The sequence below is a fragment of the Peromyscus leucopus genome, chromosome 20 (assembly GCF_004664715.2).
Source record: "Peromyscus leucopus breed LL Stock chromosome 20, UCI_PerLeu_2.1, whole genome shotgun sequence".
Lineage (NCBI taxonomy): Eukaryota > Metazoa > Chordata > Mammalia > Rodentia > Cricetidae > Peromyscus > Peromyscus leucopus.
The window spans coordinates 28,234,549-28,306,637 of NC_051080.1; the positions used below are offsets into that span (position 1 = coordinate 28,234,549).

General features: G+C 37.7%; 1 pseudogene; it reads right to left on the reverse strand.

Moving 5' to 3' along the window:
• Positions 1–27,987: 27,987 nt before the first annotated feature.
• Positions 27,988–54,299, reverse strand: LOC114705456 (annotated as a pseudogene).
• Positions 54,300–72,089: the final 17,790 nt, after the last annotated feature.

Consider the following 72,089-nt stretch of genomic DNA (forward strand, 5'->3'; position numbering starts at 1 on the left):
AGACACAATTCCATGAGGACAGACAGAAGCATATGTCTCTCCTTGCTGACTCTGACTCTGGTGATGAGTTTGTCTTATAAATGTCAGGGACCTCTGTCACAATTATACGTATATGAGTTTGACACAAAAGTCTCAAAGCTGAAGGAGACTCCAAAACATAGTGATTCTGTGACTCAGAAACTGTTAGTTCCAAATAAGTGAGTTAGAAGATCAGTGAAGGCAAGTAAGAAATTGCCAATATCTCTCCTCTATATCATGTAAGAATTTCCCTGTGTCCTATTATAACAGGGAAATGCTGGGGAAATGAATCCCATATAATATAGATTAATAAAGCCTGTTGGACACATAATAGAGCCTTTTATTGTATATAGAGCCTCTAAAATGTGTTGGCTTAAAATTAAGAGGCAGTAATGGCTATTAGAACTCCTCACTGCCCTTGATTCTAGGTTGATTCTAGGAGTTGTCTGTGTGGCTATCAGGACTCATGATACCAAGATCATCTACTCTGTGTGTATATTCCCTGGATCTAAACTGAGGAGGCTGCCAGATGGGATTAAAACAAAATCCTATGTACACTTACAGCTGTACTAGTATCATAGAGATAGGAGCCTGTGTGCTGAATCTGTGGGACAAATGGAATTACTTAATTCCTGACCTTAGAATCTGATTCCTAACTCTGATAGAAAAGATAAAAGTGTGTGTCTCATAGCAGAGGGATACATTTTGAGGAATGCACTGTAAATTGAGGGTTATTTTGAGGTGACTATCAGGAATGCGTTACACAAAATTACATGGTGTAGGTCAGTACTAGATGTGGCTTTTTGATGCAATCCAGAAATGTGGAAAACATAAGATTGGCAAAGTTGCCAATGGTCTAATAGAAGACATGTATTCAGAGTGAACATTTCCCCTTTTCTCAGTAGCATGTATATAATCCAAGATAATATTCAGATGGCAAAACAAATGCTCAGGTTGATAACATACATTTTTCAATCATGACCAAGTGTTTATGGTACAAAATTACATGTGCTATACATTCATGACTTCCAGCCCTATGACCTCATTTACATGTGTGTTGCCCCATACCATGACATAAGAGTTTGACACAAAAGTATCAAAGCTGAGGGAGACTCCAAGACATAGGGATTCTGTGACTCAGAGATTGTTAGTTCCAAATAAGTGAGTTAGAAGATCAGCAAAGGCAATAAGGTCACAAGGAGATAAGGTTTACAACTCTATTATAATGTTGAAGAAACTTACCATTGAACATGTGTCCATCAAAGGTTGAAACATCAAAATGCAACATATGGTTATAGACCAATATGGGAGAAATAATTTGAGGGTGAAGTCCTCATTTGGCACTATAAGAATAGTCTAGGAATGGTCAGCCTACTTCAACCCAGGAATTGATTTCTAGTCATCATTTGCCAAAAATAAATAAATAAATAAAGGTAGCCATCTTAAAGAAACGCTAGTTAACATCTAAGGAAGAAAAAGTACAAGATAAGCCAATTGCTTCTTGTATTAGGAAATACAGAAGATATAAAAGAATGTGGACAATTTTGATTGAATCTAGTATAAAATCCACACCATGGACAAATCAAAACAGTTTGAAAATTGGTGGTTTATAATCCTAATGTTAAAATTAATTAAAAAATTTAAATCTCAAACATCCATTCATGTAGAGAGTGAAGAAAAATGGAAATTTCTTTTATATAAAAGAAATGACTCTTATCAAGGGAAAGAGAAAGTTACAAAGCCGTGACTGTTGGTTGATTCTATATCTAATATATTTTACCATATGTAGTCTTCTTTTCAAAAGAAGAAAAACATTGTATTCTAAACAAGAGAGTGTCTCCCCAGGAGTGGTTTTGCAAGTCACTGACCCTATATATTTCTCTGAGACAGATAATTTCTTTGAATTAAGTTTTCATGTCTTCATACCCGCCCACTGACAGTTCATATTTAGCATTGCTGGCTGTTTTTAATGAGATAGAAGAGCTAGATAGGACATTGGGAGAATTGTAGCCTATGTTTGAAGACTACAGCCATTGAGTAATGAGACATTATTATATGAATAACTGGAGATCCCAAGAGAATCTGTGTTGTTGGGATTGTGTTCAGTCCTCATTTACACTCTTCCTGTGCCTCTTTGATCTCTCTTTTTCTTAATTTCTTTATTTATATTTATAAACACATCTTAGCTGTACCAATTCACCACGTTAGAAAAATTGATCTGCAAATATGCATGGGATTTCTTTTTTTTTTCTTTACCATGGCAATTGCTACTCAGGCATTGCAAAATGTATTACATCGGAGATTCTGCTGAGTTCTGGTTTTCTGCACAGGCAAGTGGCAGTCGGCAAATCACTGGTCCCTTGCAGCCACTCAGAAGACCCTGGCTGCTGCCATTGCCATGATGGATGGACCCACAGCAAACCTCCCATGCGCACTACAAAGAGTTGAAGCTTCCAATTTCTATTTCTCATTTCTTCATCAATTTTTGTTCCTGGTGAACAAGTGCAGTGACAAGAAGTTTCTTGATTACTATTTGTTCTCTCATAGAATTTCTTTATCTCTGACATCATATATGTGTGTGTGTATGTATATGTGTGAGTATATATATATATATATATATAGAGAGAGAGAGAGAGAGAGAGGCAGAAACTTAATATCAATATTAACACAAAATTGAGGCTCAGCAATGTCCCAGCAGCTAGAGATCAGGTAATTAGGGGGGAAAGGTTTCTTTGTTGTGTCTTAATATTTCAGTAATAGGTTAGAGAATGCAATAATTGAGTTCAATCCATTCCCCTCCAGTGATACTATATAAAATTGTATTTCAGAAGAACACATTATAATACTATATATGGAGTTGTTAGAAATTAATCTTCTGATTGCAGCTGCTATTTGCAATGAACAAAGAGTTCTTAAACCCTCATATGCTATTTGAAAATTTAGTTTGATTTTATCAAATATGATCTATATAGATTGACCTATGAAAAAATGTATCAAGTTGTTCATGTCAGCTTTTCAGAATTGGAATGAACTGGAGTGACACTGTTCTCTGCCTCAGATGCATTTTCTACATATAACCTTGAAAGATTAATCTTTTGAAGATGCTTATTTTCTCATAGCAGTGTAGTTCAAATCTTTCAGCTGACCCTTTCTGTCTTATTCGAAGCTGAAGTACCTTCCTTGCTAACTCTTAGCCACCCAGATACATTAGCAGAGAATTCTCTTAGACATCTTTCAATCTCCTGTAAGTTAGACATTACCTCTACACTAATATGTGCATTCAGCTCCTGTTTAGAAAGTCTGGCTTATACATAAACACATAATAAAAGTCAAATGACTATATGCCAACAATATTATACTTATGAATCTTGGCTCCTGTAACCAACCAGCAAACTAGATGTATGATTACCATCATGTGCAAACAAAAACATAGTACTAGCTAGCCTTTGACTGATGCGGGGTTCAAGTACAGACTTGTTAACTATAAGGAATAGACCTACAAACACTATATTCTTCAGCAATATGAGTCCATGGGTCTAAAAAGCCTGAGATAAACATTTAGGGTACAATATGGGAAGAAAATAAGTTATTTAAATACTCAGAGGTGAATTTACAGGGAACTACAACTATTTTCTGTCTTCATGGTGCCTAAAGGAAGAATCAAAAGTCACAATCCATGTGGGCATACTTTACATTGTTCAATAAGCATACAATTCTTAATGCTATTTGTAAAATTGACATTATTATTCTTTATGTCTCTATCATGATGATTTTTCTGAGGAAGTATGTAGAAGTATGTGCTCATCTGTTATTATCCTTTCCCTTCCTCTTTTATGATGTATCAGGTCCCTTGGCATTATGCCTTTCAAACTGTCAACGATTGAGTCTTATATTCTGAGTAAATCATAGCCATTGACTTTGCCTTGGAATCTAAGTAGTTATGGATATACAAACATTTAGAAAACAAAATATTATCATTATTTTGGGAAGTAAACATGTGTAGCTCCATATGGAATATGAGACTGGGAAGATAAAATTGGAATTTGTGTGTAATGATCTGAGAGTTCTACTCTCCAGGTTTACACTGTAATCTATGAGAAATGTATAATTAAGGGATGATTTTTAAACAGGCATCACTGTTGGATACCAATTTCCTCTTTTCTATTACTCAAGGTCTGTATCTTTCCAATAGAAATTGTAGTACCCTCTTTTCCTGGTTTGTCTAAAGACTAGAGATAATGCCTCTCATACATAGACAGGGGAAAATGCAGAGCACATACTCTGTGAGTCCTGAGCATTGATTCTCTAGCACAACACTGTTAATTTCCTTTGAGAAAATCTGGAAAAAATTATTAATATAAATCTCATCATGTTTTATTATTTTATATACTGTTGTTCCTCTTCTGAGGGGGAGAGGAGAAAGGTCTTTCCCTTAGTTATGAGCTTATTATTGCTAGACACCCTGACATTATATATAAGCAAACATATGCAGACATTTGCAGGCCCTCAAAGGTGAAGAGAGGAAAGTAGATAAACTCAGGGCTTTGGGGATCAGGAAACAGTATGGTAGTAAACAACTCCCTGATTTGTTTGTTTAGTTTTATGAATTCATCCCAGTCTTGAAACTGAAAAAGTCATCAATGTAGAAATGTCAATGGTTGTAAACAGTTAAAAGTACCAGCCAAAGCCTGCCAACCTAGTCAAATAATGAGGAAGAGGCAGCTAAGACCGACAAAACTACTATACCATCAGGACTCTAGTCCATGTAAAAGTTACTGAAACATCACAGGTTTGCATATGCCATTCAAACAAAGGGTAGGCATCTACCCTTGTGAACCTGCAATGAGGAATTTGAAAACTCACCTTCCTTCTATATGGTGATGTTTAGAAAAAATGTCTGGTAGGGTACAGAGACTTTTGTCTTTTCTGTGTGGTTACAATCATTTCCCAGAGCATACTGGGGGCCATGTAAGAAGCAAAGGCATCTATCATCATTCCAAATTATTAAGCACCCTTGCTCTATCTGCTGGCTTAATGTCAGGGGAATCTTGGCAAGAGTAAGGATTTTGACAATTACCTAGTTACAATTAAGACTACATGTGTATTATGTTAGTGACTTTTATGTGACTGTGACAAAATCCCTGACAATGGCAAGTTAAGGTAAAATGGATTCCTTCTGACTCATAGTTTGAGCATATTTTGTTAAGAAGTACCTGATGGAGATGATGTGAGGTGAGGTTGCTGGTCACATTGTCTATGCAGTCAGGTAGCAGAGAGAGAAGGAGGCTGGTACTCAACTCATTTCCTCTGTTTACTTTTTATTCAGTCCAGGATCACAGCACATGGAATGGAACCATCCATGCTCAGGGTTGACTTTCTCCCTTCATATAAACTTCTTTATAGACATACCCACAGACATACCTAGAGGTATGTATTCAGGAAGATTTTAAATCCAGTTGATAATAAGGAGTAACCATCAAAGCCATGTTGGTCAATCAAAGCATATTGTAGCACACTAAGATGCTCCTTCAAGTCCTGGTAGTACTGGTGGAAATCTGCTGGAAGGCTTTGGCTCCAGTCCAAACCCAACAGTCATAAGACCTTCTGCCAACTTTGAATCAATGGAGGTCAAGAAAAGATCAGACAACACTTAACACTGTCCCTAGTGGAGTGTGACATGGTTCTCAAAATAACAACACTTTAATCAAAGCTAATACATCCTATAAATAGCCAAGATAATATCTACATGCATGGAAAAACAGAATTATGAGTTGGTAACTCCAAATGACACAGATTTATAATTATGATACAACCAAAAGGCACAGAAGCCGGGCGTGGTGGCGCACGCCTTTAATCCCAGCACTTGGAGCAGAGCAGGGATTCTGTGAGTTCGAGCAGCCTGGCTACAAGTAGCTCCAGAAAGCGCAAAGCTACACAGAAAACTGTTCGAAAAAAAAAAAAAAAGCAAAAGGCACAGAAATAACTATCAGTATATTGTATAAAAATAAGAATGGCCTTTTAATATGAATTACATGATCTGTGATAAAAAAAACTTTTGTGGGAAGATTTTCCACATGTCTACTCACTCCCAAAAGGTACCCCACAACAAACCAAAATGTGGATACTAACAATTCCAACTCAGTGAACCAGTAAGTTTTTTGGGTTACTTACAGGAATTTAGGTGAGAGGTTACCTTCAGGAGCAGAAATGACTCACAGATACCTTCATCACCAAACTCCTCCCCAACATGGGTAAAATCTCACAAAAGTTAGGAGGCTGTAGTACACTGTATAGCCTTTAGGAATCTCAGTAGGTTGAATAATACCTATTCCAAGTGACTCACTTGGTCTAAACCTCTTTCAGGCAGCATGACTGGCTTCTGCTTCTGAGCAACTGTTCTCAAAGTCTTCTTTGAAGTTTGGTTTGTTTACTCTGGGAAGGAGGAGCCTAGTGAATCTGGTCAGTTCCAGGAACTTCCTAAAGGTGCTTTGAGTTGTGCTTTGAGTTGTTACCATTGGGCTTAAGATCTTCCCTATAGGATACAATATTTCAATTTCAGAGAGACACATAAGGAAGAAATATGGGGGGAAGCCATACAAATCCACAAGGGAAGTTGTTCAATTAAATACCTCATTTAGTATAGAAATATATCATCATATTCTGAAGGTGAAAAAACAACAAACACAAAATGCCAAAGAAATCCATATCAAGATCATCATATACAAGTTCCTACATGTTAAAAAGTCAAGGAAAATCATAGATTTCTTAGAGACAAATGACAGTTGTGCCCATAGGGAAAATATAGTAAATTATGAAAAATTTTTGTCAACAACCATGAAAAGTTAGAAACAAATTGCAGGGCAATTTGTTATGTATTGAAAACAGGGAAATATCATCTCAGAGTCTGGTATCTATCAAGATTGCTTACCAACAATGAAGAAGAAACCAAGGCAGCCATGGGTAAAGAGAAACTGAGACAAACTTTGTCACTATAAGACTTGAAGAATGATGAGGAAGTGCTCTAGGCAGAAAGATGAATGCATCACTCAAACCTCATCAGAGAAGCTTCTTGCAGTACATAGTAATAAATACAGAGATACATGAGTAGACATTGTTCTGAGATTGAGAGACTTCAGAGCCCTAAGCCCTTAATTTGCAAGAACCAGAACATCAGGTAACCATTCCTATTGTTGCACTGACAAGAAATGATCAGGGTATATAAACAAAGTATAGATAGGAATATGTCAAGGTTTCAAAACAGCATGGAGAATTAGGAACAGTGGGATGAGGTAAATGCTTTATTACAGCACTGCTTATAAAACTGTAACTAATAAGTTCAGCCCACTCTGTGTGGTACATGCAGAGCAGAGAGGGAAGGTACACACATAGCTACTCTCCCAAAGCTTTCAGTCTTATTTGGATAAAGTTCATTATATAGAGCACCATTGCAAAAAACCTTTGTGTTCATGTTAATACAATGAATCATGTGTGCTTACTCTGTGTCAAACACACTGTCTGAATTCAGATTCTGAACCAGGAGCCAGATATCACACTGTTATTTCTGCTTCCCTATGAAGATAGACCTAAAAAGAGTTATGTGGTAGGGGAGAGGGTGGGGACATTATACATACATACATACATACATACATACATATGTGTGTATGTATGTATGTATGTATGTATGTATGTATAAGAGTCCTCAGTAGAGACAAGTAGAGAAAATTGAAAAAGCATGTGCTTTGTCATTTTTCTTATATGGTACTCCTCACTCTGTTACATATTTATCACTTTCCCCCTCACATGGAGTTGTAAGTTGATGCCAGGTTCCACATAGGGATGGTGGAAGGGTGTGGGTAATGGGACAGCAAGCTAATCTAGAGGAACATGGAAGCCTAATGACTTCACCAAATTTGGAAATAAATTAATCTGACATAAAGGAATGTTGACATTTACATCAAGTCCAGATTTGTATTTTCTGGTGAGTCCAGGTGGAAAATTGTGTAAAATGTAAGACTTCATTGAGCAGCCAGATGCTGCATCTGAACTGAGATTTTTGTGGGTCAATAAATAACCCAGACCTATAGAAGATGGGGTTGTAATGGAAAAATACTGTGATTTCTTTGAGCAGATAAGAAAACAGTTGGTTGGTTTTCACTTTAAGAAAAGAAAAAGAAAATTGTGTGTGTGTGTGTGTGTGTGTGTGTGTGTGTGTGTGTGTGTGTGTGTGTTGAAAAAGCCAAATAACAAAACATAAGGATAGTTGAAAATCCTGAGAATATTCTTCTTATCAATCAAATGACAAAAGAACAGACCTTTGACTTTCTGGATCATTGATCTAATGGGTGTCCAGAGCGAGTGAGTTTCTCTGAGGGCCATTTTGAGTCTTTGCAAGGTCTATTTATCTAGTGGGAATGCTGGGTTAATGAGAGTGCATTTGAGAATGGCTTATGGAATCACAGATGGATTGAGAGGGATTGACGGATAGTTTTGTTTTTCTTTTTGTTTTCTTAGTGCAGAATTACTTCTCTATACTTTTTTTTTTCTTTTGTGCAGCTCAAAATCAAATTCCATGATTCTCCTATATTATATTCTTTATATGGTGTATTGCTGGCTAAGTATCCAATATTAAAATATATACTGGATGATAATATTTTAAGGCAAAAGCCAAGTGGTCTTACTAATAGTGAATAGAATAATGGAGGTAGCATCAATTATAAAGAAATGGAGACAGCATTCTAGATACACAAAACCCCAGTTCCTGTGTGATCTGGGGTAAAACACAGCCCTCAGCGTTTGCTATTCTTTCCAGAAACTGTTAATGAAGATAATGGGCTCCTTAGAAAAACTTTTCTAGACTGAGGATCTGGCTTGGTGGTCAAAGGGCTTGTTATATAAACATGAGGAACAGAATTCAGACCTGCAGAACCCATGTAAATTCCAGGAAAATGTTGCAGTCTGTTTTAATTCCAGAACTCATAACACTGAGACAGAGGATTCCATAAGCAAGTAAGCTAGTTAGAATAGCTGTGGCGGTGAACAGAGAAACCTTTCCTCTATGGATAAAATAGAAAGTGATTTGTATGTGTATATATAAATGATTCTTTGGCCCTTATTACAACCAAAAAGCGTCGAAAACAATCCAGGAAAACATCTGGGATACTTATGTTAAGCACATTGTCAAAGGGAAAGGATTAAGGTGAAACATAGAGCGCTTCTGTTCTTCGTGAAAAGCTCATTAGAACTTCAAGGTTTTTAGAAGGAAAAGTCCAAGTTACAAACATCTCTCCAAAAATGCACTGTATTAGATGAATATTGCGACAGCAAAGATGACTTGAGAGGTGGGATTTTAGGGCATCAAGAGATTACTATTGTTTATCTAGACAGTGGAAGAATTTGTAAAGACAAGGGTACCATTGTGTGATTATGTTTTTGATCACTGAAGACTTGATTATAAAGCACACTTGGGAACTGGTAGACCTTTAAGAGTAAATAAGTCCTCAAGCCATGAATGTAAGGCATTTTTCTTGTTATTGCCATGTCAGTTGTGACACTAGGGATACAGAGTAAGGGACCAAGCCTTGCTCTGTCTACAATTTATCACTCTATGATCACATGCTCTACACCTGTCCCCAGCATGATGTGTTATCACCAACTACCTATGCCAAAGATCAAACCAATGGTAACCCTCCCACATGCCCCATCCATCCTTGGACATTGAAACTCTGAAGTGGAGCCAAATACATCTCCCTTTGCTCCGTGTGCAGGTTTTTGTTGGTGTTGCTGTTTCATTGTAGAAACCCAAAGCTGACAAATATAAAGAGTTCACCTAAGTTTATAAAACTCTGTGTTGTTATGTTTAGAATTTAGAAAGAATATACTCTAAAACCTAAGAATGTGGATGGTAAACAATATTATCATGACAGAATGATCCATGTATCAATAGCTGAATGCCTTCAAGTAGATTCTTCCTTCAAATAATCTCTTCCATGAAAGAGAAATATGTTTGATTTGCAGTGCAGAAAACAAAATCTTTGCCCAACTCTTCAGATATAAAACAACTGGGTATGCATGAAATTTTACTGAAAGTATGGCAGGTGCGTTGCATAAATAAGAAGCTACATTAAAGTCAAAATTTCAAGGCATTGTAAATGGCATAAGAAGGATCTGCTCTTGTATTATACTAACTGATGAAAACATGAGCATCATAATGTTCTATACCAGGTGGGGAGTTCTTAAAGAAAATGAACACAGCTGGACCTCCATGGTACCAGTGACTGCATGGTAACCTGAGATGTAATTTATTTCTTCAGTTGTAATATACAGTAACAACTTGGAGCTTTCGTTAATATGCACTCCTTGGGTACTCAACTGAACTATAATTGAAACAACTCAATTATCATATTTCAAGTACAGAGTTTGGATTATTTTTTGAAGTGAGAATTTTTTTGTGAAACCATCATCCCAACGGTTTTGTTCTTAATTAATTTGTTAATTAGTATGCAAAGTGATGGATATCATTATGGCATTTTCACACATCTCTACATTTGTGGAACTCCATCCCTTGCTCCCCTCCTTTTCCTTGTGTCTCTTTCCTTGGGTTTCATTCCTGGTCCAGAATTCCTTATTCAGATTTTAAGTCAGGTGAATTCTGTTGTGCTCTTTGCTGGCAACTCTCCATTCAGACCTCTGCTTTATTCTCTCACCATCTACATTCTAGACTCATGACATGCCTTACCCACATACATGCACATTTATAAAAAATAAAATCTTGGATCCTTGAAGATAGAAAACATGTAATTTGTCTTTCTGGATCTGGGTTACATCTGGCTATGTAATTTCTAGTTTCATCATTTTCTTTTCAATCTGTCATGATTTAATTTTGTGTGTATGTACAACACAAAAGCCTTCAAAACCCTATGAAAATCCTCAAAATGTCAATGATAACCCCTATTCTCATTTGCTTTTTGTCATACATGACCTGAATTTTCTAGAGTTCAGTATTCATGGATTGACACACTATGGTTTACCTTTTCCTATTTGCTTGGCACAACTATTATGTAATCGACATTGTAGCAAGTAACAGTTTACTTTTATTGCTCGGCAGTGTTTCATGATAAAGATATACCACAGCTTGTATGCTCATTGATCTATTGGTAGACAGGCACTTGGGTCATTTCTAGTTATTAGCTGTATTAAAGAATACATCTATAGACGTTGATATAGAATACTTTATAATACACATAGTAGCATACAGTAGATAAATCTGTATTATCAATGACTGTCACATGCAGTACATACATACTTACATATTAAGAGTCTATTAAGTTGCTTACTACCATGATGTTTTTTTCTCAGCAATGGAGGTTTTTTTATTTTAATTACTATTACACACTATAAATAAAACAACAGCTCCTAATTTTGAGAAATTCAAAGTCATCAATTTCATTGTATGGATTATGTTTTGATGTTGTATCTAAAAACAAATGCATATTCAAAGCCTACAAAGATTTTCTACAACTTTTTTCAAGGGAATTATATTATTATGTTTTATACATATGGTTTCAATTCACTATGAGTTAATTTTATGGATAGTGGAAAGCATTTGTTTACTGAATTGTTCTTTTTTCTTTTCTTAATCTACTGACCATATGAGCTCATTACTGGATTCTCTATTTGCTATTACTGACTAAATTTTCTATTTTTATTATAATACCACAAGATATGTTTGTTTTAACTTTGAATTAAGTCTTAAAATGAGCTTTATATCATTTTTTTTCTCTTGTTCACATATTCTTTGACTATTTGATACATACAAATATTTGTTCTGGAAAATGTTTGTCAATTTTTCCAAAAGACATATTAGAGCTTTATACTGAAGCCATAGATCTGTTGAGGAGAAATTGTTCTTTAGAAATCTTATTTTATAACATGAAGAATGTATATCTCTGCATAGACTCAGAATATCTAAACAGTATTTGATGGTTATAGCAGTGTCTTGAAAACTTTTGATGCACTTTATTACTATGATTTAAGCTTTTCATCAAATTTTAAATTGAATTGCTTATATCTAATAACACTATTTATCAAAATAAAATTGATTTGTAAAAATATAAATTTTAGTGGAAAAAAATTACAATAGATATTTACAAAGATGGCAAACAGAGATACAAAATAATCATATAAGCAGTTGAGATTTAAGACCCTTCATTATGGAAATGCAAATTAAAGCCACAGCCAGGTGTACTGAAGACCTACTAGTATGACCCAAATCTCACATACAGACAACATGAAGTACAATTGGCCTGCATCAGCAGGAATCCAGAGTGTTACTAAGAGTCCAGAATAGAGCAGACACATAGGAAGACAGTCTGAGAGCTTCTTATGTGTCTGAACACACTTGTCTCTCAGCATTTGACTCAGCTCTTGAGCGTCTTGCTATACCTATATATACCTGCATATGGGTGACGAGAGCAGCTTTTTTCATTCTTGTCAAAGTTCAGAAGCAACCTAGAAGTCCTTCAGCAGAAGACTGCATGAGTATACATTGATGTACTCGGGTAGTGGGATGGTATTCAGCTGTGAGAAAACATGAGTTACTAATATACTCAAATATGCAGAGGAACCCTCACTGAATTCTACTAAGTTAATGAAGCCAATCTAAAAGGTTATATCATATCTCTCCACTAACTTGGCATTATGAAAAGGCCAAACCATGGGGAGAGTAAGACAATTAGTGAGCAGGCATGGAAGGAGAAAAGAGATAGAAAGTTGGAATACAACAGGGTTTTAGAGTGAGAAAACCAATCTTTATGATATGAAGATTACTAGACTTCTAGTAAACCCATGGTTTTGGGCAAAATCAAGAATGTGACTGAAGTATGGGGATGTATTCAATAATTAAAAGTACATTGCATCAATATGAGATTTTCATACCCAATGAAGCCATAGGGTCAGCATAGGGGCACTAGAGGGACTCTCTACACTTCCTAAATTTCCCAGTAGCCAAATATTTTCAGCAGAAACAAAATTATTATTTTATTTTCCTGTAACTGTGTATTGAACCTAGGGCCTCACACAGGGCAGATAAAGCACTGTACCAATGAACTCTATTTTTCCTTTTTATTTTGGGGCTCAGTCTCTCTTAATTGCCTATGCTGGCCTCAAGCTTGTTCTGAAGTCCACATAGGCCTTGCAATCTTCACACTCAGCTTCTAAGCAGATAGGACTACAGGCCTGTACCTGAGGCCTATCTCATTCATTACATATTTCTTTGTTTTCAAATGGTCTTTTATAGAATGTGTAATGAATACAATTTCATGTAACCTCTCCAACTTGAATAACTGATGTTTATTTTGCCTATTCTGATTGCCCTGAATTTCACTTCCAATGAAATGTTAAGCATGGAGCTTGAGACAGAAACTGGCATATCGTTTTTTACTTCCAAGTGATAACTTTTAATCTTGGGGTGGAGGGTTGTGGTGTTTGCTGTGCTTAAGGCACTTGTCACACAAGCATGAGATCATGAATTCAAGTTGCCAGAACTCCTACATTGGTGGGCTGGATAGTGCATATCTGTGACCCCAGATCTCACAGAAAGATGTGAGGCAGACACAAAAGTCCTTGGAAGCTCACAAGCCAGCTAGTCTAGCACACACCACTAAGTGACCCTTTATTGAAAATAAGGGTTCTCCTCTGACCTCTGCATGAGCACAAAGGCATGGATGTGTATACATATACAAATGCAGGTGCACATGCACGTGCGCGCACACACACACACACACACACACACAAGAGACTGATAGATGATAGAGATAGATAGATAGATAGACAGGTAAACAGACAGATAGATGGATAGCCAAACAGAGTGAGCAAGTTCACTTTTAAGTACTTTTCTTTCTTGACTGTTGTCAGTTTTCAGGTTAAGGGAGCTATATTCTACTTTGGTTGGCAGCATAATCCATTTTATCAGTAGAAGATGAAAACTCTACAAGTTTTCAAATGCTTTTAGAGAAATTTCATGTAAACTCACATTTTGCTCTTATATCTATTGCTGTGTTTAGAGATGAGATGAATGGCATGACTGTATTTTCATTCATTTTTGTTTGTATGAGACAACATTTTCCTAAGAATATGTTAATTTGTTTCCTGAGAGTGGTGATATCTTTAGAGTGGTACCTGTTATTGACTGTAATCTAATAGACTTCCTTGATATGGTGTAGAATAGTACTGATCTCAAAGAATTTGCTGCAAAGTTTTAACTCACCTAGTTGTAGAATCTGTGTAGAACTATTCTATTTTTGATAAGTCATCTTCTTTAGCAAAGAGATGATTGACATTTGAAGCTGTCTTTGTTTCATATTGCTCCACTGAAAGAATCACTGATGCCATGTTGTATTTCATAGTAATTTTTAAAGACACACTGTACCTATGTCACCTACTTTTTATGTGTGACATTTGTTTACTCATTTTCCCTAAAAAAAAAAAATGTATACTTGTTCCCTAATGTCTTTGATGGTGGGTATAGAACTCAGAAATCGTCTTTTTCTAAATGAGACATCTGACTGGCATCCTTTGACAAACATAGTCAGCTACATTTGGACACTGGGAAAGTTATCACTATTGTATCAACCGAGTAACCGACAGTACAGCATGATGTAGTCTATTCAGTTACTATGGGGAACAAGATACACATTGCTGTTCAAGCCCTCCCTTCCTGCCTCCATCTTTTGCATGGTATCTTTCAATGTGCTCAGTCAGATTCAGTGTTACCCAGTTTGACATACAATCATCACTCTATTTAGAATTTTTATCAAGCTTTGGGTAGCAATGGCACTCAAAGTATTCGGCTTATTCAAACATTGTTTTCATTAAAAACTCCTTACACCTTTAGTTTGAACTCTGTGACTCAGAATATAGTGTTGTGTTTAATTCCGTTTATGGCTAACATGGTAGCCCCTCTATTGACTACGGCCAACTAAGTCACCTCAGACCTGGGCAGAAGTGAAACTGGTAACTGAATCAGACCAATGGTAGTTGAATGGGCCCTAGTAGAACAGCAGCCACCACTGTCATAAAAGCAAAGAGGGACCCTTGCAAAGTACATTAGAAACTAAAGAGAATGGTACAATTTATTCCTCCCCTAGTTCTATGTAAAGAACTCCACCCAGCATTGAGACTGTAGAGTGCAAGAAAAAGACAATGACCACTTTAGAAAACTTCAGACATTTTTTTCTCTCTCAGATTTATATAAAAGGAAAGTACGTGCCAATCTTCAGCACCTAAACTTGCCATCACTGCTGAAGAAGGCACCCCAGGAACAAAGACTGCATATCGATAAATGGACTTTTTATTTTTATTATCAAATTATGCAGCATAAATTATACATTCATTGCCAGCTAGCAGCACACTTCAAAAGACAGATTTGTAGAGCTGTGAACATTACATGCACAGAGAAGCCAAATGTGAAACAGTCTTCACTTGCTTTTACCATTTAACAGTACAAAGGAGACAACCAATTGGGTAATTGATTGGCATAATGGACTCTGGTATTTATTTTAAGTATTAAGGAAAGAAAAATTCTTACATTCAAATATAGAAATGCTAGACTATAGGTTTTTCTACTGTGAGACATCAACTTATTACCTTCTTTTGCTTTTGCAATTTTATTTCTGACAAATGTGAAGCAGATCTGAGTTCAAAAAACCTTCATGGAACATAAGTTGAGAGCAAGTAAATTAGGATATATTTTAACATTTTAAGTGGTTCTAAAATTACCTTTGTTGTATCAATCATCAATGGAGTCCTCAGTCCTGGAAATAAAAAATTAGAGTCTTGATTACCATGTGTTTTACAAGATCCATTAAAAGAATGGTCAGTTAAAGTATACCCTTCCCTCTCTTATGCAATATAGTGCTCCAAATCTAAGCTAGAGCAATTAGAAGAGAAAAAATATATATAAAAGGAATAATAATAGAAATAGAAGAGGTAAAATTACTCCTATTTGCACATGACATAATTCTTTATTTAAAAGACTCTATTGAGTCTACTTGAAAACTTGTGGACCTAATAAACACTTACAGTAAAATTAAAAGGATAGAAAATCAACATAAAAAATCAAACATGAACCATTATTTGTACTAATATCCTACTCTCTGAAGAAAAAAATTCCACCCAAAACAAGTCTAAAAATGTGGTGCATGCCTTTAATCCCAGCACTCGTGAGGCAGAGGTAGGCAGATCTTTGTGAGTTCAAGGCCAGCCTGGTCTACAGAGTGAGATCCAGGAAAGGCACAAAACTACACAAAGAAACCCTGTCTCGAAACCCCCCCCCAAAAAAAAGAGTAAGGATTTAAGAATATATCTAAACAAATATGTGAAAAACTAGACAGTGAAAATTTCAAGATACTGAAAGAGGAAATAAGAGAAGATAATACACAATGGAAGAATATTCCATGTTCCTTGGTAGGCAAAATTAATACTGTAAAAATGTCGGTTCTATCTAAATGAATTTTCAGAATTAATACAATAAATATCAAAATCCCTATTTCATACTTCACAGGTTCAGAATAACAATACAAGAATTCATCTGAAATCACAAAGACTGTGAACATACAAAGCAATTCTAAGGAGTAAGGATAGTGCTTGAGATGTTTACAATATCCATCTCACATTATACTATAGATCCATAGTAATAAAGACAGCCTAGTGTTGAAATAAGAGTAGACAAGTATCCAATGGAATAGACAGAGGATCTGGGAATAAAACCACAAACCTGTGCTCCCTTAACTTATGGCAAAGGGAAGAAAAACTATAATTTGAAAGAAAAAAAGAAGTTAGCCTATTAAAAAAAATAATTCTCCCAAAACTGGATTTCTACCTGCAGAATAATGAAATTAGATTTTTATCTTTACCCTGTACAAAACAAATTTAAAATGGCTCAAAGAAATTAATGTAAAACCTCAAACACTGAAACTTTTAGAAGAAAACATAGGGGATTCCCTTCAAAATATTGGAATAGTCAAAAACTTCTTTTTTTTAGAACACTAACAACACAGGAACTAACTTCACATGGTGATGAAAATGCACAGACATTAAAAGTTTCTGCACAGCAAAGGAAACAATCAACAGACTGAACAGACATCCTACAGAATGGGAGAAAATTTTTCCCAAATATGCTACAGACAAGGGGATAATATCCAGAATTTACAAATAATTACAGAAATTAAATACCAAGAAGATAAAACCACCCTTCATTCAACAAATGGCCAGATGAACTGAATGGATCGTATTCAAAAGAGTTACATAAATGGCCAGCAAGTTTTTAAAACGTCATTGATATCTCTAGCCACCAGGAATTGAAAATTATGACTTCAAGATACCTCACCTGAGTGCCAGAGTGAAAGCCACAAGAATCTTTTTTCTTCATTTTTCTTTTAAGAAATTCTCTACTCACTCTACATACCACCCACAGATCCCCCCTCTTCCCTCCCCCGACCCTCCAGCCCTCCCTCTCTAGCCACCCCACATCCCCACATCTCCCAAATCAAGGTCTCCCACAGGGAGTTAGCAGAGCCTGGCACACAGAGCCTAGGCAGGTCAAAGGCCCTCACCACTGCACCAAGGCTGAGCAAGACATCACACCACAGGCACCAGGCTCCCAAAAGCCTGCCCATGCACCAGGGATGGATCCTGATCCCCCTGCCTAGGTGTTTCCCAAACAGTTTGAGCCACACAACCGTCTTCCATATCCAGATGGCCTAGTCCAGTCCCTTGGGTGCTTCACAGCCACTAGTTTATAGTTCATGGGCCTCCAATAGTGTAGCCAGTCATCTCTGCACTTCTTCCCATCATGATCTCGACATCCCTCGCCTGCAGAATCCCTCCTCTCTCTCATTGATTGTATTCCCGGAGCTCAGCCTGGCGCCTGGCCGTGATTCTCTGCATCTGCCTCCATCAGTCACTGCACAAAGGCTCTGTGATGACGGTTAGGGCCTGGTCACCAGAGTAGACCAGTCCAAGCACTCTCTAGACCACTGCCAGCACTCCAAGGTGGGGTCATCCTTGTGGATTCCTGAGAGCCTCCCCAGCACCCTGCCTCTTCCTATTCCCATGATGTCCTCATCTATCATGGTATATCCCTCCCTGCCCATTCACCATGTCACTGTTCCAGTTCAACCCTCCCATTTCCCTATGTTCTCATCCCCTACTCCACCCTCTGCCACCCCACCCCACTCCCAGTCTGCTCATGTAGATCTTACCCATCTCTCCATGACAGGGTCATCCATGTGTCCCTCCTAGAGTCTTTCCCTGTTAGCTAGCCTCTCTGGAGGTGTGGGTTGGAGTCTGGCCATCCCTCCCCTCACATCTAGTATCCACTTAGGAGTGAATACATACTATGTTTGTCCTTCTGAGTCTGGATTGCCTCACTCAGGATGATGATATTTTCTAGTTCCATTCATTTGCCTGCAAATTTCATAATGCCATTGTTTTGTACTGCTGAGTAGTACTCTATTGTGTATATGTGCCATATTTTCTTTATCTATTCTTCAGTTGAGAGGCATCTAGGTTGTTTCCAGGTTCTTGCTATTACGAATAATGCTGTTATGAACATAGATGAGCATGGAAAGTCACAAGAATCTTGACAACAAATACTAGAGAAGCTATAGGGAGAGAGCAACCCTTATTCTTCACTGGGGGTGGCAGTCAATACAGCCATTGAGTAAATGAGCTTGGATATTTCTCAAAAAAAGTTAAAAATAGAGTTACCATATGGCCCAGCTATTTCATTCCTGGATACATATCTCCCACTCTAAAGATATTTGCACATCTATGTTTATTGCTGCTTTATTCATTGAAGCAAAGAATTGGAATCAACCTTTTTATCTGTCAGCAAATGAATGGATATTAAAATTTTTGTATGTGTGCATGTGCATGTGCATGTGTGTGGTGGGGAGGGAGGTATTTATGTAGCAAAATACTATTCAGCTTTAAACAAAATGAAGTTTAAAAATATCCAGGCCAGACTTAGAGTGTATAAGGTCATACAACCACAAAATGGAAACAAAATAAATTGTGCGCTCTCATATTTAGAATCTATCCAATAATATATACAGATAGATATAATCAAATGTAAATATGGGTACAATATAGCATGAAGAAAAGAACTGAATGCAGATAATGGACACAAGTTATGAAGGAGTACATGAAGCTGATTGTTTGTCTAGTTCTAATTCTGTCAATAATATTTTCATTATTGGTGGAAGATGCATACATAAAATATATTTGATAATGAAAATTTAATGTGAGGCTCCACTGATTCCATTCCAAATTAGCAGTCTTGTGTTCATTCCCCACATTACTGGAGAGAAAGGAGGAGAAGAAGAAAAGAACCAAGGGACAGAGGAAATGATTCCAGCCCTGAAGATTTTTTTGAGGGGTGATTATGAGAGTATAGCCTTTATATTTAAATTACCCAAGTTTTACAGAGCAGCAGCCACTAAGAAGGCTGAATTTCAGGACAGAAAACATGTTAAAACATCTATAATTTTTTAAATTGCTTTAGTGTGCTGTTTTTCATTTTCAAATCAAAAGAAGCCTATAGCATTTGTGAATTTGGAAAATTACTTCATACATTTTGAAGTAGATGTGTAGCAGGTCATGAATAAATGACATACTAAGAATTATTTTAATTTAAACCATGTATTTCTATCTCATCAACTGTTAAGTATAAACAGCGCCAAATAAATAAGATGGGGATTAATTATCAATAGATGAGAAATTATGGGGTAATGTTTCAACATTAAAAATTATTGTTACAATTATGTCACCTTCTCATATGCCACCAATAAACAAGTAAAAACTAAAATTATAAACATACCCTTTGCAATTCATTTACACAGAAAAGAAATGGTTAGCTATATTCTAATGTATAAGACTTTCCTGAGGAAGATGAGAGAAGTCTGAATGAAGAAATGTAAGAACTAGGGCTGGAGAGATGGCTCAGAGGTTAAGAGCACGACTGCTCTTCCAGAGTCTGAGTTCAATTCCTAGCAACCACATGGTGGCTCACAACCATCTGTAGTGAGATCTGGCGCCCTCTTCTGTATACATAATAAATAAATAAATCTTTAAAAAAAAAAAAAAAAGAAATGTAAGAACTAAATAAAGAAAAATATCCCATGTTCATAGACTTGAATTCCAATATTTTCAAATTTTAGTATTCCCCAGCTTCATTTAAAGGTTCAGTGTGATTCAACTCAAATCCCCATCAAGCCATCTTTTCAAAAAAAATATATATCTGCACACTCATTCTAAAGTTTATGTGGACAAAAGAGCTAAAGTAGCTAGGACAACTTTGAAGTGGAGTAACAAAGTTCAAACTCAGACAACTTCGAACTTCTAGAGTTACTGTCAAGGGGCAAACATGAAAAGAAACTTCAGGAAGAAGATTGACATGGGAGAATTAAAAGTCCAGAGGCAGAACCATAATAAATATAACTAGTCTTAGCAAAAGAACAAAGACAATACAATGGATGAAAATTGTAATTTCAACAAATGATGCTGGAAAGATGGCACACCCACCTGCAGGGGGATATGAAGACACAGATATGCATCATTACAAATTAGCATAAAATAGACCACAGCCCATATTTTAAGTGATAAAAATCCTAGACAAAAACAAAAAGAGGATGTAGTCCACCTTCGGTTTCAGAGGTAACTTTTTCAGCGTGGCACTCAAATGCAAGGAGAGGATTAAAAATGTTAGCTTTGTATGAATAAAAAGTGCTCAGTATCTCTCTCTCTCTCTCTCTCTCTCTCTCTCTCTCTCCCTCTCTCTACTCTGCTGTGTATAATAGTATTTTAGGCTTCTCTATGGCTATGGTTAGATCTATATTTCAAAATTTTCATAATCTCCAATTTTGCTTCATAATACATTAATTGAAATTTCAGACAGAAACATTGTAAGCAACAAAGTTATCTAGTTATAATGTAAAGAAATCACAAACCAACAAGGGAAGGAATATTAGCCCTGTGTCATATGTATAGTTAGTAGTTTCTCCTGTTCTAAAGATGTTAATCCTTTGTTAGACAGAATATTTTTAATTCAGTGCAAACGTGTTTGTTTTTTCTGATTCTGCCTTTGATTTGCTAATTTCTTCTTTCTTTGAAAATCTCACAGATAGATACAGTGCATCTTAGTGATACCTACCTTCTACTCCCTCACTATATGTGCCTCAGCCCCTCTCCTCAACGGTAATACAGCTCCTTTCCAGTTTCAAATCTTTTGTTTTAATTAGCCTATTGACTCTCATAAGTGCTATGCAAGTGTGCATGTCTGTGGGTCACTCCTTCGGGTATGAGCTACCTAGCAGTAGCCAACTCCTAATAAAAGTGACAAAGTGTCTCTCTATGCTGGCTGATTTTGTGTGAATTTTACACAGCCTGGAGTTACCTGAAAGAAGGGGGCCTCAATTGAGAAAATGTCTCCCTCCAGAAGAAACTGGGAGCTTCCAATAACTCCTCAACTTTACATTTCAGTATCTGCAGTGACATTAGGATTTCTCCATTTCATTAATTACTCATTAGACTGTTGCAGAATATTTGTTTAACTGGTTAAAGATGGATCACATTTATTTATGCTACATTTGTTTAACTGTGTAAAGATGTGTTGCATTTGTTTTACCTTGCCTGCCTAAGGCACCTGGTTGGTCTAATAAAAAGCTCAATATCCAGTAGCTAGGCAGTAGAGGGATAGGTGGGGCTGGCTGGCAGAGAGAATAAGTAGTAGGAGAATTTTAGTTTCAAGGAGAGAACTAGGGGAAAAGAGAGAGAGAAAGGCCCAGGGCCAGCCAGCCAGGCAGCCACCAGCCAGTCAGACACGGGGGAAGCAGGAAAGTAGGACATACAGAATGAAAGAAAGGTAAAAAGCCCTGAGGAAACAGGAATGCCAATGAAGAGAAACAGGTTAAATTAAATTATAAGAGCAAGTGGGACAAACATAAAATAGGACCAAGCGTTCATAACTAATAATAAGTCTCTGTGTCATGATTCAGGGCCTGACAGTCTAAGAAAGCCTGCTATATTAGATATCTATATGTTTAGTTCAGTTAGGCTCAGACAAACATGACTGTGAAGAATTTACATATGGTCTTTGCTTTTGTTAAGTTTAAAAATTAATGAAATTGTAATAATTCAGCATTAACTTCATCTTTTATAATGTCAAGGATGTTTCAAAAGGGATCACATATAGGTAGAATTAGGAAGTCTGTAAATAGAAATGTAGTCCAACATCTGCTAAAGATGTCTTAGAATAATTGGTACTTGTGTGAAGACCTAATCAAATAAAGTACCAGATAAAGTATAGATATGATACATGCCTCTTGAGCTTTTTTGTTTGAGCATTTCATGCATGCATATAGTATATTTTGATTAAGATCTGCCCCTCAGTTAATCCCTTCTGTATCCCTCCCAACACCATCCCTTCCAAACTTCATGTGTTCATTCTATTCTTTTTTCCACTGAGTCCACTTTGTACTGCCAGTATGTGCATAGATACAGTCCATCAACTGGAGCATGAGTGGTCTCTCAGGTGTTACATCCTTAAAGAAGACTGACACTTCCTCTCCAGGTATCAATTTTCAATGGTTCCTCTGCTAGAGGCGGAACTCTGTGCCTATCTCCCTACTCTGTACTGGAATTTTGTCTGGCTTGAGCTTGTTCAGGTCTTCTGCATGCTATCACACTCCTGTAATTTCTCATTTGCAACTACCTTGTGTCTAGGAAACATCACCTATAGATGACCTGGTGGTCATCTATCACCTCTCGCTTTTACACATTTTCTTACTCTTCTTCCACAATGATTTCAGCTTAAGGAGGAAGGGTATGATGTAGATGCCCCATTTGGGAATGAGTACTCTGCATGTTGACCATTATGGGTCTCTGTGTTCATCACCATTTGCTACAGAAAATAGCTTGAGAAGTGAGAATGGAAAGATGGGTATTATGTCACAAGGAGTTAATGCAAAATTATGTCTATTTAGCAGAATAACCACAGATTGAATTCTAGTATTAATTTAGAGTAGAAACATAAGAAAACAGATAATTCTATCCATTTGGATGCCAAGATCCATTAGCAGGAAAGAAGTCAGCTAAACCTAGGACTGAACTTCCCTGCCAAAACTTTAGTGTCTGTTTCTGACCCACCAGTACTATCAATGAAGGAATCAACATTCTAATTTACTGCAAGTGAGGCAGAGATAGTCTGGGGGAGGAAAAGGTTTCAACAGGAAATCCCAGCAAAGATGGGGGTGCAGCTGTCTAGATAGAGGTTCTTTATAGGTGAGAAACCTAAGCAAAGTTGTGACAGGCCTATGTGTACATATGTTGGTTCTGTGTCAACTACAATTTTGAAGGCAAATACAGGCTGCTCTCCTCCATCCTTCAGATAAAACAGCTTGTCTGAATTATACTAGGTTGAGCATGCATCTGACCATAGCTGCATTGTTTTCTCTTTCCCATGAGCACAATGATCATTTTGATGATGGATACATGAACCAAACCAAACTGTGTTCCTGTGAATTAGTCTTCACAATTGCTCTAATTGTTCCTTAGCTTAAGAGTACCCATCTATATCTAGCTGTGATATTTACAGGCTTACACCTGAAATTTAGATGTGAACAAATCCCCATCAAATGTGGAAAACATGTGATAAAACTAATAAATGATGGTGCAAAGAAGGAAAGCAAAGACTATCACAGTTGGTAGACATCCCTTCATCCCTTCATCAGTTTACCTCTAACTATTCTTTACACTTCACAACTACAAAGGGTACCATACTTTTGTTTTACCCATAAGATTTTGAGGTTTTTCTTTTTTTTCATTGACTTCAGATAATGTGGCCTGGTGATTTTTATTTTTATTTTTTTATTTCATTTTTCTTTATTAAGAAATTTTCTACTCACTCCACATACTATCCACAGATCACCCCTCCTCACTCCTCCCACCCCCAGCCCTCTTTCCCAAGCCATCCCACATCCCCACATCCCCCAAATCGAGGTCTCTCATGGGGAGTCAGAAGAGCCCAATACACTGAGCCTAGGCAGGTCCAAGCCCCTTCCCACTGCACCAAGGCTGTGCAAGGTGTCACACCACAGGCACCGGGTTCCAGAAGCCTGCCCATTCACCAAGGATAGATCCCGATCCGATCCTCTTGCCTGGGTACCCCCCAAACTGTTCAAGCCAAACAACCGTCTTCAATATCCAGATGGCCTAGTCCAGTCCCATGGGGGTTCCACAGACACCAGTCCACAGCTCATGGGCTTGCCCTAGTATGGCAGGTCATCTCTTCATGTCCTCCCACCATGATCTCAATGTGTCCTGGTGATTTCTAAACAATTCGCTTCAACATGCACATAGACTGAATATAATTTGGAAATAGTGTTCAAGTTTCTTACATGATTAAGCTTATGACTAAACTAATTATTGAGAACCAATAACATGCATATCATTTTGAATCAATTGCATTATTCTACACACACACACACACACACACACACACACACACACACACACACAATCTTCAAGCAAGGCTTAGCTCTCCTTGTGCTCAGATAGTATACTTGAAGATTAATGAAAATAAATAACCATCTCATTACATTGACACATCTAAAAATTCACCCCAAGCTTCTCTTTCTAAAGCTTTGCAGCTGTACAGAGAGCTACACACACCAAGAAGGAGTGTAGTCCTTACTTAAGGAGTTATATTAATTTGATTTTTGACATAACATGAACATCACGGAATTTGAGTTCATTTTAAAACTTAAAATAAAGATTCTATTTCATTAAAACTATAATTACTTCATCATATGCTAATTTCTTGTCTAGAAGTATTTTATGGGGCACACAGTCTAATCGCTTAAGTTTTAGATGGGAGCCTTGTTATTCAGAAGCATGGGGTATTTTTCCAAGGTTAAAAAAAGAAACTGGTAAGGCAGGAGGTTGTCATCTTCTCTCCTTGTTGTGTTGGCTACTCACTCCCTGGACATGCAAGTTTGGTTTCTGCTGTTAAAAATAATGAAGACTCTTCCTTGAGTAACCTCTCTGAAATGTATTAGATGCATCATCATTGACAGATTTTTTTTATATACACTAGTATATCTTTTTGAACATTCTGTGTCTTTAATATGACTTTTAATTAAGAAAGTTATTTTCTTTCATTAGCATATGTCTGGTTAAACTATGACCTTAGAGAAATGTGTCTTTGTCAGAACCTGTCAGAGAAAGGTTCAATGTTCTAACAACAAAGCAAGTAGCTCACACAGCAATTTACACTATTAAAAAGAATCATTTTAGGATGCACTCTTCCACTATAATGGCTGTGAGTAGCAATATGTTATGGAATTTTAATGGTAGGATTATAACACCCGTTTCTAAAATGAATCACGGTTATTACCATTTAAGGTATGGCATGAATTGTGGTTGCAATTGCTTAGAGACTTTCATAAAACAATAATACCTGTACATCATTTTCTGGAGCTGCCATTAACTTTTTAAGCTGGAGAGCTGTTATCACACACCTAAAACAAAAGATGGGATGGAAAAGAAAGATCACTGCAAGGATAAAGACCTGCCATTTACTCTAAGTAAAATTTAAACTGGCTTGAAAATAAAGCATTTAAAGGAATACTCTTAAATTTCAAATTCAGAACCTTCAAAGTATCTCTATTTGCATCCATTTGGGTTTCAGTGTAGAAAGAATGTTTGAAATTGCTGAGGCTAATGGGCTTTTGATGATTTTAGCTATGGAGTACTTGTTAACAAATTAGTCATAGCTGTGATATTTTTAAAAAAAATTACATGGATCTTTATGTGGCTGAATTAAGGGCTTTTGCCTTGTCTTATTATGTACTGTTTGGTCAAGTTTGGTTGATGTCTCTTGGAGGCCTGCTCTTTTCTGAAGGGAAACTGAGGGGGAGGTTGGGGGGGGAGGGGGAGAGATGGCCTGGGAGACAGGAAGAGTGGAGGGAGTGGAAACTGTGGTCAGAGTGTATTGTGTGAAAGAATAACCTATTTTGAATTAGAAGAAAAAGGACTACATTTTCAAAGCATGAGACCCTCAGCCCATTCTCCCCTTCTTTACCTCTTGTTTTTAGCTAGGTGTGTTCAAATCACCAATGGACAGCACATTTAGACTATTAAAACTAATAAAAAGTGATGTGAATTTCCCAGTAACTGAAGCTTAATTAAAGGAAAATCTGGGACAGGAAGACGGACTCCTCAGATGCTACTGAGAAAATATTCCGTTTTGTCAGCTATTGTTCTGTTCTCTTAGGATTTCTCCCACCTTCTCAACATTATCCCTGAAACTGCAGACTTCTTCCTTTTTTACTGAATGGGAAAGCTCAAAATTTTCTTTTTGCCAAAGAAAGGAATTGCAAATAGCCTTAAAAATCTTCCAGTAAATTTGATAATAACTGGGAAATCATTTGAAGAGTTTTTTTTAAAAAACTAAAGCAAGTCAAGGAAATATACTCTCTCAGATACAAATGACAATTTTGAAAGTTTTTAAGCTAAAATTTTATGCAGGGCAATAAATGCTTAATAAATTGAAATTATGTTATCTGTAAATTTATGGCAAATGTTATTTATGTAATTAATTCACTGCTTGTTGCATTAGGCTTTCAGATTTTATTGATATTGCCTCATATGAAGCTTAGTGGCTCACAGTAAACAAAAAAAAACATTAAATTAGATATTATAGATCTGTAAGAGGGTTGATGTGGGTCTCTAGGTTATTGTTGGGCATGAGAGTGAACTGGAGGCACACTTTACTCACTTCATAGTCTGTGAAGTACCTGTGACATGTCTGTCTATGATGTCTATGACATAGACAGAAGGAAAAGGCAGTAGTCAAATTGCACTGACCCTTACAAAGACTCCATCCTCCCCACAGTCCATCAGTTAAACTGAGCCCCAGACCAAGGGCAAAGCCAAGAACAGGGATTAAAGTGAATGTTTAAAGGGAGGATTTGCTACTCACTTAGCACATTGTCAACATCTGGTTTCACCATGGAGACTAGAAGAGGAACCTGAGACAATTCCTTCATCTGTCAGTAATCCCTTGGGTCTATGTGTGCTTTTGAGAATGTGGTAGTTAGAAAGACACTGCATAGTTGACTATGAAGTTGAAATTCACTGCATCGAATTTATAATTTAGCCATGACTAAATGAATTGTTCAGATAGTTAAAGAAATGATTTCCAAATATGAAATATACTTTGATGCCTGGGGCAATGTAGTATCTTACTGAAATATGAAGCAGAAGCTCTGTTGTGTTTCTGTGCTCTACTGCAGGCTATGAGCAAGAACTACTGAGATCAAGAAGAGAAAGAAATATTTTTGGTTGTGAGCCTACTCTTTTTAAGGGCTAGGCCATCTCTCTAGCCTGTAAGAAATATTTTCCAGAGAAACCTTAAACAGAAAGAATTTAACTGATGGATTAACTAATCAAATTAAAACAAAAACAGAAATATCTTAAGGATTCCCTCAGATTGCAAACAAGCATGTGTGATCCTTGACCAAAAGCAACCGATGAAAAGGAGACGGAGGAAATTGGGTGGAAGATGGTCAAAAATAGCTATATTGTGCAGTCATCAGGCTAACAGGAACACAGTCACCATAATCAATGTTCAGAGGATGTTTCCAAACTATGTTGGGAGGACAGGCTGCATACTGTTCACTTAATTGCATAGCAGAATCAGGAAGCAGCTATACCCCGTTAGCATTCTCTGTCATAACATTCATGTCTGCCAGCTCACTGTCAGCTCACTACCAGCTCCTTCAATTTATAATGGAGTATTTTCCCAGCATCCCCCTGAGTAGCCCACTGTTACTGAGGAATGACAAGCATCCTGAAGGAAGGCTGCATTTTGCAATCTTTTTTTTTTTTTAACATCAAAAAAAGTGTGTTTAATTAACTGGCAACAAAGAAATTGGTCAAAGGAGGCAGACTAATTTTGGCTTGTAGGAATGAGAAACCAGGGGCTCCATAATCGTCCAGCATCCACTTGATGTTGTATCTATGGTTAGAAATATACATGATTGGGACTTCAGGGATCTTCTGGATTCTTTGTTGACCATAGTCAACTGTGGCCACAATGCAACACTAGTGTTGAATTACTCTCTGTACCAAGCAGTTATCAGCTTGGGTCCATTTGTGTGCATGTCACAATCAAATCATGGATCCTTGGCAATCCTAGGGTTTTTGATACTTCTGCCCCAATTTGTCAGTTTCAGCCATTACGAAAGCAGTTATACTAGGGGTTCACTTGGCATACAGATAGTCCATCACTGACTGCACTGAGTTCAGTTTGGCTTTAATGGAAAAGTTGATGGAGTTTATTATCAATGAGAATGCAATAAAGTGAATCCAGTTATGTATTATACTAAAAGAATATGCCAAAAGAATGTTGGGAGACCTCTTTGCTTAAGCCAACTTGGATCTTTCTTTTCTTTCTTTTAGGCTTTAATCTACACTTTTAAATGTCTCACCTCTGAAGATAAACATTCACTTCATAATCATGTATTTCTTCATTTTCTTTTGCCTCCACATGTTCATGAAACCTTCTTCTTCTTCTCCTTCTTCTTCTCCTCCTTCTCCTCCTCCTCCCCCTTCTTCTTCTTCTTCTTCTTCTTCTTCTTCTTCTTCTTCTTCTTCTTCTTCTTCTTCTTCTTCTTCTTCTTCTTCTTCTTCTTCTTCTTTCCTACTTCTTCTTATAGTACAAACTGTACTGTTCCTCTCAGGAAGTCCTTCAGCTTTCAGTCTGCTGCCCTGGAGCAGGAAATTGCTCAGTAAAAGCATTTTCATTCTCTTCTTCATGCCGTTCTGGTTGTTTTCTCCTCTCTCTCTCTCTCTCTCTCTCTCTCTCTCTCTCTCTCTCTCTCTCTCTCTCTCTCTCTCTCTCTCTTTACTGACATTTCCTTAGGTCACTGATTATTAAATTGCCATCATGTGTGTCTTTGGTCCAAAGTGAATGCTTCTTAGATAATACTGTGTTAAATACACACTGGGATCTATGGTTTCATATTGTGGTTTGAAATACCCTAAACAGAAGCTGCAGAGGTTGCAAACTGCAGAGGACCTCAGTTTGGTTCTGCACACCCATATCCAGTGACTCACAGCCACCTGTAACTCCAGCTCAGTCACCACACTCACAGGCACACACTCACACATGGATGCATAGATAGACACAGAATTTAAAAATGAATTATCTTATAAAAATGCTCCACATAGAATGATGTCTATCTCTCTTAATAATTTAAGTGCCCAATAAAGATAAATTATCCATCTGTATGTGCTCAAACTTATAATCTCATGGCAAGTTTGTAGGTCCTTTTCAACTGTAAATGTCCACTGGTTGCAGAATGCTCCTCCATCCCCCTTCTACGCAGGCCCTGACAGTCACTGCTGTCCTTTCCTCTCTGTGAGCCTGAATACTTATGACACCTTGCAGCAGCAGATCCATGCATTTTAACCTTCTGTTATTGACTTCTTTCAGTTGACATAATGTCTTCAAAGTTTATCGACTTTGTGATATGTAACAGAAATCAATCCTTTGGGAGTCTGAAAAATATCCCATTGTTGGAACATCTGCAGAGCAGTGGTATCTTCTGTCTGCTGACCTGGGGGTCTTCCCAGATAGTTTGGAGAGAAACAACTCCCCATTTATTCAGCCCTTAATTGTTGCATGGAGTTTTGTCTTTATCCTGTGAAAGAATGAAAGCTTTGTGAGGACCGTGCTGGTGTGTCTGGTTTTTCTTTTTGCTTTGTCACAGGGCAGATTATTCGTAGTAAGTAACTAGCAGTGTGGACAGGACTTCCTGGCTGAGTGGATGAATGCTATTTCAGTTCCTTCTTATTAACATTTTGGAAAATCAGATTTCTGAAACTTTTGTCTCTTCTTTTGTTGTTCTTGTCTGTCTCTGTCTTTTGTTGTTATTACTGTTTTTTGTTTTGTTTTGCTTGAGAAAGCATCTCACTATATAGCCTTGGCTGGCCTTGAACTCACTGGCCCTTTCTTTCTTTAGCTTCCTGAGTGCTGGGATTGCAGGCATTACCATTATACTCAGATCACACCTGCTCTGATGTAATGTCTTCCCATCACTCGCCTGTCTTACCTGGCCTATTATTTTACAAACCCTCTAATAACAGTTCCTTTAGTGGATACCAAACTCTGGGATTTATGTTCAGAGTCTTTAAAGATCTTCTCCCAGTCTGAATATTAGGCTGCTATTCTGAAAACTGACAGTTCTTTAAGATTCAATTGCCCTCCACCTACAGACACTAGTATAGTCAAGCTCTTTGGTCCTTTATAGCATCCTTTGTTTCTATGGAGATAGATGGTTTCAGCTATTACTGTGTGGGGCTAATAAGGATTATAGAATTAGAAGAGGTGGGAATTTACTTGGACACTTGTTGTGCAATTAGCATCTAATGAATCCTTCCTCAAAATAGAACAGCTGTGACCCCATTAGTCCACAGTCATAGCTGTTCAGACTCCAGGTAATAAGATGCAGAATGATAACTCACAGCAGGGACTCTGAGAAGGACTTCTGATGGGGGAAATGTTTACTGAATAAACAGTCTGGTCACCAGAGAGAAAAGGACTCATTTGTGTTTCCCATTTTAATGTGTGAAAGTGAATTTTTCCTCTTCAAAGGGACTGCATTAAGGATCTGGAAGGCAGATTGCCAGATTCATTGTGGAGGTGATTAGGACCTAAGAGTATAAAACTATACACAGCATGCAGAGGAGCCAAGGCCGGGTGTGCTGTTCCTCTTCACATCCATAACTCTGTAATAGACTTAATTCTTACCGTGGCAGAACAGAACATTTAGAGCTCTATTTACAAAGTAAAAAATGACACTCAGAGAGGACAGAGTTAACAAGGTTACCGATCTCACAGTTAGCATAACAAGCAAGTCTTGGGAGTAGAGATTCCTGGCTCTTCTTGAGTGTTAGTGCAGCCTGCCTTATATACACTGTGTGTCTCTAGCTGGAGATGCAATTCCATGACAGAAGGCATGTCTAGCATGCTTAGAGTCTTGGGTTTGAACCCCAGCACTGCAAATAAACAAATAAAATAAATTGTCTTCTCTTGTGTAGCTCACACATGTAGGTAGAAAGGCTTCAGTTATATGTAATGATAGAATGTGGCAAATACTTGATAGATACTGAAATGATTTATATGCACCCTACAGATGAAAGGAGGAATTAAAATGAACCCATGACCAGCAAACAATACAAATCCCACCACCTCTTTCTTTCACTTGAAAAATCCTCTCATTAGCTATTGTTTCCCTGTGATTTCTCTAAATAGAGGTCCATCCATGTTGAAGCCACTTTGTTTAAAAGGCACTGGTGTTATGGTGCATCACATTTCTTTGGTAGAACTTGCATGTTCTTAATGGAATGTGATGTGAAAACATCATATCCTGTCCCACACTCCATGGGCACTCTTTCTGAAGTAGTAGAGGGTTGTTACCCTCTGTGCATGAGCAAAGTCTGATGGCTTCTGCTATCATCTGTGTCACATCCATTTTGTTGTAACCATCAAAACATTTGCTGTAATAGCATGAGAGACAGAGAGGAGGGTGGACTACGTGGAAGAGAGGATAATAAAAATGGTACAGGATTTAATGGACTAATGACACCCACCCTAGTCTTATGTTGCTCATTCTGACACAAAGTCTCAATAGTGTCTTACATTGTCCCAGTGAAATTTGGTATTAATTGATCTGGCCAGTAGCTACCTCAGTCAATTACTGTTACCAAGGCTTTCTTTTCAGCATTCTTTCTGGTTCACTCAATTTTTCCCACTGTAGCATCATGAATGTATTTGTGAAAACTCTTTATAGAGAACCTAAGTTGAAAATAGACATCCTTCTATACTTAATACACACATACACACACACACATATAAAATTTAAGTTTCTCTAGAAAACAGAACTGATATGCTCTACCAATCAATCTATCTATCATCTACCATCAATCTATCTATCTTTCTATGTGTTTATTGAATAATTGTAAGGAATTAGCTCATGCTATTCTAGAAGTGGAGCAGTCCTTGAATCTACAGCTGTCAAGCTAGAGGTGCATGAGAACTGATGGCATAAATCTTGGCTGTATTTAAGGTATGGGAAACAGGAGAGCAAATGATTTAGGTTTCCTGAAAAGCCTTAGTTAGAAGGCAGGAAGAGAACAAAGTCTAAGCCCTAAAACAGCCAAGTGGAGTCTTGCTTTCTCAGCCTGTTTGGTTTATTTAGACTTTCAGGTGATTGCAAGGAAATCTACTTTTCTCAGTCTAGTAATCCCAGTGGTAACCTCATCCAAACTACCCTCACAAAAAAGATTTCTGGGTTAATTTTTATTACCAACTTGACAAAACTTAGAGTCATCACAGAAGAAGGAATGTCTATTGAAACATTACCTAGATAAAGTTAGCCTGTGGGTGTGTCTGTGGGGGCACAGAACTGTTATAGAATATTATTTTAAGATGTGTTACATTTGGTTGTGCTGAGGAACATTTGTTTAATAATGCAAAGATGTGTTGCACACCTTTATGTTGCATTTGTTTTGTTTAACTCTGTGAAGCTGTGTTACTTTGCCTGTCAAAAAAACACCTGATGGTCTAATAAAGATCTGAATGGCCAATAGCCAGGCAGGAGAAAGGATAGGCAGGGCTGGAAGGCAGAAAGAATAAAAAGAAGGAGAAATCTGGGAGGAAAATAAGAAAAAGCAACAGAATAATGAGAGGAGGACACTAGAGGCCAGCCACACAGCCACAAAGTCAGCCTTGGAGTAAGAGTGAAAGTAAGATATAAAGAAGTAAGAAAAGGAAAAAAATCCCATAGGCAAAAGGTAAATGGGATAATTTAATGTTAAGAAAAACTGGCAAGAAACAAGCCAAGCTAAGGCCATTCATTTATAATTAAAAATAAGCATCCATGTGTGATTTATTTGGGAACTGAGTCGTGGCCCCCTCAAAAGAGTAAAATCAACCAACAGCACAGAACTAATTGATAGCTGACTGAAGGAGGGCCCATCCCACTGAGGGTGAAAAAATTATTAGTCAAGCAAGGTATGGATTATATATGAAAGCTAGCTCTGCATAAGACAGTGAGTAAGCCAGTGAGCTAACTAGTAAGCAGCAGACCTCCACTGGTTCTGATTCAAGTTCCTGTTTAAGTTCTTGACTTGACTTCACTCAGTGATGGAATATGACCTGGAGATATAAGCCAAATATCACCCCCTCCTTCCAGTAGATTTTTTTTAGAGTACTTTACTCTAGCAACAAAAAAGAAACATACAAGAGGTGACTGGAATTATATTGAACTAAATGTTTGTGTTTGGTATGGTCCAGTCAAGTTAGTTCATAGAACTAAGCATCATAGTGAGGTAGAATGCTGTTAAAAATATATTATTAAATTAACAAAGATATATTATTTCTAAATACTTATATACATTACAAAATACATCAAAAATTAAGACAGACATTTTTAATCAATTGTGTAGAGATAAAGGGGGAACAAATAGATCCATTAAATTGTCCATATAATCTAAAATTTTATAGTTATTTATCAATTGTGAAGAAAGTCATCCCTGACAAATACGTTTTCAGAAAATTGTTTAATTTAACCTTCCCATTGAGGCTAAACATATGCCCAAAGTATCTTAATATTCTTTGGTTTGTTGTCATTTAAAATCTAAATGCTTTAGAATGTTAGAAAAATCTGTTAGGACTGAACACTAAAACCTATCCACCATTATTGGTTCTCATTGTACATCTTGGTATTCAGGCACACAACATCTTCAAACACCTGCCAACACAGTCACAGATACAAGAATAAACATTGCAGCTTTGAAGACTCCTACAGTTGATGAACATACCTACTTTCTTCTCCATACTCAAAAACAATTGACATAACAGGGCATTGGTGGCACACGTGTTTAATCCCAGCACTTGAGAGGCAGAGGCAGGTGGATCTCTGTGAGTTTGAGGACAACCTGGGCTACAGAGTAAGTTCCAGGAAAGGCACAAAGCCACACATAGAAACCCTGTCTCAAAAAAAATTAATTAATTAATTAATTATTAATTAATTAAATAGAATTGACATGTCCTTTGCATTAAGGGATTTCTGGATGAGTGGTATGTCTGACACACTTGTCCTTTTCTCTCCAAAGATTCTGCTCAGCAGAATCTATTGTTTGTAGCCAGAAGGTTTCTCCTTTCCCACCAAGCCTGTGGTCCCATGTTTCTGCCTGGATTTCTGGCCTGATTCTAAGTATTGCCATAGGCCAATACAGCTTTATTTATCAACCAATCAGAACAACACATATACACAGCTTATAGAAAGACATCCCACAGTACTTCCCCTTTTCTGTCTAATCAAAAAGGATGGTTTTTAAGTTTAACATAGAAAATGACATATAATAGAACAGTCATCAAGCAGGAATTATAGTTATAATATCTAATCTCTTTGTATTTTGCAAAATTAAAGAAAACATCCAATCATCTATCCTATATTTGTGAGCCTAAGGTTTCATATCTAATTTATCTTTTATCATAACCAAAAAAAATTATGGCTAGTCTTCAATTGCATCAAAGACCTCAGAAGGATATAATATTACCTAAGTAAACAGGAAGTACATTGTAAGCAATTTCTACAGATCTAGAATGACCCAGACAGCTGGTTGCCTGTACAGTCACTCAAAGTTCTTTTGCAATGTTGGGGCGTCCATCTTCAGCCAATAGGCCTAGAATTTTTTAGTTGCTTCTCCCTGTCCTGTAGAATATTTGGCATTCTCCTCTGTGTAGCTGGATCCTGAAGAACCATTTTGCCTTGCAAATTTCAGTGGTAGCCTTCCTATGGGTCCTGCTTGTCCAATTGATACAATATTGTCAAGCAGTCCAGTCAAGAACAGTTTCTTGCCCAAATGGCTATTTTTGCCAAGAAGATAAACTCCATATAGAGTGTCTTTGATGCCCATCTTTCTCCTTGAAGTAAATCGGTGCTGCCAGGAGCAGATGTGCCTCACTGTCCAGAAAGTCTAAGTTTTTAAAACATTTTAAATGCCATATTCTGTAAGTCTTTGAAGTATTTAAAGATTGCATACCTAATTAAATTATATCTATGAATACCTAGAAAACTTAACATGACTATAAGTTTGACTATCATAAAAGACTAACTATTAATTGGTATTTCCTTATTATCCATTACAATTTAAATGAGTTACATAAACATAATACCTTAAATGAGAGAAGAAATATGCTTACAGTATAACAAAATTTGTAATAAACTAAAATCCATAGCAATGTAAAACATTTTAAATAAGTTGTTACTCTTTATCCTATCACATCTATAATATCCCCTTTTCTTCTTTAGAAAGAGAATATATTTATAATCAATGCCCTTAAATAAAAATAAACATTTATAAACATTATTTTTGGAATTTGGACATAGCTTCTCATACTACTTCCTGCTGATTGAAGGTGCTGGCAATCTAGTGGGGAGCCAACAATTAAGAATTATTGTCAAGTCTTGACTGGAATTGTCTGTGAGGCTGCATTGTCTGAGCCAATTGCCTAGAAGCCATTCTGGATGTTGGATCATCTGGGCCATGGTGTCATCAGAGACCTTTCATGGGGTCTTGACTGATCAAACCATATTAGCCTGGAAGCAATCCACAGGATCTCAACTTCTGTGGAAACAGAAGCAGAACCACTTTTCCAAAGCAACCTATCCTTAGACATAAATTTTGAAATCAAGATACCTTTAAAATACATATATTGGTTTAACTTAGCAGCTTTTATAATCAAATATCTCTCTCCAGTTAAAAATCCCAAGGACAATATAATCCAGACTCTATGTATGATTTTCCTTTTTACATGGCTTATTTTTTTATATATTATTTTTACTGTCTCTTCAAATACTTTATTTTTTTTAAACAACTATTTCTTTATATAACTGTCTATCTTTCTTTTCCTCTCCCAAGCTTACGTGCATTTTTATACATAATGTAAATCACTTAGAGGTCTATTCCATCTGAATCTGCCTTACTGTAAATCTATAATCTTTCCCTTATCAGGAGAAGTTTTTAAACTGCTAGACTGTGTATTTAGGACTAAACTGGCAGTCTTGGCTGATGAGCTGATGACTCCACCCATTTCAGCTTTTCACCATGGTAGATATAATTCACCTCCAGCTCTAGGAGCCATGCTGTCCACTGACTCTGGAAAGCAGTTGCTCCATGCCTCTATGCAGCAGCATGTTGCCCAGAACCCTTTTTGTTTTGTCTGTACTAGCAAAAGCTAAATCCACCACGCAGTGTACTGCACAGCTTGGGGACACCTCTGTATACCATGGCAGGAATCAGCTGTGCTGCAGGTCAAGCCCTCACACTGCTGCAAATCTGCCATACGGTAGCTCACAGCTTGCCTGAGACATACAACTAGGAAGCTGTTTTTAGATGTTTTAGAATCTGTTTTTTTAAGCTTTCTCAGATTTTAGGTGGAAACTCTTGCTCCACAGTGGGCAGCTAAATGTAGCTGGAGGGTTTCTCCAGTCCTCCCAAGCCTGCAATACCACAGCCACTTATAAAATAATTACTCAGAGGCTCATATTAATTACCAATTGCATGGCATATGGCAGGCTTCTTGCTAGCTAGCACTTATAACTTAAATTAACCCATTTCTATTAATACATGTTTTGCCATGTGTTCTGTGGCTTACCAGTCTGCTGGCATGTTGTTTCTTGGGCAGCAGGCTGTCATCTCCTTCACTATGCCTTACTTCTTCCCATATATCTGCCTGGGAATTCCTGCCTGCCTCTAAACTGCATTGCCATAGGCCAATACAGCTTTATTTATCAACCAATACGTGTTATCAGAATAACACATATTCACAGCTCATAGAAAAACATCCCACAGTACTTCCCCTTTTCTGTCTAATCAAAAAGGATGGTTTTAACTTTAACATAGGAAAGTTACCAATAATGGAACCGATACCAAGCAAGAATTATAGTTATAATATTTAATCTATTTGTATTTGACAAAATAAAAGAAGATATTCTATCTATCCTATATTTGTGAGTCTAAGGTTTTATATCTAATTTATCTTTTATCATAACCAAGGAAAATTATAACTGTTTAGTCTTCAACTACATCAAAGACCTCAGAAGGATATATTACCTAAGTAAACAGGAAGTACATTGTAAGCAACTTCCAAAAATCTAAAATGACAGAGACAGCTGGTTGCCTAGACAATCACCTAAAGTTCCTCTAAAACGTTGAGGCATCCATCTCTAAGGCTATTTCCCAAAAACTGGATTATGGATACTTGTCTTTGTTTAGAGATTGGTTACAAATTGTTATTGGTCATAGTCAATATATTTCTAAAGAAAAAAAGGGGGATAGCATATAGATATGATAGGATGAAGGGGTAGATTATTGAATCTACTTTTAATGAGCAGCAAACTTGTGTAAAATGTTTTAAATTGCTATAGACTTTATTACAAATTTGAAGGTAATTTTATTATGCTCTGTGTATTTCTGCTCTTTAAAGTATTATGTTTGTACAGCTCATTTGAAATTGTAATATATAACTAAGAAATACAGATTAATTAGTCATCTATGATAATCACACTTAGTTATGTTAGTTAAGTTTTCTAAGTATACATAGATATATTTCAGTTAGATAGGTGATCTTCAAACACTTCAATGATGTACAGAATATAGCATTTAAAATGTTTTAAAAAATTAGATTTTCTAAACAGTGAGACACATCTGCTCCTGGTAGCACCCATTTACTTCAAAGACAAAGATAGGCATCAAAGACAGTCTATATGGAGTTTATATTCTTTTTGGCACAAAATGGCCATTTGGGCAAGGAACTGCTCTTTCCTGGACTGTTGACAGGATGTTATATAAACTGGACATGCAGGACCCATAAGAAGGTGACCACTGAACTTTGCAAGATGAGATGGTCCTTCTGGTTCCAGCTTCACAGAGGAGACTGCCAGATATTCTCCAGGACACAGAGAGAAGCAATTGAGAGACAATAGACCTATAGGCTGAAGAAGGATGCCCCAACTTTACAGAAAAACTTTGGGTGATGGTCTAGGCAGCCAGCTGCCTGGGTCATTCTAGATTTTTGGAAGTTACTTACAATGTACTTCCTGTTTACTTAGGCAATATTATATCCTTCTGAGGTCTTTCATATAGTTGAGGACTATATAGTAATATACCGTTCTGAGTTCTTTAATATAGTTTACGACTAGATAGTTATAATTATAGTTTTCCTTGGTTATGACAAAAGATTAATTATATATGAAACCTTAGACTCACAAATATAGGATAGAAGATAGAATATTTTCTTTAATTTTGCAAAATACAAAAAGACTAGATGTTAATTACTAACTGTAATTCCTGCTTGGTAACTAATCTATTATATATAATTTTACTGTGTTAAAATTAAAACCTTTTTTTTTTTTTTGATTAGACAGAAAAGGGGAAGTACTGTGGGATGTCTTTCTGTTTGCTGTGAATATGTTTTGCTATGTTTGGTTAATAAAGAAGCTGCTCTGGCCTATGGCAAGTCAGGATATAGCCAGGCAAGAAATCCAAGAGAGAGAGAGGGAAGAAGAAAGGCAGAGGCAGAGGAGACTCCAGCCCGCTTTCCAGGGAGATGCATGTAATGGTACATGGTTAAAGCCACAGAACGTGTGACGACATATAGATTAACAGAAATGAGCTGAGTCTAAGTGCAAGAGCTAGTCAGTAATAAGCCTGAGCTAATGGCTGAGCAGTTATAATTAATATAAATCTCTGTGTGTTTACTTGGGGGACATGAGAGGGAGAGATTACTTGGGGGGACACAGGAAAACCTCGGAATACAGTTGTTCCTTCCCTTGTGGCTCTATCTTCTCTGATCCACAGACAGGAGGCAGAGAGATAATAGAGAGAGAAAGGGAAGGAGGGAGGGGGAGAGAGGGAGAGAGAACGACAGGAAGAGACTGGGTCTGATGTGGGCTTTTGAAACCTCAAAACCCACCCCCAAGTGACATACCTTCAAGGACATACCTCCTAATCCTTCCTAAATATTCACCTAAACCAGACATTAAAGTATATAGATAATTGGGACCATTCTCATTCAAATCACATTGCCTGCATCTATGTAATTATATTACTGTGAATTACAGCCTTTTGAACCTTTGTTTTTTTTTTTTTTTTTTTTTTTTTTTTCGAGACATTTCTTGTGTACTTTGCCTTTCTGACTCACTTGTACATGCTCGCCACGGGATCCGCCCTCCCCCGATGCTGGATTAAGGCGTGAGCACAACGCCCTTTGAACCTTTGTTTTAACCTATGTTTGCAAATAAAAACCCATTAGAAGTAGGCTCAGTGTCACTAGGCATGTATGGAGAGTTCTGTCTCACAACATAATTATATCATTGATTTGTAAAATTACCCTTTTTATTATTACTTGATGGATCTTACTTGATGGATTTTATTTGAGGGAGAAAATGAATTAAATAATTTCTGGGGCTCACACAATTAATAAGAAACATAAAAACCAATTTGCACCAATTTTAAGGTCACTGACTTTAAATGTATTGGAATTTTGACTCTGTAAGCTTAACATGCACTCAAATTTCTGACTTAGAGTAATAAATCTGTATTGCAATGCAGAGGTGTCATGAGAGTCATGTATGTGTGCAAGCACATGTGAGTGTGTCTGTGTATGTGTGCATGTATTTGCATTTATGATTATTATTTAGATTTTTTTTACTTGAAAAATGTGCAGTTACATAGGAAGGTGATGTCCACGAGGAGTTGGAATAGGCTGGCATTTGGGATATTCTCTTAATTTTGTAAGTTTAAGTGGAAATATTCACCCCAAATGTGGACAGCACCATCTTATGGGCTGGGACCAGGAATGGATGAAAACAGGGAGCAAGCTGAGCATAAACAAGCATGCATTCCTTGCTCTGTGCTCTTGACTAGATATGATAGAGTTCCTGCCTCTGTGACTTTCCCCACTGGGATGGAATATAACTTGGAATAGTGAATTAAAATATAACCCATTTCAACTGTTTTTGTTAGAGTGCTTTTTTTTTTTTTTCACAGCAACAGAAAATGGCACCAAGGCAGAGTTCATATATAGTAACCTATTCACTTGAAAGAATAATCAAGACTTAAGAATAATGTACCCAATATTAGCAAAGGTGTGGCTATATAAACTCTATTTTCATCTTAAACATAATAGGTTAGGGTAAATATATTAGTTGAATCAATAAAATGTTTAATTTTGAGCTCATAATCAAACAAACTAAATTATAGGATTTAATCTAAGATAAAAAGAGATAAATTGCACATATACAAAAGTTTCAGCCTTATCAAAAAATCTTTTATGCTAGTAGAAAACAAAAGAGTCTACGTGACAAGAAAGAGGGGTATAGAAATAACTTAAGAAAAAATATATGCATACAATGAGGTATTATACAGTAGTTTAAATTATGGCCCCAATGGCTCTTTGTATCTATTGATTTTCAGTTGGTTTTTTTTTTTTTTTATGATAAAGTGTGTGTGATCTGGCTAAAAAAAAATTTCTCAGCCCAATGGAAGATAGAGATGGGAGGTGAAAGGGGGTGGCTAGAAAAACTGGAGGCAAGAGTTCCCAAAGGTATGACTCAGTGAGTGCACATTAATTCTTCATACCTTGCTCACGTTCTCATGATTCTTTTTGTCAGCCACCCTATTCAGTGAGTATCCAAATGCCTTCCATACACACGCCTCTAGATGGTACAATATCAAATAACACTTCTGAGGTATTGACACTGCCACCAGAGAAGAAGGTGTTAGACAAAATTTCAGTAACAGACACATCCTTACAAGGGACATTGTGGTCCTTGTGGATGACACACACATGTTCCAGGATGGAGCTCAAAAGATGGGTCGTGACAGCCTAAGTTTCTCCATACCCTAGGTTTTCGGTTCCCTCTACAGTGAGCATATGGTGAACTGGCTATAGCCTCACAGGAGAGCTAATAGCAGATTCAGCGAAAGCCAGGTACTCACGACATGCTAAATCCCACTTTGCCTCCACTTTCCTCACCACGTTTGTGCTTCACTGAAACAAAGGTGCCATTTAACCATGCTAATTAAATGGACGCCGTGGGAGATTTGATCTCCTCCTTTAATAGATTCTCATACTTAAGACTTGAGAACATAATTTTCTAAATGACTTATCTATCACGTTATTTCTTAATAGTTGCAAATTACCTAATCCGCAGACTGCCAGAGGATGCTTCCAATCTCTTTCCACACTGCATTGTTTACCTTGGCACAAAAGCAAAAATTAGCTTTACCCTCCCTAGTTTTCTTCCTTTGAAATAGTATGCATATGTGATGCATTTACATTATAATTTTATTATCTCTGAAGTAATAGGCGTGATTTAACTCACTTCTGACGTCTAGAGCATTACCAGCCTTAGAGAAGATACAAGTAGACTTTTTTCGTTTGAATAAACCTTTGACGTCCTTTCTCCTTCAGGATAGGAAGGGGTTGTGTATTGAACACAAAGGAAATAAATTGCAGTAAGTTGATAGCCTCCAAAGAGAGAAAATCTGATAGAGACACATTTGGAAAGAGAGGCCAAGGAAGGAAACCATTTATTTCACTCCAGGGTGATGCTTACAACAGATGTCATAAACTAGGCAATGTTCCTTCCCACCCCCAGTGAATGATTTGAACAGAGGTAACTTCGCAGACAGCATTGTTTCTCCCCACAGGGCTTACACAGAAACTGTAATGGACTCTTTAATTCTAATAATTCAAACTTAAGGCAGATATAACTACTTTTCCTTTAATGGCACAATTAGTGTACCAGGAAGTGTATTTCCCGGAGTCTCACTAAAAGTTTTACAGTACTAAAAATGGAGAAGAATAATGAGCAATTTAGAAGGCTCTAGAATGCTTATGATCTTCCTGGCTGTCTTTTAGACACATTTGTTTTAAGGATGACTGTTCTTCTGGTTTCCATAGTGATAGAGAGACCCCAATGTGAGGCTTAACTGATACTGTGTTCGCAGCTGGGATCCGCTACCTATAGTATAAGTATTGCTTTTTGGATTCCATAATTTAGGAAGTGGGTCATAAAATCAGAAAATTGTAAGGCAGGGCCCTTCCTCTAAGCTATCACTGGTTAAAACCTTGTGATGTAACGGGCAGTGTGAGAATCTGGAGAGACACACACTGAAATATGTAATAAAGGAGGAGAGTAAGAATGCCATGGCTGCACTTGAATCAATGGGGATCTGAGAAAGGAAGTGAAAATAGGCTATGTGTCATACGAATGTGGATCAGACTCACCTTTTCTCAGGCCTCAACACTCAACTCTTCACGTCCTCATTCTGCGGGAGTCTCTTCGCTTCAGTGTTGTCATTGTTTCATTTCTTGTCACTGTGATAAAATACCCTGACAGAAGAAGCTTAAGGAAGAACGGGTATATGTTAGCCCACAGTTTTGGGTTATAGTCTACCATTATAGGAAAGTCAAGTCAACATCAAGGAACTTGAAGCAGCTGATCACATTATATCCACAGTCAAGAACAATGAATTAATGTGTAGATGGTAGTGCTCAACTCACTTTTTCCACTTTTATTCAGTTCTAAATCCCCTTCTTGAAGAATGGTGCCAACCGCAGTGAGTCTTCCCACATTAACTAACCTAATCAAGATAACCCACACAGATATGTTCATGAGCCAACATACTCTAGACAGACCCTCGGTGAGTCTCTGCTCTCAGGTGCTTCTAGGTTGTGTTAAGTTGATAACTAAAACAAATCTCACTGATACCATAATTCTTTGCCATGCTTTAAAACCTGCCCCCTGTTCATGATTCCCATCTACAGTTTCTGGTGGGGGGGGTCGTTCTAAATTTCAAACTTCTTTACCTCATTCCATACCTGATGTCCCTGTGTGTCTCACATGTGTGCAACACCCAAACTTGACAAATGCAAAGTTAATTCTTACTGTATTTGTAGGTTAGTTATATTCCTATATATTTGTTTAATGTGTGTGGTTTTGTTTGTGATCTAACAAATAAAGCTTGTTTGAAGATCTGAGTATGGAGCTAAGCCACTAGTTAGCCATAGAACCCAGGGAGTGCTGACACATGCCTTAAATCCCAGCATTAGGGAGGTTGAGACAGGAAGTGATATAGCTGGGCAGAGAAAAGGAATTTAAGGCAGGAGGAGAGAGGAGCTCAGTCTCTTTGAAGCTGACAATTCCATAGAAGTAAGAACTCTAGTGGATGGCTGCTTAGCTTCTTTAATCTTTCAGCATTTACCCTGATATCCGGATCTGGGTTTTTATTATGAAAACTAATTAGAATTCATACTACAGTGTGGAGCATCAAAATACCAAAACTCTTTGGATATTAGCTTATGGGAGAAAATGTCTTCATATGGTGGTGAAGCACACAGTATTTTCTGGGCTTTTTTATTTTTATTTCTTACTATTTTAGGAAATAAATATGTCTCCAAACACTATGATAAAAGCTTAATAAATCTGAAAGCAATAAATAGCATGAAGAGATACCAAGAAAGGAAATGTATTGGCAGAACCTCCCTACAAATCTCAGAGGATATCTTCAACAAAGATATATAACTGGTAGAGGAAGTAATATATAGAAATAATTGAAGAGCATCAAATTAGAACTATGCTGAAACAGAATCCATATGCACATATTTTACCAAGAAAATTAACTCAGCCTTTGGAATGCCTCCCAGGTCTGTGGCAGGAGATTTTTCCAGAGCAGTTGAAGGCTCCATGCTCCCAGATCCTGAATCCTGGGTAGATGCACAAATAAAGGATGGGGCATACTTATACAAAATACCAAGTTGAGCCACACTAAATAGAAAGGCTCAGAGGATAAAGATGAGATCAAGGCCTTAACATATGCCTTCTCAGTGTTAGAAAATTTAAGGCTCAATATCAACTTTTTTCCCTCATAAATTTCTTTCACTAGCAACTGGGATGTCTCCGTGGCCTCACTCAAACCCACAGAAGTCATCAACAGCACAGTTAGGTATTCAGGTCAAAGGGCCTCTCAATAATGGTATCTTCCTTTTTTCTAGCCTTGCTCAATGAGTACATAGCACAGACTACTGCAGGAGTTACTGGTCAGGGCTATAGCCCTTTCCAAACAAAACACAGCCTGGAGTCCCCTGGTGGGAGTAACTGAGCAATAAAAAGGCAAGAAGCCCAACAAACAAACCAATTTTATTTGATGTTGTACTGTTTGTTGATTCTTACAGGGAGTAAAAGTTTTCTTCCAAATAAAAAGTATCACTTCTATAAAACTACCTTGCTAACTAATTACAGTGTTTGTGGCCCACCAGAGTCCTAGGTACATCTGTGAGAGGTAATTCTTTAAAACGCTGTGGGGTTTCATCAGTACCACAGCTTATGACTTGGTGCCTTTGGTAAATATAGCCTAATACAGGCCTTTTTTATGAACTGGATTATAGTAATATTTTTTAAACTCAAAAGATCTTTTGTGATAAGAATTATTCCCAGAGCTTTAAATTATAACCATTTCTTGGCAGATCACTAATATTTCTATTTTTCTCGATTTTTCCTTTAGAATATAAAAATAGTCTTTTCTGACATTTCATGTGAGGTGATTTTAGCCACTTTTCCTGTACACGGTTCTATTACCATAAAATTACCCTGTAAAACTCATTGGCAATTTCCTTGATGAAAGCTGTTCAACTCTTTGGTGTCTGAGAAAATTTACAAGGAAGAGTCAAACATGAAGAAATGAATGGAGAATGAGCTAAATTATATACACGCAATATCAAACACAAAGCTTACATCAGAAATTGTTTTTATTTTGTAGCTGCTGATGTTAATAGCAACTAACATCCCTTCAACAGATATCCCACATTTTCTTGCAATTTTATATCCTAATCACCCATAACTTTAATATGAGTCAGCTTCCCCATAGTGTGACACAATATTGTATTTGATCAACTTATAAAGGGTTGAGTTCATAGTTTTGAGGACTTTTGTCCCTAATTGATTGTATCTTTTGCTTTTGAGCTGTGCTCATGGAGAAAAATCACAATGGGGGCATGAAATAGAGGAAGCATCTCAGCTCATGTAGAAAAGTGAGAGTGAGGAGGAAGGGTTGGGCTCCAGTGACCTCCTTTCTAACACACCCTCAATGCTTGCAAACTTCCCACTATATCCACATCTTAAACTTTCAACTATTTCCAATAATACCAAGCATGGAATTAAGCCTTTGATAGGTGGGCCTTAGTGAGCTGTCTAGATCCAAATGACAGCAACTTCCTTTTGTGATTTTCTGCCTTTTAATCTAAGCCATATAGTCTGGAAGTGCCAAGGAATAAGCTAATTGGACAGTCTTTAGGCAGTCTTACCAAGGTAGATGACTGTAGGCCTCTTTACACTGCTTCTCCAGGTGCCAGAAGAACGGGTTCTGTACTGTTCACAGCAAGACTGGCTGGCTTTCTCTTCCCTCTAGCTCCACCCCATGCACCACTCCCCTTTCTAAGTTTACAGCACCAATTTCCAAACAAACCATTTGCCTCAGATTTTTGTCTCTAAAACAGCTTTTTGAAATCTCAGCCTAAACTAGTGAAAAAGCTTAATCCAGTGGTTCTCAACCTGTGGGTTGCATACCAGATATTTGCATTATGACTCATAATAGCAGCAAAATTACAGGTATGAATTAACAACAAAAGAATTTTGTTTGGGGGCCACCACAAATGAGGAATTGTATTATAATCTGTATTAACTGCAGCACTAGAAAGGTTGAGAACCACTGGTTTAGTCAGAATATCTGCATCATTTAAAAAGTCCCAAAATGTTTTGCCTATAACTTCCCCTGATATTTTCAAAGACTTGAAGTTTGATATATTTAGAGTTGAATAATACACTTAGTTAGATAATAGCCTATATCTATGTTTATTAATGTAGATATATAGTTTTACCAGCAACATTTACTGTGTGCGTACATGTGTGTATGACTGTGGGGTGGATTGGTGTGTATGTACACATGCATCTGTGAACAAATTTGGTACGTGTTTGTATATATGTGTGTGTATGTGAAGTAAGTGTATGTGTGTGGGTGCATGTTTGTATACATATGCATGAGACCTTGTTTGAGAGAGGTTTTCTATAGTTGGCCACTGTTTCATACACCACACTCTCATCCTGGAGTTCCAGTTATCTTTCTGTCTCTGTCTCTCATGGGCAAGATGGAATTACAGAGACTTGTGCAAAGGAACCAGCCTTTACATGGGCTCTGGGATCCAAATTAGATCATTTTTCCCAGGACCCTAGTGTCACTTGCATATTTATAACTTGTATGAAATGTTACATTTTCGTATGTGTTGGGGTGTATTATTAAAATGTATGTTCATCTGATTCTACTACTCTAACTTTCAATAATTTTATAAAAGAGATAGCTGATGTCCAATCATTCTTTGGAGCTTAAACTCACAAAATGTAATAATTTGTTTGCTTCCACTGGGAGAAGTACTGTCAGATGTAACAAATAAACTACAGTGTTTCCAACTAAATTTGAATTTTAGATAAATAGATATTTATTCTGATGTGTTTTATATTCAATATCAAAAACCCATTGAACTAAAATATTTACTTGAAAATGAAACATTGTTAGATACCCTGTGATTTATCTGATGACCTTAACTTCAGTGAGTGTTGAAAATCACAAAATAAACTGCTCTGGGTATGATTTCATATTACTCAAAAAGGTCTTATTTAGAACATGCTTGGACTTGCCAAACATATCACCACCCATTTTGCCTCCCATTAGAAAAGCATAAAGCTCTTTGTCAGTTTACTTAAGACCCTGGAATAAGGAACTTGGCATTTGATATCAGATTGTATGCAGTCCAGTTCCCATGATTTTTTAATATCAAGTCTCAGCTTACTACACCCTAATATTTATGAAGGTTTTGACCACAAACCCCAAAATCATCACTACCGGGTGGATAGTAAAAGTTCAACTCTAGGATTGTATTTTCTAAGCCTCCATTTTCTAGACTCTATGTAGCTTACTGCTGGTGTTAAGAGAAATAAAACAAAGACTGCTGGCTTCCAAGACAAAGTTCAAGGACCCCTGATGGTGGATTTCCTACCAAAGAAGGACCCCACAATGTATTCATAAAAGAAGATTATCACTGGACAGACAAATCATAAATATATATATATATATATATCACATCATAATTATATTTAATTATAAATTTATATATTCTGGATATCTCAACTATTTCTCTATAACCATGTGAAAGGCAGAATTTCTGCCCTTTAATCATATATCAGCATGGAATAGGGAGGATTAAACATTAAATAGGGAGGAAAAAGGAAAAATTTGTTTCCCTTGGAGTCTTACAAAAATCATTGTTTGTACTCATAAAGACAGCAAGTGAAATGGTTTCTCACTGCCACATGGGCAAGTGATGACTAATATTAATCATCAAATTGGTGGGAGCTAGAATCTCCAAAGATACAAGCTTTCAGGCATGTCTGTGAATGTCTAGATTAGTTAATTGAGGTGAGCAGATTTAACCTCAGTGTGGCTGGTACCATTCTATGAACTGAGATCTCAAGAGAGAATAAAAAGGACAGAGACAGCTGATTCCAAGGATTCATATTTCCCTGCTTCCTCTTTATGAATGGAATGTGACCAGTTGCCTCACACTCCTGCTGCCATTCCTTCCCCAATATTATAGATGCATTGACCTGTAATCTGAAACAGACTCTTCAGCCCATAAGCTGCCTTTGTTGGGTTTTTGGATCAGCAATGAGAGAATAACTAATACATAAACCTAGAAGACAAAAAAGGTGGGGGGATGGACAGATGAACACTTAAAGAACTGTGGTTTGAGGCTGGCACAAGCCTTTAATCCCAGCACTCAGGAGGCAGAGGCAAGAGGATCTTTGTGAGTTAGAGGCCAGCCTGGTCTACAGAGCGAGATCCAGTAAAGGCGCAAAGCTACACACAGAAACCCTGTCTCGAAAAACCAAAAAAACAAAAAAGAACTGGGGTTTGTTTAAACTGATAAGCTTTAACAGGGCCATTGGAGCTTGGTATCGTCTGCAGAAAATGTTGTCTCATAAGTGGAAGGATCCGCAAGCAGCACTCAATAATGGGCCTTAGAATGTAAATCTGAGAAGACAGGGAAAATAAGGCACATCTATCCTCAAGTATTTGTAGCTATCCTTAAGCATTTAAGATCAATCGAGTGTAAAACACATTAGTATCGTATTAAGAATAAGGTCAGTTAAAATTTGAGAAAGTGGGCTATTTATTCAGTAAATATGTATTGATATTTGTGTATCACACTGTCAACATGGGTGAAGTTTCTAATATTAATGGGAAGAGATAGTCCCTACCATGAAAACTTCAACACAAAAAGAATGCAAGAAAGAACTAATTCAGCTGCTGAATATGAGGAATTAAAAATAAGACCAGAATCTTGAAGGCTAAATGCTCATTTCACTAATGCTAGATGGTTGTTCGCATGATAAAAATGTAAACTCATGTGTCTCACACACTGGCAGCTTAATTTTGTGTATCTTGATATCATCGATTCCTCTTCATGCGCAATATCCAATTTCTGATCCTGTGCTGATATTAAAACACAACTTTCAGATCTCTGCCTTCAAGGAAGAACACAGTCAGAAAGATAATGTTCATAAACAGGAGCAAGAGCAGAGGAAAACACCAGATTGCTTCTGCCATACATGGTGCTCGAGAAACAACAAAGTAGGGCATTCACAGAGGCCCAGAAAATTCACAGAAACTTTGTAGAAGAGTCATCCTTAGGCTTGACCTTAAAGGAGTTGAGAAATTTACCAAATAAAGGAAAGGAGAGATACTCATATACAGCAGTTCAGGCTTCACCAGGGAAATCAGAACCAGTGGAATGGGGTATCTCGAAAGAGAAGCAATATATGAGGTTACTAACAACAACTGACCTTTAGGCGTGATTTCTAGTCCTACTTTGACAGATTTTAAGCAAAATTAATGATCAGCGAAAGGGAAAGTAAGGACATTGGCTACCATGCAGTGATGATTATCTTTTATTCATAAGTATATATAAAAAGTGATATGATTTGCATATATCTATATATGCTTTGCATATAGTAAAATACATATGAGTTCTTTATATGTTCTGGATATCAGCCCTCTGTCAGATGTGGGGTTGGTGAAGATCTTTTCCCATTCTGTAGGCTCTCCTTTTGTCTTGTTGACTATGTCCTTTGCCCTACAAAAGCTTCTCAGCTTCAAGAAGTACCATTTATTAATTGTTGCTCTCAGTGTCTGTGCTGCTGGTGTTATATTTAGGAAGTGATTTCCAGTGCCAATGCATTGAAGGATACTTCCTACTTTCTCTTCTATCAGGTTCAGAGTAAATGGATTTATGTTGAGGTCTTTGATCCACTTAGACTTAAGTTTTGTGCACCGTGACAGATATGGATCTATTTGCAGTCTTCTACATGTTGACATCTAGTTATGCCAGCACCATTTCTTGAAGATGCTTTCTTTTTTCCATTTTATACTTTTGGGTTTTTGGAACCTAGGGCCCATGATGAGACACTTTGCTCAGCCTTGGTGTAGGTAGGAGGGGACTAGACATGCCTCTACTGAATCTACCAGGCTGGTTTGACTCCCCAGGGGAGACCTTGCCTTGAAGGAGGTGGGAATGGGGGGTGAACTGGGGGTAGAGGAAGGCTGGGGGTGGGAGGAGGGAGGACAGGGGAATCCATGGCTATATGTAAAATTAAATTAATTATAAAATATTAAAATAAAATACATAGGAGATATATGATTTATATATGTTTTCCATATACAAATACTATGCACTGCTTTAATACCTTAGGGTATCTATATATATACACACATAGATAGAGGTGTGATAAGAAGCAAAGATATAGAACTATTGTCTTGACATATCCAACAGAACTGAAATTGCTAGAGAAAGAAAGTTTCAGGGGGAATTAGCAAGCTGTCTTCTGAAAATATTCAAACTTTGAGGATCTCTTTTCCTAGTACTAAAGGCATTTCTACTTCTTGGAAAAATGATAATTTGGTTTTCTTTTTGTTTACTATTTTATTCTTTATATGATGAAAAGCAATACCAGAAAACAAAAAGAAAGTGTTTTTTGTTAAAAACATATACATGTGTTATCACACAGCTTACATGCTATTTGATATATATCCGTTTACGTGATGTACATAACATTTATTTCCTCAAATAGAGATTCAATCCCGGGAATTGAAGACCTAATGGGTGCCAAACCAAAAAGAAAAATAAATAAAAAGCATATCTTCCTTGTAAAACCAGCCCTTGGAAAGCTAAGGCAAGAAGATCCTGGATCTAAGCCAGACTGGGCTACTAGGAAAATCCTGACAAAGGAAGTATATATGTGTGTGTGTGTGTGTGTGTGTGTGTGTGTGTGTGTGTGTGTGTGTGTGTGTGTGTTTTATGGGACACAGGGATAGGGAGGAGAAGGTGGAAGAGAATATGGGAGGGAGAGAGGCAGATGAATTCCCAGAGCCTATAAACAAGTGTGGTATGGCTCTGCTGGAATACAACTGATCTAATGAAGCTGATTCTGGCAGCCAGCCCATTAGAGTGGGGAAGGCGGGCCTTCCTGCCTGGTAACTGCTCAATGCCCTTGTGTGGGAATCTGATAACCTTTCTCTAAGTGAAGAGAGCTGCCAGCCACCCAGAATCAGATAGGGGGGATGGATTTTGACAAGGCATTTTCATGTTTTCAAAAGGCAAGTCTTCATCCCAGCCCAGTGTTTCATCTGGATTTCTAATCTCTCCATTAGAAGAAAATCAAAGAAGGCCATTTGGGGAAGTTTTATCTTCTGTGGAGTCCTTATGAAACATTTATGAGTTTTCTGACACTATCAAGCCAAGCCTCCTTTGTTACCCCTCCTTCTCCAGCTTTGCCCTCCAGAGGTGCCTGGCTCTCTTGGGCTAATAGTGAACATGACTGCCACAGTCTCTTGAGATTCAAGAGACTGAATCCAAATGTCACAAATTTCCCAATATTCTAAAATAGCCAGAGCTGAATTTGTTAAGTGAAATGTTTTGTTTTGTTTTTAATGCTAATTTTTTATTCAAATTATCTATTTTGCAATTGTCTCTAAATAGAAGAAAGCATGCAAGTGCTGTGATGCCCACTGGGTCTGTATTGGATTAGACTCTGTGGGTTCTGGGAGAGGATCCAACCTTTCTAAATCTTAGTTTCTTCATCTGTTTTCTCAAAGTAAAAATTAAAGCTCTCTGACCTATGATGCAATATAGAAACATAGTGTTTACAAGCATCCCACTACCAGAGAGCTATTTAAATATCAAAACCTCATTATCAACATTAGTAACATAATGTCCAAACTTGTAGCTTACCCTATGCCAGTCAATTACATTTTTAGTCCTTTGTTAAAGAGATGATACTTGTGGCCAATACTTGAATTCTGAGTACAGAAATGCAGGAAAGCTATAGTGAAATTGATCAGAATAAAATATCAATAGAAACTTGAAACTCATATAACAGGGAAAAGAAATTATTCAGAAATTAATTGTGCCTCCGCTGTGCACCAGAAAATTAAACAATCATTTCATATAATCATTCAGTTTAGTACATTACTGTGCTTTGGTTTTATTGACAAAATAATCTGATTAAACAACCTGCCAGCCTGCCTGAGGAGTAGGAAAAGAAATTAAGTTATATCAACTTTAATATCTATTCTTTTTCTACCATGCTACAGTTCCTGTTTATGTGCTCTATTTAATTTTAATATGATATCATAAAGCCTCTCTCTATTTCCCATGCACATGCACTCTCAACCTCAGGTGGACATAATTATAGGTCATTTCTGCCTCTGTCAGAATTCATGGATTTTTGTTTGTTTGTTCATTTTTTGACTTTAATCCAAGAAGAATGAACGCCAGCACACTGGACAGATGTGGACTGACAACATCTGAAATGTCAAACATCTTTCTCTTTGTTCAGTTTGATGCTGAGGTGACAATGTTCCAACAGTTCTACTCCATTAAAACAACTCAAAACAAAGCCAACATACAAAGCAGAACAGAGAGAGGTCTGGAAATCCTGGTAATAAATGCAATCAATATTGGCCTGGGGAGTCCAGCAAGGACTCAATTTAAGTCCTTCTCGGTTATTGTACTTGAGTTAGAGTTGGGGTCCAGAAAGCCAGCTCCAGATTTGATAGATAAGTTAGATACGTTATTACTAGGCAGATCTTAAAGATACTCAAGACACTGTCCTCCCTTTGCTAGAATCAACTCTCTTCCCTCTGATACCCTCTGATACCTGTTAACACAGGCAGCGATCAACTCCTGCTTATATCTGTCAGTTTTAGCAAGCCAGAGCCTACATCTACTCTAGACTCTCTTCTCATATATCCACTTGTAAGCATCATGGCTGCTTCCCCAGTTCCTACCTCATCCATGTAAGTGGGCTTAGTGCACCAATCTCTGGCTTCCCCTCTAGTCTATCACCATCAGCTTGTGCCATAAGATGCAGTTGGTTCCAAACAGATCCAGGTACACTGAGTGTGCGCCAGGCTTTCAACTTTACAGCTTTGTGCACAGCACACCTCCTTTAACTTTTTCTTATAGGGCTGTTTTCCACCAAAGTGTTCTACTTCTTTAAAAACAATTGCATGCCTCCTTTTTCTTCATCTTGTGTTCCTGTGGCATAGGGGACACACAGCAAATATTTGTTGACTGGGAAAAAAAAAGGAAGAACCAAACTAATAAAATGTTATCTTTAATAATATTTCCCAGTTCTTATCCAAAGGATAAAACAAATATAACATCTTTCAAAATTTCACACAAATCTTAAGGGTCTACATGGTCCTAAGAGAGTTTTATTTATACAATGTCAAGTCAACAGACTTTAGTTTACAGCCAGTTTTGAAAAAGCTATTGCTATATATTATAGCTATTCTGTTCCATATGTGCAAAACAATAGGGATTTTCTTTTCATGCACACAAATGCTACTGGGGAAACAATATATTTATATACATAGTTCAACTATAATTAACATCATAAACCATATAGCGCAATACACCACACACTACTTTAAGAGAGTCGACCAACTGAAATGAAGCCCACACATGCACATAGCTAGTAATCTCAAGATGTTAGTGTTAGGATCCTGGCAAACTGGCATAAGAGTGGAAAAGGACAGTAGAAAAAAATTACTAAGTAACTGAGAAAAAAATAAAACTCACTTAATAATAATATATTGTTGCTGGGTCATTAATTGTGGCAAATGTACCATACAAGGAGTTAATGGCAGGGGAAATGGAGTGGGTAGCACCTGGGAGTTCTCCAGCCATCCTTGCAACACTTCTATAATTCTGAAACTTTTCTTAAATAATAACTGTATTTAAATTAAGAGGAGAAATAGAAATGATAAGAATAAGCTACCAAATAAATATAGTAAAAATTACATACATATATGTGTGTATATGCGTGTAAGAAGTTCTATAAGTTTATGAACGAATGTACTTATAACATTAAAGATTAACAATGTGTTACTATTTCATTCTTTAAGAACTTCATACATATATACAATGATATATGATCATATATGCTCTAGTTTCTTCTTTCGGCTTCCCCAGTATCCCCTCAATAGGTGGTACTTTAATCTCACATTGAAGTTTAGGCAATTCAAGTACAATAACAAAATAGTGATAAGCTACACTTAATATGGGCAGAACGGTGGGACAATTTGCCCCAGGTGCCAAGGAAAAAGCATGGCCCTGCTCAGCACCATTACTACTGAGCAGAGCAAGGAGACCCACAGGCATGCCCGGGACAGCCTGGCCCAGGCACAGAGGAGAAAGCACGGGCCCACTGGTGTTGCAAGGCACTTTGTGGTTGTTAACTAATATGGTGAGCAAATGTATGTTGTGGTATGGAAGAGAGAGAGAAACAGAATAGTTCATGTCCTGTGGAGAGAGGTAGATCTAAAGAGGTGAAATTGGTGAGGATTGGGCTGAGATGGGTGGCTTACTTGCCACCCAGGGGCCTGATGATTACCTGGCCTGGGCTGCTGCCAAGGTTCATGTCTGGCTCTGTAACTCTGCTGCAGCCAAGGTCTGTGGTGATGTCCATGGCTCTTGATACCACTGCAAGTCAAAAGGATAGGGCTGCACACAGTTGGCCCCACCCCTCACTGGCTGCAACACTAAGGAGAACTAGCCGTGCCTGTAACAAGCTGCAGAACTCCGGAGAGCTGGTCCTACACTTCTGCTGGGCAGCACAACAGAGCTTACTCTGTTTGCAGGGGTGTGGGAGAGCTGCCCTGAGGGTGTGAGAGTGGAAGAGTGGGTTTTACCCCCCTAATCTGGCATGTGGTGGCATGGGTGAGGGAAAGATACCCTCCCCCAACCCCTTGCCACCTGTGACAGGTATAAGAGAAGGTCCTGGGGTCATGAGTGTGGGAGAGCTGTCCCTGCCCCTCACCAGCTGTAACACTCGGGAGAGCAGGCCCTGCACCTCACCTGGCCAGCACAGTAGAGCAAACCCTGTTTGGGGGGGCACAGGTAAGCTGGCCTGAGGGCATGAGCATGGGACTGCTGGCCCCCCTACTCATCTGTCATGCAGCAGCATGGGTGAGGGACATATGCCCCCTTTACTGCCTATAATGATTGAGAAACCTGGCCGTGAGATCATAAGTTTGGAAGAGCTGTCCCTGTTCCCCACTAGCTGCAGCACTCAGGAGAGTGACCCCCACATCGTACCTGGTCAACAAACACAGTATAGTTATCCCTGGTGGTATAGGTATGGGTGAGCTGACCATGAAAGCGGGAGAACTGGCCCCACATCTTGCTCCTTGCTGCATAGGATGAAATAGCTGGGGAAAATCTGGAGCTCTCACCTGAGTGGTGAAGACAGGGGAGAACTGATGGGCTGGCTGACAAACCCTATAATTACTCAGGCCCAAAATCAGGGATATGAGTTAATCTACCCCAACATCTACCCCATCTATGATCTGTTGGAGCACATATAGAGGTATGTTCTGCACATCCAAAGCTGATCTCTAAGACACAGGACAACAATAAGATGTCAGAGAGGACTCCCAAGGAGAGCCCAGTATCAATGGTGTAGCAAAAACCAGAGGCCTCGAACCAGACCAATGACTCTTTGAAATGAGCATTTGCAAGTAAATGTATACAGACCAAAAAGTATTGTGTGACTCACTGTGCCACACAACAGCTTCCATGAAGAGGTTTTTCTTTTCTTTTTTCTTTTCTGTTCTTTTAAAATTTATTTTATTTTTTGGAGGGTGGGGAGGTTGCAAGGGCAGAAGGCAGATACAAAGGGATAGGAAGATGGATGGGATTGAGATGAATAATATGGAAGACACAAAGAAGAAAGAAAGTAAGAGAGAGGAAGGAAGGAAGGGAGGGAGGAAGGGAGGAAGGAAAGAAAGTGTGTACAAAGGTTAAAGTAGAACCTTTGAGACCCAAGCACATCACAAGTAAAAGTCTAGCAGCAAGGTGACATCCCCGAGATTTGGAAACACATGTGTTTGAAAGTGTTATCATTGTTTTGTACCTACAAAGTATCCAGAAACCATGGGAGAATGTTCACTCTACTCTTATACTTACCAACTTCCATCCATTCATTCAAGTTTCCTCATATCTGTTAAACTCAAATAATATACTTGCTCTGATGAACTATTGATGTGAGTTGGGGAAGAAGGGCAGGGTTGAAAGCAAGAAGCTTCAGTCAGTGCAAGGAGTGCTGGACATGGTTCAAATGTAAAAGTTCTTTCCAATGAGTACCTTTCCCTGTGTCTTCAATTATATCTGAGCTGTTGCTATAAAGCTGGCATCTAAGCAATAGGAAGAGTTTTCAATTCTCTCCTTGGGATTACAAATTCATGAATTATGCATGCATATGCAGATTTTTCACCTGTGACAGGTGTAGTATGGGCAATTTCCCTAATATATTAAGAAAACCAGCCATAATACCAGTGATAGATGTAAATGATATATTTCCATCAGTTTATTTAACACTTCCCTATCACCAGGTGGTGAGAAGATGCTGTGCATGGAAATCTGTAATTGGCAAGGATCTTACAGACAGCAGCACTTGATGATGGGGCTCTCAGAAAAGATGGACAGGTTGCTTCTTATTCCCTGCTCCATGTCTTTACTGTTCTCTGTCTTAGTACCTGAGTCATGCTACAACCCACCTGAGCAAACAGCTGCCCAGCTCTGTACCGAATTTATTGAGAAATCACACAGATGTCTGAAAGGGGGTGGCATTGGAGGGAATTTTTCATAACAAGTCTCTGTCTGAATGAAACTGCAAGATGCTACAGCTTGACACACTTTAAATTTCTGGTCTCTAGGTCCCTAGTTCCCCATGCTGAGAACTGAGGCTCCTTTTTTTCTATGTAATCACTTAGACTTGGCAAAATCCAGAGTAAATTATATTTAGGGAGATCAGAGGCTCCTTTTGGTACCACATGTGAGCTGCGCATGCTAAATATTAAGAAATTTTTTTCACAGTGGCAGAACTCTAGGCAGGGAAATGAGAAATCCCATTTCTTGCCATGACTGAATTGACCAGCCATGTGTATCTCTGGCAAATTTGACTCTTCTTAATCCTATCTGAGTGTTTTTCAAAATAGAGTAATAGGTCTCTGGGCTATGCAATCTTCAGTTCCTACCCATATAGGTGGTGAGAACATGGACTCCCTCTTGGAGTTCCATTGGGTTCTGAACTCATCTTACAGGCATAGCTGTAAAGCCAACATTTTATTTCCAAGGCTGGACCATATGGAAAAGATGCCATGCTTTCTCCCTTCTCCTCCTGAGATAATGATCTACGGATATTGTATAAATTTCACCTCATTCTTGCTTTTTATTGCTATTGAATCAGCTTCCTCCAGTACCATGAGCACATTACTCTGGAGCTAGAAGAATATTTTAAAACATAGAAGCACCACCTCAGTACCTTGTTTATGACTTCTGACTACCTTTGGCTGAAATTTGAAGAGTTATATACGGTGTGCACAAGCCCATAAGGGTCCATCTCTATGTTCTCTACTCCTCTGTGAAATCTATATCAAGGTCACAGCTTCAGAAATTTGAAAATAAATAGTCTTTTTAATCAGTCTTTAATTACTCTTGAGAAATGTAGAATCTTCCAGTTAGCACGAGTCTATCAGCTATTTGCTAAATTATAATAAAACATAAATGTTGTCCCATTAATCACATTCCATTAGTTATTGTTAGTACTAATTCTAAAATTAAACCTCTCTTTTTGCTTTATAGTATGTTCCATCAGTAGATTCTGAGTATCTTTATTTTGATTTTATCTTATTCTTACTTAATCTCCTTAAGCCTGAAATATCTTAAGCATCAGCTTTGGGAGCTAATGTGTCATTTTTCTGCACTCAAGGACATCTGGATGGCTTTCTCCCTCTCTGGTCTAACTTGTTTTCACACATCCTACTTAACACATTTCACAAGGAAATTTTAACCTTATTGAATATCCATTAAAGCCTTTTCTTCCTGTTAACTCTGGTTTTCAAGGTCTCTTTGCATGTGGTATGCAAATATGAGCCTGTGGCTCTGAAATATTTTCCATAAGTGAAAAAAATTAAATCAACTAAAACAGAATGGAATGTCAAATAACGAATTTTGCACTTTTATAAAATGTTTTTTTAATTTAATGTTTTTGCAAGTTACATTAACCATCACTGAAGTCTTTCTTATGGAATTAACCAGGCATTTTACAGTGAATTCCCTATGTCAAAAACAGAAAAACAAGCTTGTCAGAGTTTATTGAATGACAATAAGTTTAGAAGTTGTGTTAGTTTCATCGTCTAGTTTACCAAGCCGTCCTGATTTTCCCTTACCCTCATCTTAACTACTGACACGAATTCTCTGATCATAAATTTATACACAAAATAAAACGTGTGTGTATGTATATATACATATATATATACATATATATGTGTGTGTGTTTGCTTAAGTATAGTTTTATATATACATATGTATATATATATATTTGCTTAAATATGGTAATACATATATTTGCTTAAGTATGGCAGACACTGAATGTCTAAACTGTAAAAGGAGGGAAAGGAACTGGACAGATGGATAGCTCAGGGCCTCCAGTTTAGAGGGTGGGGAGATGGCTCAGCAGGTAAGTGTGTTCATGCTCTTGTAGAAGATGGCTCATATAAGGCCAGTGGAAAAAAAAACACAACTTGGCTCAAATCAGAGCCATCTCTGCCCCTGGCCAACTGACTTGTGAAACCAACCAATCATAGATCAGGACAGTAGCACCCTGGCCCTGGAGCCCAGGATCAGCAAAAGAAATACAGCCTGGGTTTGGGACCTGAGCCAGAGAAATAAACATTTTATACCCAAACTCAGGAGCAAGGAAACATGCCCTGACTCTGAAACCAGTACCAAAGAAACACTCTTGGTCTCTAGAATCAGAATCATTGAAAGAAATGTGCCCTGGCCTTAGAATTAGTGCCAAAAAGCCAAGTAAGGCCAGTGGAAGAAATACAGTTTGGCTCTGAAATCAGTGCCAACTCTGTTCCTAGCCCACAAAACTGGCCAATCCCTGGGCAGTAAAAACTAACCAATCACTGGTTGACGCCACCTCCAAGACATCCTATATAAACGACCTTGCCTCATCAGTTGTGGGCTGTTCTCTCCACCCTGGTAGAGGCAGCTACTCTCCTGGACTCCTCTTTGCCAAAATAAATGTCTTTCTCAAAAGAGTTTTGGGTAGGAAGATATTCATTCACTGGCATAGGGAAGATACTTGCTGAGATGTCCCTCAGTGGACAGAGCAAGAGAGAGCTGAAAAAGTAATACTTTAAAGAGCTGGAGGAGATTGCTACATTTCTGAGGGGTTTCCCTTTTGCAAAGCGAAGCAAAAGAAGCAACATCTTAGCCCAGAGAAGCAGAACTCTGATAGGACCCCCTTAAGTGGAGTCTGAGCAAAGCTCAGCTGTAGTGGCTCTCCAGGAAAGGAGCAGGATTGCTATATCTTGTGAAGAGACCATCCCCCATCACACCAGGTATAACCTGACTTTCCTAAACAGTCAGGATACCCTTCCCTGATGAAGCAGTTCCAGTCTTGACTCTCCTGAGCAGTCAGAAAAATTTCCCTTCCAGGGATGAGCTGTCCAGAGCAGTTTGAGGGGGCTGGGATATCTCACCCACAAAAACTGAGCTGTCTCTTTGCAGCTCCAGCCATCGGAGCTCTCCTAAGCAGCTCAAGATGTTGCCTGACTCCCAAGTAGTCAGGACACCTTTCCCCAGAGTTGCAAAACTCACATTTTGGTGCCAAAACCTGGGACCAAACCCACAGAGTTGCAACAAATTTACTTACAATCACACCATATATATTTAGTAGATATTGAATAAATGAACTAATAATTCCATATAAGCCAACATTGTAAAATGAGATTTCTAATAAAATTATTTACTCTTTTGTATTTAACTCTGTACATATCTATATAAAGGGAAATACATACAAAAATACAGAGAGACAGAGAGTCAGACACACACATATAATTATACACATATAGATAGAAATCAAGGCTATGTGGCATAAAGAAGGCTTCAGAACATAGATATCAATGAAAATTTTGATCAAGAAGATTTAGAAATTTAATTTAGCATTTTGAATTGATGTTAGTTGGTAATAGTAGGTGAGAAAGGGCTATTGGAAGAGGGAGGAAATATAAAGTAAATCCTAGGTTCAGGCAAAGGAAGAGATGAGAAGGATATATCTGTGAATTTAGGAGACATAGTGTACACTTACCAAATTCAAGCCAAATATCAGCATGGAGAGGGGAGGTGAACATGAAATCCCACCCCTAGAAGAGGAGCCATTGGCAGTTGATAACTGCTTGTAGGAGAGTCAATTGTCTTTAAGGGTATATCTCATTATTGCTGCCTTGGGGACAGTCTACAGACAGCTCAAAACTAAAAGGAAAATCCATAGCATCAGCACATATTAGACTTTTCTATCTGAGGGGGCTAAGGAAAAAGACACACACTCTCTTCATGGTTTCCTTCAGACCTTTTCTTTATTCTTCTTTTGCATTTTCTATTCCTTATTTTCCTGGTGATTTCCTACTGTCATTCTTGATGTTTTCCTTCTAACCATATCTTTATTCTTGATGATTCCCTTCTAGTTCCTTCCAACTGTCTCATTCTTGATGTTTTTCCTTCTAACTCATTCTTGATGTTTTTCTTCTAACTCATTCTTGATGTTTTCCTTATAGCCCATTACACCTCTCTCTTTATTCATTTTCTTACAGTTTATATAACCCAGCAAAATATTTCAGGCGATATAAAAATTACAATGTGGTTATATTCTGTTTTCCAAGTGAATGATTACAATGAATAAAAAAAAAAAACAATAAAAAACAGAATGTTTTCCATGTCTCTCACATGATTAAACATTCTATGTATTAGAAGTGAAAAACAAATTATCCCAAGAACCCACATACATTCATACATATGCAACTTCTTATAAATTAGCCATGTGGGCAAACAAGATATTCCTTTCAGTCAGGTCTTTTACTGTCAGGCTGTGTTTGCAGTTACAAAGAAAAGGCCAATTACTTTATTACTTATCTTGAAAGGTAATCTTTTAAGGAATCACAAACTTTAACATTTTGTATTAAAAGGAATCGGTAAACTCTACTTTAAATCTTTGGGGTGCATACCCACTCATCAAGAGTTTCTTATATGAGGAGATTGAAGACAATAATGTGCCTAAGGAATTAATCATCACCTTTGGTCACCGACCAAATCTAGCAAGCAAAGTCTGTCAGATTGTAATAATGGGGCTGCTTTGTTCTTGTTCCCTGACCTTGAAGAGTTCTGCATTCAACTATGTGCCTTTCTAAAACTAAAGATTGTCTTCTTGAGTTTTTCACCTCAAAGCTCTCTGTCAAAAACATCTTAGTCTAACTTTAAGTAATTTTTAAAGCTTTGTTTCATCTGTGATGCGCTCTGAAACCTATGAACACATCTCCCAACATTAAGGTTAAAAAAAAGTTAAGCTAGCTGGACTAACTGGAACTCAACTGTTTTTCTTAATCATGAGGCTAAGCCACAGTCTATACAGTTCCTCAGTAGAAACTCATGTGTTGTAGCAGTGTTACACTTCTTTGTTTATAGTTTAATCATCAAATCTCTATTTAAAATCCATTACTGTTACCATTTAGACAGTACAGCTTAAAAAGAAATCATCTTCATAATAATCCACAAATAGAAATGCTCAGGAGAAAGCGATGTTTCCATGAGATAAACATGCTACATTACAGGAAGTGGAGATCTCCCCACAACCATTCACACCATGACAGATACCAGAGGAAGATGGCAGGGGCAAAGATGTAAAGGCACAGCAGAAGCAAAAGATAATCCAGGGTCTGTGGTCTCATGGTCTTGCCTAACCAAGATTGACCCATCAGAGACTTTCTTCCTGGTGGAGTGATACCTTGAACTTCAATTGCTGTCTTTGGCTCCCCTGACACTGCACTGGCATTTCATGATATGTCAGTCATGCTCTAGTGGATACCTACACATCCAAGAAAGCATGGGAAGCACAAATTGGACTCTGTTTCTTTTTAAAGGACACAAATTTGGTGGGGAGAAAGAATGAACTTGATCATGAAAAGGTTGAAGGGAGGGAAGGAGTAGGATCAAAATATATTATAGGACAATCTCAAAGAACTAATAACATTGAAGAAGAAAAATAATATACATAGATATATAAAGAAAAAGTTTTAAGACTGATAATAATGAGGATTTTAGAAGGCAGAATCTGTCCTCTTCACTGTCAATACATTGACTCCAATTCTCTCTACAACCCTGCAAAAAATTCCAAGCTTCTCAAAGCTAGTGCATGGAAGGTCTAATTGTCACTATGTCACATTTCAAGTAGCATCCTATACCTACTATATAATTCTATGTAGTGAGTAGCTAATCAATATACCTACTTAAACTGCATAGAAATGAATAAATGCAAAGAAAGCCTTGGGTGAATTGAGGAAGAAATATCTGAAACCTGACAGGAGGTGGATTTCTGCTTTTTAGGACTTCCTTGGGTATTTCACTGCCAGTGAAAAATGATTATTTTCATTTCCAAAAGAGCAGTGAGGGCTTATAGCAGAACGTTAGGAACATTAACAAATGTTAGTACAACTCCCTAGGCTTTAAGGTGTCCATTTATTCTTTACATTTATGGGTGGAAATACAAAGTATTTTCTTAGCACAGAAGTAGAAGTCATATGCAGAATGATGTAAAAACAGAAACAGCACCTCTAGCATAATTGTTGTTATAATTTCTGGGAAATTACCAAGGGAACATGGATATGGATATTGCATGTATTTTAGCACTTACCATGTTTTATATATGCTGGGTGATTCCACTATAGGGCAATTTTGGATATTTGACAATTAATACTGACTTTGAATTGAGTCTGAATACATCCATAATGCTCTAGAAGAAAGTAAGTTTTATTGTTTGAAATTCATTTTAAGGGGACTAAAAGCTGTGTCTTCATGATGCAAGCAATATGACCAACTAGAACCTGATTGTATCTACCAGATTTTTCTTTACTACTTTTGTTGTCTTTGATCAAGACCTTATGTATATGAATATTAAATTCTCATTGCAAGAAATATTAGAACTATATGATATTGTTAAACGCATTCCCACTTTACAAACAAGGGAGTTTAAAGACATGACCCAGCTTATTTAATATTTGCTAAACCTTAGTAAATACTGGAAACGGGACATATGAAATTGTACTTTCTGGTCTTAAAAGTTCAATTCTAATATACATACATAAATACTCCATATATATATACTCTAATATATACATAAATACTCCAGGATCATCACTGACAACAATCATCCTTTCAATTACAGATAGAACTGAGCCTAATAAAAATGAAGCAGTTTGGCAGAGTCATGAAAACTGTAACAGAGCAAAGAGTAACAAACTATCCTCCATATACTGTTTAGATAGATTCTAGATCATGGTTACAGTCAACTTGGCTCCCAATCTAGTCATGCTTCCCTTCTTCTGAGTAGCTCTGTCATCAAAGCATGGCTGGAGCATTTTAGTTGACTCTAGAGTGCAAAAAATGCTTTGCAACTATTTGTCATCAAATCACCTTTGAAGCTCAGCTCCTGCACTTCTATAGCCTTACAGAAGAGATTATAGGTCTCTCTAAAAATTATCAAATCTTATGACTGCAAGGCCAGGTCCTAAACTCTTTGTCTTATTTACCATAATGTCTAAGGACTTCCATCTAAAAAATGACAGAATTTCTCTACAGCACTTGATTCTGACAATTGCATGATCCCTATATATGTCTTGCTGAGCTAGAGTTTGGTGAGTTAGTGGCTGAACTTTTGAAATCTTTCATTCCATAGTCTTCTGATGTAATCCTTGTCATGACTACAGGTCATTACTTCACCCTCAGCATGCTCCAGGTCCAATGGATGTGTTGTAGAGGAAAATTATTCATTGTATAAGGAAAGTATGTTCTCGGTCCTTGACATCTTAAAGTCCAAGTCTCTTTGTAATAAAGTAGTGGCAATATACTAATGCACAGCAGGAACTTAAGCATTAGTTAAAATTTTCTGCCGGGCGGTGGTGGCGCATGCCTTTAATCCCAGCACTCGGGAGGCAGAGGCAGGCGGATCTCTGTGAGTTTGAGGCCAGCCTGGGCTACCAAGTGAGTTCCAGGAAAAAGGCGCAAAGCTATACAGAGAAACCCTGTCTCGAAAAAAAAAAATTTTTTTTCGGCCTATTCAGCTGTTGATACTAAAGCAGGAACAGAAAGAGCCACCATAAACAATAATCTATGCTAAAGCAACCAGAAGCAGGTTTCATTTTTCAAAGTTCTACTATGTCTCATCACCTTTGTTTTTATCCAATTTTCTATGATTTTTCAAATTCCAGGCAATAATCACTGTTTGAATGTTCTTCCCCAAATAAGTTGGGAATATTTTATCTCTATTTCACTTAAAATGTATATCTTTAGATGTTAATCATGTTTAAAATTTAACTTGATAATAATATGTACAGTAGCATTTGACTAGACATTAATAACCGATATCTCAGTTGATATATAAAACTGGTTATCAGACTAGATAAAACTTTCTCAGTGTAAGCTACAGACATCTTGGAGAAACAATGAAGGTTCTCAAAGAAACCAAGTCATATACCATGTTCATTACCAAATTTATTTTTATATTTCATTCAATTACCATAAAACCCCATTAAGGAAGGTGAGTGTGTTTGTGTGAGTGTGTGTGTGTGTGTTTGTATACTTTTATGGGAATACAGAAAGAACAAAGTCATCAAGTGATTATCATCAATTTAAGAAGTCAAAAGTCAAATTATATTTAATTTATCCTCAGAATATAAAAATCATAAAATTATAATACATATATATATATATATGTGTGTGTGTGTGTGTGTGTGTTTTTCGAGACAGGGTTTCTCTGTGTAGCTTTATGCCTTTTCCTGGAACTCACTTGGTAGTCCAGGCTGGCCTTGAACTCAAAGAGATCCGCCTGGCTCTGCCTCCAGAGTGCTGGGATCTAAAGCATGCATCATCACCTCCCGGCTCTAAAAATATATATTTTCCACACCAGGATGCACATATAGCAATGGATTATGATGAATCATGTATATGGTATATGTCTATAGTCATTATGCTTCTGACAAAATATCACTGTGTTGCTTTGGTGAAAAGGTGGCCTTTTGTTCATATGTTTAATTGAATCAGAATTAATTAGTTCTACCCTCTGTTTCCTTCCCCCAAACCTTCCAGCTAGCCTCCAACAAAGTCCTTCCATCTCTCCCATTCTTAATTTGATAGCCTCTTTTATCGTCATTATATTTGTTACATACACACAAGTATACAAATATGTATGTGTGTACACAAACTCATGTGTGTGTGTGTGCGTGCGTGTGTGTGTGTGTGTGTGTGTGTGTGTTTCATGCTGAGTCCATTCTTGTTTGTTTATAAGTAGTTTCAAAGCTATCTATGGTCATCTTTTCATTATATTATACTGACTCAATTAAAAATCTATATTTTGAAATGATAGATGTTGCATTATACCTCTCTGCCCATTATTCTCTCTTCCCCCTCTCTCACATTCACAGATGCATGCATGCTTGCACATGTGCGCGTGCACGCGCGCACGCGCGCACGCACACACACACACACACACACACACAATCTAACTGTAAGGATAGGGCAACATTACTTAGATAAAGCATCCAATACAAGAAAAGCATAAAGCATTCAATACCCGAAAAGCAAACCATGTTGAAGCTGATCTGGGATCAGCAGAGGAAGGTCATGATCAATCAATGATGTCTTCCAGGTGCATTGGGAAAGAGGCAAGATGAAGAAGGCACGTGGCTGCCTAAGGTCTACTTATCTGTTGTCCAGGAATAAAACAATTATGATTACTTCCCATATCCCATATTGGCCTTTGGCATCAGTGGACTCACCAGTCTAATGGGTATAGTCATAGACTGTGAGCTCGGCTGGGTCGATGCCTATGGAAACTCACAGAAGAGGAAGAAATTAAAATCAAGACGACATGAGTAGTGATTATTGTATGACTTAATTTTTGTAGAATCATAGAGTGCCTTATAAATAGTATTGACTCACAAAACCTCAGATTAGAAATGCCAAGTCACAACTACCATTCTTGGATATTAAGTAAGTACATTGATGCTGAGTGTGCTCACCATTGCTGTATGTGATACAAGACCTTGTTTACAAGGTAAGAGATTGCAGGCCTAAGATGCGCATGGCTAATTTGTTCACTTTACTTATCAAAGGCACTAACTATAAAATCAGAACACTTCAACTTTGTTGTCACATCTGTTACTTTATACAGTTAAACTTCTTGATGTCTTGATTTTATCATCCATAAAGTTGCAATAATCAGAACATCTACCTAAGGGAGTCATAAGAGAATTAAAATTTACATTTGTAAATTAGAACTGAGCTTGACAGATACAGTCCATGGAGCTGCTCAGTTACATGAGCACTTTAGGGAAAAGAATGTCCCCAATTTACCTGGGATAGACCTTACAAGGAGCTCCAAGCCTTGTCAAGACAATAACTTTTTCATGATGAGTTGAATGGTACAACTTGTGTCTTTATGAAACAGAATTTAATTAATAAAATGAATACTGCAAATATCAGCCTGCTGAGTCACTACAGATTGTGTTAGTAAATGTTTTAGTTGTAACATATTCATAAAAGACAAAAAAACTTTCTAATTTTCAGCTCAATGAAAGGTTACTTTATGAGCTTTATACCTGTATATAAGATCCATAAGTTAGACAGAAATCATGACGACCACAAAAAAGGGTTGGGTGCCTTGCAACCTGATGTACCAAATAGAATCTCCTTGGCTTCATTGTGATTGAGTCCCTTAATAGCTCCACTTACAATACATAAACTTCAGCTCAAAGTGATTACAAAAAAAAAAAAAAAAAAAAAAAAAAAAAAAAAAAAAAAAACTTTCCTATAGCCAAAATAAAATTTGTGAGAGCATACCAGAAGGGACAGGACAGAGGATTCTGTAAATAAATTCTATTCTGCTGTGAACCCAATATGAAGAGAAAAATGGGAAAAATCAGTTTGGAGGAGACTTTAAATGGGAAGATGAAGGGAGAATAATACACTTTGGGAAAGGAATAAATAACAATTGGAAAGTTCATAGGGAGTATTCAACATATTATTTTATGTTTACTTAAAATTATACACGTGTGTGTGTGTGTGTGTGTGTGTGTGTGTGTGTGTGTGTGTGTGTGTAGTTTAAAAACATTTATGTCACTTAGGGCATCAATTTTTCCTTAAAAGCAATAGACTAACAAAAACACCAGTCCTAGATATAGGATCCTCTTCCATGTTTATTGGTCTGGGGTGTTCAAGAGAACCCTAAACATCATAGGCTATTGCCATTGCTCTTGGCTTTCTCTCAGAACTTGGAGGTGAGTCCTTCTTGCTGAAGACACAACATAGGACCTGCAGGAATCAAGCTGTATTTGATCTGTAAGCCTCCCCACGATGGTCTATCTTTCTTAAGTGCTGGAAGGACCTGTGTATGCTACCAAGGAAGAAAAGCAGTCATTAGTCTTACCCAGCTGTGACACCTATGGACCAAAGTGATGACTGGAATGGCAAGATCTTCAGAAAGGTGAAATAGTGGCACTTCTATATTGAGGGCAACCAGCAACCATCTGATCCATCAAGCTTATGGACTACTGAGTAGGAGGGAATTCACTCCTGATACGGTACACCTAGCCCACCACCTGACTGACGAGGCCATAGAAATTAGAGAAGACTTAAAAATTATTTTTCTCAATCAATATAGCTTCTAAATATTTGTTCTTATACCTATACTTTAGCTCTTATCCCTCTTCAAAAGAGCTTGTTCTTCAAAAGGGATTATTTCAGGAATTCACAACTGGTAAAAATGCAAAGAACAACTGCCTTGGGTTACCTAGCATCCATTGCCACACATACAGCTCAATTACTATACCTAAGGTTCAAGGAACATCAGGGAAGAGGGGGTGGAAAGATAGTGAGAGATGGGGAACCCAGGCATCTCCTGTCAGGAAGTGTCTCTTCAAAGGACAGGGAACCTGCATCTGTCTATAATCTCAACAAGTTGGCCCTTAAACAAGTCCTGAGATAAAGCAACAATATTCATATATGGCATTCTTAAAACCTGGCACATTTGAGAAAATCAAGAACACAAAAAGGTGAGAACATTGAATACTTTTTGTAGACAGAAGGGAACATTGTTCTGCCTACCACAGCTTCTTAGAAGCATTCAGAAGGGGTCTTTGATACCATCAGCAGGGATTCTGGACCCAGCCATGCTGCTTTCCCTGTGTGCATTGGATAGACTGTCTCTTGCAGGGGCCAACCTTTTTCCAAGGCACCTGGATCCATCCTCTCTGTAGTCTGTAACTTGTATTTCTATAGCTAGCTTTCTACTTCATCAGTTTTCCCTTCCTATATATGATTTGCAAAAACCTTCGTTCATTTCTATCCTTTTTTTTTTCATGACAGGACTTCTCTGTGTACCCCTGGATCTCGCTCTGTAGACCTGGGTGGCCTTGAACTCAGATTGGGCTGCCTCTATGGGATTAATGGTGTTCACCACCACCCCGAGCCATCTATCTCCTATTTTTACCAATTCCTTACAGACCAGAATTTTACTGTTAGAGCCAAATTTTCTCAGAGTGGTGTTTGTCCCACGTCTGCACCCTTTACTCTCTCTTTAACCACTTCAACTGGGATCAAAATGGAGCACACTCCATTTCACACATTCTTGGGAATTGTCCACTGCCCTGACCTCCCCTTCCTACCAGCTGCATAGAATAAAGATTATTTAAACCTTTTCCCCTGTGCTTCTAAGACACAGTTTCCAGTGATCCTCCCACCTCTGTAGCCAACCCCGCTCACCTTTTAAATAATTACTCCCTTTGTCTAGATGGTAAATATGAGAGCACTCAGTAAACCAATGACTAGTCTATGAGATAGCTGTTCTTTGAAGAGGGTTATGTGGGAAATGTATAGTTATAGATGTTAGCTATTGGGGCTGGATCAAAAGGGCTCCAATCTAAGTCAATGTGTTCATCAATTACTACATTTATAACTTTATGGCAGTATTGAGAGGTGGCAAAAACAGGAGATGGGGCTAGAATGAGGTAAAGAGATGGCAGGGTGTGTCATGTCTGAAGCCCCATGTTCTTCCTCCTGTTTCCAGTCTATCATTAGGGGTGCTGCTATCTTCTGCCTTAGCCTTCTACTATTTTGCCTCACTACAGGACTGAAAGTGATGGAGATTAGTGACAAAAGATGTAAATCTCTGAAACCAGTAATGAAAATAAATACTCCTTTTAAATTCTCTCCCTTCTGTATTTTGTCACAGTAACAGAAAGGTGAGCAGTAAGGTCAACTTCTCTCTCTACAATCACTTTTTGTAAACTCGTTAATATCACAGCATTAAATACCAGAATGCTAAAGATACACCCCTGCCTGCACTCCCACATGAATTCCAGATTTATTTTCCTTTTGCATTCTCCTGGTAGAGGACTATTTAGTCTCTCAACTTAATGTGGTCCAAGTCAAAAGTGGGTCCTCTGGCTTAAGCCAATCACTCCCTTAGCCTGATTCCCTTAATGGCTTCAGAAAAAAAAATCTCAACAGTGTCCTTTTGCAATGACACCTCATTTCTCATTGTCACAGTTTAATTTATCACTACAAATGTGAAAAAATTCAGTATGTACCAAAAATAGGGTGTCATTTCTGCCTCTGCCACCACAACAGTGCAAACCCTCAACATCACCTGGATGGAAGTTGGTGATGTGGCCTCGGTTGGGTGTGTGCATACCTATAGCCTATCCTTATGAAAGAAGGGTCTCTAGACAGCTAGACTCATCTTTGCCAAATAAAAATCACATCACCTACCTGCCTTAAAAAGACTAATGGGGGTGAGGGGATGGCCCTTCAGTTAAGAGCACTTGTTGCTCTTCAAAGGGACCCAGATTAAATTACCAGCACCCACATGAGGGCTCAGAATTGTCTCTGAGTCCAGTTCCAGGAAATTCAACAGCCTTTGCGGGTGCCTGAATGAATAAGAGATGGAAAGTTGTAAAATGAATTAGGGAGAAAAATAATACATCAATCTAAGATCTCTCTTCTTTCTAAATAGGAGAGATATTCTGATAATGCCAAGTTTCAAGTAAGGTCCAAGACTCTCCCAGACCCTTTATTTATACTGGTAGGTTATAAAACTCAAGAAAATTACATTTAACTTACTCTACTAGATACACAGAAAGCATTCATCTAATTATCAGTTGGTAATCTAATGTAAGCTTAACAGTCCCTGCATATAATATAATTTTAGTTGGCTTTGGCATGCCTGTGATAATTTCATATCTTCTTAATTTCTCTTCTCTTCTCTTCTCTCTCTCTCTCTCTCTCTCTCTCTCTCTCTCTCTCTCTCTCTCTGTGTGTGTGTGTGTGTGTGCGCACAAGACTGTGTGTGTGACCTTAATTTAAACTAGAAAAAGACAATGATGCAAAACACTGCGGCCTTTCACTTTCCATCCCATTCATACATGTACATTCACAGAGTCTGACACCCTAAGATACATGAAAGGATCCGATTCTGTTTCCACGATAGGAACTCACACTTTTCTAAGGGAAATGGAGTCTGGTGGCTGCTGATCTCTGGCACTACTGAAGCTAAGATAAGAACTTACTTAAGATTTGAGGCTGTGATCTTTGGCAATAAAGAGTGTGCCTTTTCCCAACCCAGCTTCTTTCTTTAGCCTTGAGAGTCACACTAATAGGTAGATAACTCTCTAAGAGTGAGGAGTTACTGCAATGAGCAACACAATTTTATTTCCTCCCTCCAGTGACTCAAATGAGTGAAGTGTGAACATTGACATTTCCAGAGAGTGTATGTAGCTAGAGATTCAGGCAGCTCAGAATTAGCCAATTGGATTTGCCCTTCTCTTTGACTGACAGCTTCTTTCCTTTTCATTTGGCTACCCTCCCCTCACCTTTTTTTCTTATTTTTATCATTTAAACATTATCCACTCCAAATTTCCCATCTTAACATTCACCTTGTGCAGCCCTGTATTAAAACTCACCATTTGTTCCCTTCCTATCAACACAACAAATTACTATTTTAGATGTGTTACACTGTTCATATTTTGTCACTTTTACTAGGTTGAATAGTCAAAAAGATTAAAGACCAGGCCTTTATCTTCATTTTGATACAATTGTACAGACTAGAACTTTGTTTCAATCTTAATTGCAATTAGTAGGGTTTGCATAAATCTGCCAAAGGTGAAAATTAGGGGGAAAAAAGAATGAAGAAGAAGGGAGGGGAAAGGGAGGTAGAGGGAGAAAGGGATGGAGAGGTGAAGGTAGGATGGAGGATAGAAGAAACTAAATCAACTTAGTGTCAGATCTTAAAATCTCACTGGCACATAGGCATCATTTTTGCTAACTTCTTTCATTCTTCAATATCAAAGGAAAGTATGACGTCACTGTAAAACTCTCCCCAAAGCCCATGACTGCCACTCTGTTCTCCCTTTCCTTTGCTTCCATCACACCTATCCTGAATTTCTGGAAAGAATGAACAGGCCAAGAGTTATAATAATAGGCAATGTCACACTATCACAAACTCTAAAGTAGCAGAGAGGTTTCCTAATGTATCTCTGCATCCTCACCATGGTTTATGGGGGTGGAGCATGCTAATTGCATAATATAAGTAATTGTTCTCTTCTTAATACTAACAGCTTAAATGATATTCTCACAAATTCAGTACTTTTTTAAACTAAGCTAAACCTTGGTATCTATCGTTCTTTGTCTGTTGGAAGCCTGACTTGCTAACTTAGGGTACAAGTCTGTTCAGTTAAAGCTACTGTGATAGTAACACACACACACACACACACACACACACACACACACACACACACACCAGCAGTAAGCAAAGTCTGGACCTTCTCACACTTTCTGTACAACAGTTCTTCTCAAATTAAAAGCACATAAAAACACCTGCTGATATTACTAGAGCAAAAAGTCTAATTCAGTATACCAGGGGTGGGGTGTGCAATTCTGCAATTATAATAAGCTTCCAGGAAATGCTGATGCTTGTGATTCTCGCAACACTGAGTCTCAATGTTCTATAGCACATAAGTCAAGTGAGCCAACATGAGCACACTTCATCAAACTCTGGAGGGATTCCATTTCGGCTGGCAGAAATCCCCCCATCAGCTGAAAGCCATAATTCAGTGTCAAAACTAATTTCAGCTAAATTGAAAGT